The 72,089-nt window shown below is 41.6% G+C and overlaps 1 pseudogene; it reads right to left on the minus strand.

Moving 5' to 3' along the window:
• Positions 1-29,099: 29,099 nt before the first annotated feature.
• On the minus strand, positions 29,100-51,351 carry LOC141128488 (voltage-dependent L-type calcium channel subunit beta-4-like; annotated as a pseudogene).
• Between the last annotated feature and the right edge of the window lie 20,738 nt (positions 51,352-72,089).

Here is a 72,089-nt window from a genome sequence, read left to right on the forward strand (position 1 = left end):
TAACCCCAATATTTCTGGCAGATATTGTCTTTTCATGGCAGAACATTCCATAAGGATGAACTACAAGAGATGCTCTGTTTTCTTATTGCCAGCCAGCTATGACCACTTTCCAGTTTTAATTGCATAAAGCCAGGTAAGAAGTTAATTTTAATCAGAACTATCATGTAAAATATGGAAAAATGGTTGTCTCACCTGTTTTTTACCCGGTACAAGAAATCAGAGGCCATCAGAAGATATTTGTGACACTTCTCTAAAACCTTCTCCCCAAAACTGTGAAGTCCAAGAATGACCCACAATAACCATGAGTGATGTCATAACATCTAAACACTCAATTGTTACATCTCTTTTCAGGAACCTTAGCATAAAATCCAAGGCATTTTCTGCCTAATGTCATCTTTATGTTCTCAGTAAGAACTCATAGCATCAGACTTACGGACTTCATGAAATGAAGTGAAGGGATTGTTCAGTGAGGTCATTATGTAAAATGTTGTACTCCTGTTGGTGAGAGGGAGTCTTTCATAGCAAATTCATCACCGTTCAGTCACTTATTTAGATACAGATTGGAATATGCTTGTAATAGAAGATTTAAAAAAAATATATATACATTACTTGGCCACCCAAACAAATATGTTTCACTCTGTATTACTGAACCTCCAATAGTTGCCCCCCTTTTGTCAGTTTTTCTTTTTTTTAGGTTTTTATAAATTTAATACATATACCCCATAAATCTCTGCAGGATTATTTTCAAAATACTCATTAAATATAAAAGATCCATTGATTATATGAAATCGATCTTTACCTTTTTAATGTGGTGGGGAGTGTGGGCTGTGATGAAGTTGGATTAGATTCCAAGGACTCAGTTTCTCTGCAGATCAACACCGGACAACGTCACGAAATCTCCAGTTAGGCTGTAGTAGATGAGTATACCGGAATCTCTGGAAGTAGAGTCACTGATCAGAGGAGGGAGAAGCCCACTTTTTATACAAGGGAGATGGGCGGGGAAGGCAGAGAATGAAGGCATTTCATTGGCTGAATTTAATGTAAATGTTGTGTAAATTGCTCTGCATTGCTGATTTGCATATAAACAGGTTTTTCAGAGAACAGGTGATAAAATTAAACATGCTGAAACCCAAATACTTTTAAAAATTTACTGTTAGTAATTTTACTAATTAAAATTAGTTTTAAAATTAAAATAGGTGACCTTAGGAGACATTAGGCCAATTTTTTTAGTTGTGAACTAGGGAGGAATTGTGCAGCGGAAGCAACTTTTTTGGAACACTGAATGTCTTCTCAATGACAATTCAGGTTCTTGAATGCTCAATGTTGTATCGGGATTTGGGCACAAGTGGTATAGTATGAAATCGGTGTGAACAGCCAGGGTAGAGAAGACTTTGGCCCCGCGTGCGCCATGAGGTCATGGCGTCACGCGATTGCGATGGGGTGACGGCAGCGGCCGGAGCTCACGCTCACAGGCACACCGAAGGGAGCCACACAATGGCCGCCATATTTGACGGCTAGGCCAATCGGGAGGAGGGGGGAGAAGGAGTTGACACCTGGCGCTTATAGGCATAGATCCTATTTAAGCATAAACCTCACCCGGATCCTATAGTGATTTCGGCTGAGTCCCTCCTATACACATATATAGGATTGGAACCCATGTAAGTACTACATCCAACATACTTTATTTTTCCATCAGTGTACAAATGCCTGATGTATATCTCCACACTTATCAAGGCCATTAGTATTGTTGCTTTTCCTTACTATTGCTTATGGTTATTTAACATACATTATTACTATATGGGGTATATATATATACTGATTAACGTTCTCACACACATCTTATTTCATTACATACATCTTCACTCATCTTAGTCATTTTATTTGTCACTCTTTTGTTACAATTTTCATCATCTCCCTTTTTTATGCTTGTGTTGCACTTCACTGGTTTATTTTATTTTGATCCGGTCACCCTACACACATTCCACACACACATTCACATACACATTTTACACACATACTCACACACACATATAATATACACACAGTCACAGTTTCTCTCATATTCTTCCATACATTCTTTCACATTTTCAATTTTTATTCATATATATTTTTTTTTCACATTTTTTCACATTCTCATTTTTTCTACACCTCTGTTATCAATATATTATGGACCCCAGTAATTTCAATTATTACCTACCATCTCTCAATGGCGTCCAATAGTTATGGCACATCAAACTATATATATATAATCACCATATGAATATTTGACAGTCTATTAATATACTCCATTTTACATTGTCCCAACACATGTTGGAGTTGCGAAGTGGCATACTCTCCAGCATGTGGGTGTAGAAAAATTCATCTGATACTAGTCAAATGCTGTTAAAATACATTATTATTCTAGATGATTGAATTGCTCATTTAATCATCATAGGTGTCCTCCACTCTCTTTCCCACCCCTGGGGGCTCCCATGTGTGACTCCTTGCAAGCCCCTCTTTTTCGGCTGGTTCCCGCCCGGGTGAGAGGAGGGGGGGTTCTATACGAGGATTCTGGATCTGTGCACTTATGTTCACACTCTCTGGTTATGAGTCATTTCCCCTCTCTTGAGTGGTAAATATATTTTTATACATAATAGATGTTGGTTCCTTGTTAGAAGGTCAGAATTATATTATTTTTCTGCTATGTTTCACCAGAGTACAAATTCCCCTTAAGACCACAATTGGTAGAAACGCGTTGGGGTACTCATGGATGACAACCTACTTTTTGTAATACAATGTATCCTATCATTGACCATTTTTATGGTATCTGTCATTACTGTCTGTAACCAGAATGTACATAATTTTTACAATTCCTTCATTGAAGTATATTTCTTATGTGATTATTAACCAGAGACTACAAACTTGATGATTTTAGAATTCGATCCGATTGTATATTTATTGTATAATTAAAAACAATAATTAATTGTATAACATTGTCATTGCCTTGATTTACACACTTTGTCGCCTAAACTCCCCCCCCCCCCGGGAGAACTTTTTCTTTTTGTAAACATTGGGGTGTGCGACTCTTGAACTCTATTCACATGTGTTTTTTCTTTTTCTCGAGGGTAGAGAAGGATATCCTGAATCACCTAATGGAAAAAATATGGTTTGTTACATTTTGAAATACAAGTTTTTAAACCACATTTATGAAACATGGAAAAATAAAATGATGCATTATTGTTTTTTGGGGGATTCTGAATATGGGCCTTCATCTGTGGTGAACTCTTCTGTGTAACAGAACAGTCCACCGGTACGAGCATTGCAGAGGTGAGACATTGGGGGTGATTTACTAAAACGAATGCACTGCGCCGGTTCATACCTTAATTGGTGCGCTGGATAAATCATTAATTGAGCGTGTGAACCGGCGCACGCATATGCACAACAGCGATAATAAATATGCCATTGATAATAGCGCACGCCCATCATTGATAATAGCGAAGGCCCATATCATTGCTGTGTCTTGTTAGGCAATTAGTGATTGTTCTCACTTAATTAACCCTTTTGATGCTAATTTTATTCCTATGGTAAAAACGAGTTTCTCATTAATATCAGCGCACGCTCAATGCAATTACTTCATTTAATCGAATTGGGTGTGTCTTGCTACGCAATTAGTATCTGTTCTCATTTAATTAACCCCTCATTTAATTGCTTGATATAGTGATTATATATATATATATAATCACTATATCAAGCAATGTGTAGCCCACGCTGAGACCGTATAACATTGAGCAGATATTGGTGTTTGTAAGATGCGTTGTGTGTGACTCTGTGCAGGGAGAGAGAGGAGCTGTCAAAATTCATCGGTGATGTCGGGGGTGGGCTTGACCGAGCAGCTATCGAACACCAGCCAATAGGATGGGGTTAGGGCGGGCCGCTACGTGTGTGCGGCTCCGCCCCCTTTCTTAAGAAGCCCAATAATTGGCTGGTGTTCGATTGCTGCTCGGTCTCGCCCACTCCCGACATCACCAATAAATTCTGACAGCTACTCTCTCCCTGCATACGCAAGGTTTAGGCACTAGGCGATTCGCAAGGAGTCATAGGATACATGACGCCGCTATCCCAGGAACCCTTGCAAATCGACCATTGCGAAAAAATCAACCATTGTGAAAATTATGAGCTAAGGGCATGCAGCACAGCTAAAGTTAAAAAAAAAAATTGGTGCAACGCCGCTTTAAAGATGAGGTTGCATTGAGTAAATAGATACCAAACCTGCCATGTCTTAGAATAGAGTGAGGACGTAATATTGCAAAAAACTACAGCACACTAAAATCTCCATAAGTGATGCCTTAAACTTCTTTAGAGTGGGGGGTCAGCAACCTGTAGATCATGATCTATCAGTAGATCGTGGACAGGTGATTGGTAGATCGTGTTCTGTGCTTGCTGACCTGTCATCTCAGATCATCAAACAGAGTGCAATACAGAGGGACTACTTGTAAATTTGGAGGTGTAGTAGGGAGCAGGAGCCACATAAGCCAATGCCTCCTCTGTAGTATCGGTTCCTGTCCCATGCGGAGTGATACCAACTGCACTCCACCTCTTATCCTGGCTAGTGGTCTCCAGAGTGGTGCCAGCAGCAGGAAAGAAGAGATTTTCAGTTTGGTGTGAAGCAATACACCTGGCATAATAGTACAGTGGGGAGAAAAAGTATTTGATACAGTGCCAATTTTGCAGGTTTTCCTTCTTACAGAGCATGTAGAGGTCTGTAATTATTATAGATACTCTTCAACTGTGAAATATGGAATTAAAAATCCAGAAAATCACATTGTATGATTTTTAAGTAATTAATTTGCATTTTATTTCATGACATAAGTATTTGATACATCAGAAAGGCAGAACTTAATATTTGGTACAGAAACCTTTGTTTGCAATTACAGAGATCATACGTTTCCTGTAGTTCTTGACCAGGTTTGCGCACATTGCAGCAGGGATTTTGGCTCACTCCTCCATGCAGACCTTCTCCAGATCCTTCAGGTTTCGGGGCTGTCACTGGGCAATACGGACTTTCAGCTCCCTCCAAAGATTTTCTATTGGGTTCAGGTCTGGAGACTGGCTAGGCCACTCCAGGACCTTGAGATGCTTCTTACGGAGCCACTCCTTTGGTTTCCCTGGCTGTGTGTTTCGGATCGTTGTCATGCTGGAAGACCCAGCCACAACCCATCTTCAATGCCCTTACTGAGGGAAGGAGGTTGTTGGCCCCATCCATCCTCCCCTCAATACATTGCAGTAGTCCTGTCCCCTTTGCAGAAAAGCAGCCCCAAAGAATGATGTTTACACCTCCAATACTTCACGGTTGGGATGGTGTTACTAATGGTTTTCTTTGAGACTGTGGTCCCAGCTCTCTTCAGGTCATTGACCAGGTCCTGCCGTGTAGTTCTGGGATGATCCCTCACCTTCCTCATGATCATTGATGCCCCACAAGGTGAGATCTTGCATTGAGCCCCAGACCGAGGGAGATTGACAGTCATCTTGAACTTCTTCCATTTTCTAATAATTGCGCCAACAGTTGTTGCCTTGTCACCAAGCCTATTTATATAATAGTTTGCCTATTGTCCTGTAGCCCATCCCAGCCTTGTGCAGGTCTACAATTTTATCCCTGATGTCCTTACACAGCTCTCTGGTCTTGGCCATTGTAGAGAGGTTGGAGTCTGTTTGAGTGTGTGGACAGGTGTCTTTTATACAGGTAACGAGTTCAAACAGGTGCAGGTAATGAGTGGAGAACAGGAGGGCTTCTTAAAGAAAAAAAATAACAGGCCTGTGAGAGACGGAATTCTTACTGGTTGGTAGGTGATCAAATACTTATGTCATGCAATAAAATGCAAATTAAATATTTAAAAATCATACAATGTGATTTTCTTGATTTTTGTTTTAGATTCCGTCTCTCACAGTTGAAGAGTACCTATGATAAAAATTACAGACCTCTACATGCTTTGTACGTAGGAAAACCTGCAAAATCGTCAGTGTTTCAAATACTTGTTCTCCCCACTGTATATACAGTGGCTTGCGAAAGTATTCGGCCCCCTTGAACTTTTCAGGCTTCAAACATAAAGATATAAAATTTTTATTTTTTGTGAAGAATCACCAACAAGTGGGACACAATTGTGAAGTGGAACGAAATCTTTTGGATTTTTGATACTTTTTTAACTAATAAAAAAATGAAAAGTGGGGCGTGCAAAATTATTCGGCCCCCTTGCGTTAATACTTTTTAGAGCCACCTTTTGCTGCGATTACAGCTGCAAGTCGATTGGGGTATGTCTCTATCAGTTTTGCACATCGAGAGACTGAAATTCTTGCCCATTCTTCCTTGCAAAACAGCTCGAGCTCAGTGAGGTTGGATGGAGAGCGTTTGTGAATAGCAGTTTTCAGCTCTTTCCACAGATTCTCGATTGGATTCAGGTCTGGACTTTGACTTGGCCATTCTAACACCTGGATACGTTTATTTGTGAACCATTCCTTTGTAGATTTTGCTGTATGTTTGGGATCATTGTCTTGTTGGAAGATAAATCTCCGTCCCAGTATCAGGTCTTTTGCAGACTCCAACAGGTTTTCATCCAGAATGGTCCTGTATTTGGCTGCATCCATCTTCCCCTCAATTTTAACCATCTTCCCTGTCCCTGCTGAAGAAAAGCAGGCCCAAACCATGATGCTGCCACCACCATGTTTGACAGTGGGGATGGTGTGTTGAGTGTGATGAGCTGTGTTGCTTTTACGCCAAACATATCATTTTGCATTGTGGCCAAAAAGTTCGATTTTGGTTTCATCGGACCAGAGCACCTTCTTCCACATGTTTGGTGTGTCTCCCAGGTGGCTTGTGGCAAACTTTAGACGAGACTTTTTATGGATATCTTTGAGAAATGGCTTTCTTCTTGCCACTCTTCCATAAAGGCCAGATTTGTGCAGTGTACGACTGATTGTTGTCCTATGGACAGACTCTCCCACCTCAGCTGTAGTTCTCTGCAGTTTATCCAGAGTGATCATGGGCCTCTTGGCTGCATCTCTGATCAGTCTTCTCCTTGTCTGAGCTGAAAGTTTAGAGGGACAGCCAGGTCTTGGTAGATTTGCAGTGGTCTGATACTCCTTCCATTTCAAAATGATCGCTTGCACAGTGCTCCTTGGGATGTTTAAAGCTTGGGAAATCTTTTTGTATCCAAATTCGGCTTTAAACTTCTCCACAACAGTATTACGGACCTGCCTGGTGTGTTCCTTGGTCTTCATGATGCTCTCTGCGCTTTCAACAGAACCCTGAGACTATCACAGAGCAGGTGCATTTATACAGAGACTTGATTACACACAGGTGGATTCTATTTATCACCATCAGTCATTTAGGACAACATTGGATCATTCAGAGATCCTCGCTGAACTTCTGAGTGAATTTGCTGCACTGAAAGTAAAGGGGCCGAATAATTTTGCACGCACCACTTTTCAGTTTTTTAATTGCTAAAAAAGTTTAAAATATCCAATAGATTTCGTTCCACTTCACAATTGTGTCCCACTTGTTGGTGATTCTTCACAAAAAATTAAGATTTTATATCTTTATGTTTGAAGCCTGAAATGTGGCAAAAGGTTGAAAAGTTCAAGGGGGCCGAATACTTTTGTTTTAGATTCCGTCTCTCACAGTTGAAGAGCACCTATGATAAAAATTACAGACCTCTACATGCTTTGTACGTAGGAAAACCTGCAAAATCGTTATGCCCCGTACACACGGTCGGATTTTCCGATGGAAAATGTCCGATCGGAGCGTGTTGTCGGAAATTCCGACCGTGTGTGGGCTCCATCAGACATTTTCCATCGGATTTTCCGACACACAAAGTTGGAGAGCAGGAGATAAAATTTTCCGACAACAAAATCCGTTGTCGGAAATTCCGATTGTGTGTACACAAATCCGACGGACAAAGTGCCACGCATGTTCAGAATAAATAAAGAGATGAAAGCTATTGGCACTGCCCCGTTTATAGTCCCGACGTACGTGTTTTACGTCACCGCGTTCAGAACGATCGGATTTTCCGACAACTTTGTGTGACCGTGTGTATGCAAGACAAGTTTGAGCCAACATCCGTCGGAAAAAATCCTAGGATTTTGTTGTCGGAATGTCCGAACAAAGTCCGACCGTGTGTACGCCCTATTAGTGTATCAAATACTTGTTCTCCCCACTGTATATAGGCTGTTATGGTTGGTTGGTGGGTGTAGTGTTTTTTGATTACAATTTTTTTATTGGGTATAAAAAGCGGTACAGTGCAAAATGTTGATTATCAAGAGAAATACATAGAACAATAGTCATCAGTACAAAAAATTACATTTGTGTATACTGCGGTTGTACAATTTTGGAATATACAATTTAAAGTTTTTCTTAAAGAGAAGTAGATGCAGACAATTAATTATTCCGAGTTAATAAACTGATTTGCATGAATGAACCAGGGGTTCCATTTTTTTTATCAAATTATATGTTTTGAATTATTTAGGGTGTGAAATATTTTTTCCATAAGAAGGATTTTGTTGATTCTTGTTTTAAGTTGGGATAAGGGTAGTGTGGGAGATTTCCAGTAGTATGCAATGAGCCAGTGTATGACAATGCATATTGTATGGACCAGTCTCATATGAAAAGTGTTTAGACCTATGATAGGTGTGAATAGAAGACAATTGGAAAGAGTGAGATTAACATTATTTTCGGATATAATGGATGCAAAACCTTCAAGAAGTTTCTATATCTGAGAGACTTTATCTCAGTACCAAAAAATATGGGAGAATCAACCTGTGGCGATACATCCTCTAAAGCATGTTTGAGGTACTGATGGAAAAAATGGCATGAAATTTAGATATAAATAAATATTAGTATAATACCAACATGTGAAGAGCTTAATTGCTGTCTCTCGAAATGCAATCAGACCAATTTTCTGCGGAAAGGGGGATGTCACATTCTTGTTCCCATTTAAGCATATAGGGATGTTTGTCTGGACTGTTGGTGCCAATCAGATTTAAGTATATTTCTGAGGTTAAGCCGGCGGCTCTTGGAGAGTTAATATAAATTTTTTCATAAAATGTGTGTGATATATTGGATGAAATCTGAAAATAAGTGTAGTAAAAGTGTCTAATTTGGAGGAATCTTCTGAAATCGCTATTGGGGGTCTTGTATTTTTTCTTTTAACCACTTGAGCCCCGGACCATTATGCTGCCTAAGGACCAGAGGTCTTTTTCCAATTTGGCACTGTGTCACTTTAACTTTTAATTGCGCGGTCATGCAATGCTGTACCCAAACGAAATTTGCGTCCTTTTCTTCCCACAAATAGAGCTTTCTTTTGATGGCATTTGATCACCTCTGCCGGTTTTATTTTTTGCGCTATAAACGGAAAAAGACCGAAAATTTTGAAAAAAAATGATATTTTCTACTTTTTGTTATAAAAAAAATCCAATAAACTCAATTTTAGTCATACATTTAGGCCAAAATTTATTCGGCCACATGTCTTTGGTAAAAAAAAGTTAATAAGCGTATATTTATTGGTTTGCGCAAAAGTTATAGCGTCTACAAACTAGGGTACATTTTCTGGAATTTACACAGCTTTTAGTTTATGACTGCCTATGTCATTTCATGAGGTGCTAAAATGGCAGGGCAGTACAAAACCCCCCCAAATGACTCCATTTTGGAAAGTAGACACCCCAAGGAAATTGCTGAGAGGCATGTTGAACCCATTGAATATTTATTTTTTTTGTCCCAAGTGATTGAATAATGACAAAAAAAAAATAAATATTTACAAAAAGTTGTCACTAAATGATATATTGCTCACACAGGCCATGAGCCTATGTGGAATTGCACCCCAAAATACATTCAGCTGCTTCTCCTGAGTATGGGGATACCACATGTGTGGGACTTTTTGGGAGCCTAGCCGCATACGGGGCCCCGAAAACCAATCACCGCCTTCAGGATTTCTAAGGGCATAAATTTTTGATTTCATTCCTCACTACCTATCACAGTTTTGAAGGCCATAAAATGCCCAGATGGCACAAAACCCCCCCAAATGACCCCATTTTGGAAAGTAGACACCCCAAGCTATTTGCTGAGAGGCATGTTGAGTCCATGGACAACTTTCTTTTTTGACACAAGTTGCGGGAAAGTGACAATTTTTTTTTTTTTTTTGCACAAAGTTGTCACTAAATGATATATTGCTCAAACATGCCATGGGCATATGTGGAATTACACCCCAAAATACATTCTGCTGCTTCTCCTGAGTATGGGGATACCACATGTTTAGGACTTTTTGGGAGCCTAGCCGCGTACGGGGCCCCGAAAACCAAGCACCGCCTTCAGGATTTCTAAGGGCATAAATTTTTGATTTCACTCCTCACTTCCTATCACAGTTTTGAAGGCCATAAAATGCCAAGATGGCACAAAACCCCCCCAAATGACCCCATTTTGGAAAGTAGACACCCCAAGGTAATTGCTGAGAGGCATGTTGAGTCCATGGAATATTTTATTTTTTGATACAAGTTGCGGGAAAGTGACAATTTTTTTTTTTTTTTTGCACAAAGTTGTCACTAAATGATATATTTCTCACACAGGCCATGGGCATATGTGGAATTGCACCCCAAAATACATTTAGCTGCTTCTCCTGAGTATGGGGATACCACATGTGTGGGACTTTTTGGGAGCCTAGCCGCATACGGGGCCCGAAAACCAAGCACCGCCTTCAGGATTTCTAAGGGCGTAAAGTTGTGATTTCACTCCTCACTGCCTATCGCAGTTTTGAAGGCCATAAAAAGCCCAGATGGCACAAAACCCCCCCAAATGACCCCATTTTGGAAAGTAGACACCCCAAGCTATTTGCTGAGAGGCATGTTGAGTCCATGGAATATTTTATATTTTGACACAAGTTGCGGGAAAGTGACAATTTTTTTTTTTTGCACAAAGTTGTCACTAAATGATATATTGCTCAAACATGCCATGGGCATATGTGGAATTACACCCCAAAATATATTCTGCTGCTTCTCCTGAGTATGGGGATACCACATGTGTGGGACTTTTTGGGAGCCTAGCCGCATACGGGGCCCCGAAAACCAAGCACCGGCTTCAGGATTTCTAAGGGCGTTAAGTTGTGATTCCACTCCTCACTACCTATCACAGTTTTGAAGGCCATAAAATGCCAAGATGGCAAAACCCCCCCCAAATGACCCCATTTTGGAAAGTAGACAACCCAAGCTATTTACTGAGAGGCATGGTGAGTATTTTGCAGCTCTCATTTGTTTTTGAAAATGAAGAAAGACAAGAAAAATGTATTTTTTTTTTCTTTTTTCAATTTTCGAAAGTTTGTGACAAAAAGTGAGGTCTGCAAAATACTCACTATACCTCTCATCAAATAGCTTGGGGTGTCTATTTTCCAAAATGGGGTCATTTGGGGGGGGGGGGGTTGTGCCATCTGGGCATTCCATGGCCTCCGAAACTGTGCTAGGCAGTGAAGAGTGAAATCAAAAATATACGCCCTTAGAAAGCCTGAAGGCGGGGCTTGGTTTTCGGGGTCCCGTACGCGGCTAGGCTCCCAAAAAGTCTCACACATGTGGCATCCTCCTACTCAGGAGAAGCAACAGAATGTATTTTGGGGTGTAATTTCACATATTCCCATGGCATGTTTGAGCAATATATCATTTAGTGACATCTTTGTGCAAAAAAAAAAAAAAAAAAAAAAAAAAAAGATTTGTCTCTTTCCCGCAACTTGTGTCACAATATAAAATATTCCATGGACTCGACATGCCTCTCAGAAAATAGCTTGGGGTGTCTACTTTCCAAAATGGGGTCATTTGGGGGGGGGGTTTGAACTGTCCTGGCATTTTATGCACAACATTTAGAAGCTTATGTCACACATCACCCACTCTTCTAACCACTTGAAGACAAAGCCCTTTCTGACACTTTTTGATTACATGAAAAAATAATTTTTTTTTGCAAGAAAATTACTTTGAACCCCCAAACATTATATATTTTTTTTAAAGCAAATGCCCTACAGATTAAAATGGTGGGTGTTTCATATTTTTTTTTCACACAGTATTTGCGCAGCGATTTTTCAAACGCATTTTTTGGGGAAAAAACACACTTTTTTAAATTTTAATGCACTAAAACACACTATATTGCCCAAATGTTTGATGAAATAAAAAAGATGATCTTAGGCCGAGTACATGGATACCAAACATGACATGCTTTAAAATTGCGCACAAACGCGCAGCGGCGACAAAATAAATACATTTTTAAAAGCCTTTAAAAGCCTTTACAGGTTACCACTTTAGATTTACAGAGGAGGTCTACTGCTAAAATTACTGCCCTCGTTCTGTCCTTCGTGGTGATACCTCACATGCATGGTGCAATTGCTGTTTACATTTGACGCCAGACCGACGCTTGCATTTGCCTTTGCGCGAGAGCAGGGGGGGAAAGGGGTGCTTTTTTTTTTTTTTTTTTTTTTTTTTCTTTATTATTTTTTTGCTTTTTTATCTTATTTTTAAACTGTTCCTTTCATTTTTATTTTTTTTTAATTAATTTCATTGTTATCTCAGGGAATGTAAATATCCCCTATGATAGCAATAGGTAGTGACAGGTACTCTTTTTTTTAAAAATTGGGCTCTATTAGACCCTAGATCTCTCCTCTGCCCTCAAAGCATCTGACCACACCAAGATCGGTGTGATAAAATGCTTTCCCAATTTCCCAATGGCGCTGTTTACATTCGGCAAAATCTAAGTCATGAAATGCTCGTAGCTTCCGGTTTCTTAGGCCATAGAGATGTTTGGAGCCATTCTGGTCTCTGATCAGCTCTATGGTCAGCTGGCTGAATCACCGGCTGCATTTTCAGGTTCCCTGTTGGGACAGGAAAGCCAGAGAAAAACATGGAAGACGGTGGGGGAGGGGGGGGGCATTCCCTCCCACTGCTGGCAAAAGCAGTCTAGAGGCTAATTAGCCGCTAGGATTGCTTTTACATGAAAGCCGACCGCTGGCTGAAAAGAATGATACCAAGATGATACCTAAACCTGCAGGCATCATTCTGGTATAACCACTCAAAGTCCAGCAACATACCAGTACGTTGCTGGTCCTTGTTAGGCATATATTGTAAACTTTTTTTTCATGCAGCCTGTGGGCTGAACGAAAAAAAGATATTGATCGGTGGGTATGCCCACCATTAGAATACCTCCCTTCATCCACCCACTTCTAATGATGGGCATACATGCACCATTTATATATGCCGAAGCATGGGGGCATCCTCCCGCAAAAGGTAGGAACAAATCGCTCCTCCGCCCACTGCTGCCCCCACGCTTCGGCATATATGCTGAAGTATGTAACTGTGGTGGTGAAATCACCTCCGACAGCGCTGGAGTCACGGCTTTATATATCGTGGGAGCAAACGCTGTTGCTGTCAAGATAAATAAATCCGCGCTGCAACTGAATGGCGTACCTGCTAAGCAAATGATGGTTAACAATAAAACAAAGTAACATTACAGTATAACAGTAAGACTTACCATACCTGCAAAGCAAATACAAAAAAAAAAATAGTAAAAAATAAAACATTTAACGCAACCTGTGCCTAAAATATATATATGCCGAAGCATGGGGGCATCCTCCCGCAAAAGGCAGGAGCAAATCGCTCCTCCACCCACTACTGCCCCCACGCTTCGGCATATATGCTGAAGTATGTAACTGTGGTGGTGAAATCACCTCCGACAGCGCTGGAGTCACGGCTTTATATATCGTTGGAGCAAACGCTGTTGCTGTCAAGATAAATAAATCCGCGCTGCAACTGAATGGCGTACCTGAAAACAATAAAATGGTTAATGGTTACCAACAAAACACAGTAAACGGTAAAGTATGAAAAATCTGAAAAGGAAACATGGTAAAACATAATAACAATAAAACATTGCAGAATAGAATAGAGTAAAAAAGAGAAGAACAATAGAGAGAGAATAGAGAGAGAGAGAACAATAAAACAACAACTATTTTTGTTTTTTTTATTTTATATTTTTTTTGTGTTTTTATTTTTTTTAATTTTTTTTTTTACACTTTTTTTTAGTAACTTTTAACTTTTGTAACTCGTTCCAGGTTTGGGTCTCTCAAAATGCAATGGCATCTTGGGAGACCCTGTGAAAGTGTGCCTAGTCTGTGCAGTGCTGAACCCTACGCTAATACTCAACTAATGTATGGTAGCGTTCAAAGCATTCACCCATGCAAAGACCAGGATTGCCAGGACAGGAGGGACAATAAGACCGGGTGTCACGCCTAAATCCGCGCTTGCTGCAGACACGACATCTTTTTTGGGGGGCTCGTTGGGTAGGGGTACTCGGGATGGCATAAAGAAAATGCCGCTCATGCAACCGGCTTACTGCATTTGGTTGGGGAAGGTGAGGTAGAGCACCGTCTGGAAACAGAAGGGCTCTGACGATCTCTTCCTGGAATTTAAGGAAGGATCCAGTCTGTCCTGAAGCTCTGTATAGCACATGAGCGTTCAGCAAAGCCAATTGAAATAAGTATACAGACACTTTTTTGTACCAGCGTCTGGCCTTACGGGCAACTAAGTACGGCGCCAACAACTGGTCGTTGAGGTCCACCCCTCCCATATTAAGGTTATATTCGTACACACAGAGGGGTTTCTCCACAACACCAGTCGCCGTAGAAATTTGGGTCGTCGTGTCTGCATGAAGGGAGGTGAGAACGAAAACATTCTTCTTATCCCTCCACTTCATAGCGAGCAAATTATTATACTTCAAGCAGGCTCTCTCCCCCAGCCTAAGACGGGAATCTACAAGCCGCTGGGGAAAGCCCCGGCAATTAGGTCGCACGGTGCCACATGCTCCAATCTGCTGATCAAACAAGTGACTAAAAAGTGGCACGCTCGTATAATAATTGTCCACGTACAAGTGGTACCCCTTTCCGAATAAGGGTGACACCAAGTCCCACACTATCTTGCCAGCGCTTCCTATGTAGTCAGGGCAGTTTGTCGGCTCTACGTGACTATCTTTTCCCTCGTAAACCATAAATCTACATGTATAGCCTGTGGCCCTGTCACAGAGCTTATACATCTTGACCCCGTATCTGGCACGCTTGCTGGGAAGGTACTGTTTGAATGACAAGCGGCCAGAAAACTTAATCAGGGACTCATCAACGCAGACAACTTGATGGGGGGTAAACAAGTCTACAAAACGTTGGTTGAAGTGGTTTACGAGGGGCCGAATTTTGTAGAGCCGATCGTATGCAGGGTCTCCACGAGGACGACAGAGTTCATTGTCGTTGAAGTGCATGAACCGCAAAATCTGCTCGTATCGTGCCCTGGCCATGGAAGCAGAGAACAAGGGTGAATGGTAAATTGGGTCAGTGGACCAATATGACCGCAACTTACTCTTTTTATTCAACCCCATGAGGAGGGAAAGGCCCAGAAAGGTCTTAAATTCGGAGACCGTAATTGGTCTCCAATCTCTGGCAAGGGAGGACTGGGGATTAGCGGTGATGTGTTGACCAGCGTATAAATTGCTTTGGTCCACAATAGATCTATAGAGATCTTCGGTGAAAAACAGTGAATAAAAATCCAGTGGCGTAAAGTCAACTGTTTCCACCTGAATTCCGGGTTGGCCAGTGAAAGGGGGAAGTACGGGTGCTGCAGAAGTGGAAGGTTCCCAATTCGGATTGGCCAATGCAGCAGGAAGGGCACTATGGGCACGACGGGCCTGTCTTTGTCTTCTTGGTGGCAGCGGGACACTACTAGTGCTTGCCACCTCGCCAGCTTGAACTGCACTTATGGGACTCGCCACGTCACCACGTGTTACTGCAGTGCTGGATGTACGACCAGGGTGTACTAGGCCGCTGGTGCTTGCCAGTTCACCAGAAGGAGTAGCGGCGCTAGTACTTCTCTGCTCCATACGAGAGCCCTGCGGTTCTTGCACTTCAAGGACAGAAGAAGATTGGGGTCTGGTACGCCTGACCTTAGCAGGGACCACAACTCTGTCGTCAGAGCTATCTGTCATGGAGCCGCTGTCCTCTACAGGTTCGTATTCTGAGCCTGAACTTGACAGATGAGTGACTTCCTCTTCACTATCTGTCATACTCAGAAACGTGTAGGCCTCTTCACTAGTGTACCTTCTATTTGCCATTTTGGGCTCTAAATTTAGGGGTACACTAGTGAGACTCACAGGCAAAAAAGCTCCTGACTGTTGGCGACTGTATCAAAACGCTACCAAAAAACTGTTAGCGATCGCAGGGATCAGGCCTGACTCTGCGAACGCTGCAGTTATGTGTGCTTAGTGTTTTGTAAGTGACAGTTATCGATCGATACTGCACTTGGGTGGGCTGGGCAGGGCTGGGCCGAGGAGCAAAACGCAGGTGCTAGCAGGTATCTGGGCTGATCCCGCTAACACTGCGTTTCAGGGAACCCTAAACTGCTGGGGAGTATAGATCTGATCGGATCAGATATCGATCCGTTCAGATACTATAGCACTAAGGGAGGTGTATGCTGCGTGCGTGGGTTTTAGCGGTACTGGCGCTAACCTGACGCTGCCTGGGGCGACGCAGACCTTATCTGATCCTAAAAACTTAACTTCTATCACCGCCGGGCAATTAGGGGGTTAAACCTTTATAGGGTAATAAACGGCAGGTGCCCTAAAACTATAATAAACTATAATAAACTGTAATAAACTGTAATAAACTACAAAAAACAAACTAGCTAACCAGCGTCACCCGTAACACTTATACGGTGATCACTGGTGAAAGGGTTAACTAGGGGGCAAACAGGGGGTTAAAACCTTTAGCAGGTAGTATATGGGGGTCCCTGTCGCTATAAAACACTGACAGCGAACCTATATACTTACCTCCCTAACTAGCGTCACCTGTGTCACTAATACAGCGATCAGAAAAACGATCGCTTAGCGACACTGGTGACGGGGGGTAATCAAGGGGTTAACTTTTATTAGGGGGGGTTAGGGGGGTACCCTGGACCTAAGGGGGGGTACCCTAGACCTAAAGGGGGCTAACCTAACTGCCCTAAAACTTTTAACTGACACAAACTGACACCAATGCAAAAAAAAAAAAAAATGCTATTGGTGTCAGAGTGACAGGGGGTACAGGGGGGTGATCGGGGGGTGATGGGGGGTGACAAGTGTGCCTGGCGTGTTCTACTGAATGTGTAGTGTTGTGCAGACTTACTTGGATGTCTTCTCTCCTCGGCGCGGCGACGAAAAGACCGGCTCGAGGAGAGATGACATCACTTCCTTTCCCTCTGTTTACATTACAGAGGGAAAGGAAGCATTTTCATTCGCCGGGAGCGATCGGGAGGGGGTGGCCAACAATGGATGGCCGCCCCCTCACCTCTCATCGCCCGGGAAGAAATGGCGACCGCCTCGGGCACCGGGGGGGGGACCGATCGGACCCCCCACCCGCGGAAGGCAAATCACGTACATGTACGTGATTTTGCCTGTCCGTGCCACCTTGCCGACGTACATCGGCGTGAGGCGGTCGTCAAGTGGTTAATGTTGCAAAGGAAGTGAAAATAGAGTCTACCATAAGGGTCTTGAGGGTGGTTAGATTATTTTCAATCCACTATGTGAAATGATCTGAGACTTGGTGTAACGGTAAGAATTTGGGGTCCCCTATAAAGGACGCGAGTGGGGGCGTGTTTGACATCATATTAAATTTTTTATTATTTAATTTCCAGAGTTGTTAAGAATTGGCTACCACAAGATTAAGATTAGCTAATTTGTGGATTGGAACTTTGTGACCCCAAAGTAATCCAGCTATAGAATAGGGGAGAATTGAGTCATTTTCAAACTTGACCCAAGGGATTTTGGAATTTTGTATTTGCCACTGGGCTAATTGGGACCATCTGGCTGCAAGATAGTATAGCCAAAAATCCGGAAGACCCAGACCATCATCTTTCTGTGATTTGTATAATACTGTTTTGGAGATCCTAGGATGAGAATTTGACCATATAAATTTGTTAACATCCGATTGGAATTTGGTGATCAATGTTTTATTAAGTCTGGTTGGAAGTGCACAAAATAAATATAGTAACTTAGGTAAGAGAGTCATTTTTATAGCTGTTATTCTACCTAAAAATGAAATATTAAAGGATTTCCATATTTTCATTGTTGACCTTAATTTTTGTAACATGGTTAGAAAGTTTTTGCTAGCTAGATTATTGATGTTTGGGGTGAGGTGTACACCTAGGTATGGGAGAGACTCCGTTGTGCATGTGAAGTTAAATGAAGATCGAATGTTGTCTGGTGGGAATATTTATTGGCATACCTAATGATTTCGAAACATTAACTGATAAACCAGAAAGGAATGAGAAGATTTTTAATGTTTGTAGTAGGTTTAGTAATGTTATGTTGGGTTGTGATAGAAACAGAATCATATCATCTGCATACATACTGAGTTTATATGTGTGATTGTTGTGTAACCTTTTATATCTGAGTTATGTAAAATTGCTGTAGCTAACGGTTCTATTGCAAGGGCGAATTATAGGGGTGAAAGGGGGCAGCCCTGTCTGGTTCCTTTGACTATCTTAAAGAAGTCTGAGTTACAACCTGGTAATTTTATCCCGGTGGCAGGATTGTGATAGAGTGCATGAAAAGCCTGTATGAATGCTCCATTGAATCCATATTTTTGTAGTACTAAATCTAGGTATTTCCAAGTTACACTATTAAATGCTTTATTAACATCTAGGCTTAAAAGGAGTACGGGTCGTGATTTAATATTAGCGTCTTGAATTATATCTGTAACAAGTCTGATGTTGTCCGTAATTTGCCTGCCTGGGATAAAGCCTGATTGGTATGGGGAAATCAGGGAAGGGATTATCGTTGCTAATCTATTTGCTAATAGTCTGCTAAAAATCTTAAGGTCGTTATTAATAACTGAGATTGGTCTGTAATTTTGGGGCAAAGTGTGATCTTTATTTGGTTTTGGGATTAAAGACATATTAGCTAAAAGCATCTCTTCTGGGAAATTGTCTCCTTTTAGTATTTTATTAAATAATTTGGTTAGATTAGGGATTAAGAGGTGATGGAATTGTTTATAGTAAAAAGAAGAAAATCCATCCGGGCCAGGAGCAGAACCTCTTTTAAGGGATTTAATGATTTGGAGGATTTCTTCGTCTGTGCAAGGAGCATTCAAAAGGTCCGTATGAGAAGGGGCAATGAAGTGAAGGGAATATTGTCTAGACGTGATAATGTTGAGGGTGGGATTGATGAAGAAGGTTTGGATAGGAGCTCCGAGTAAAATTTTGAAAGAATTGATAAAATGTCTTGCGGATGAGTGACCGACTAACTGGTGTTATTTTTAAGTTTGTAGACATGTGTGGGTTTAATTGATTTAATTTGCGGGCAAACATTGTTGAATAAGAATTACTTGAGAGGAAAAATTTGACCAGCAGGGAGCCTTTTCTGCTTTAAAAGTATGGAGTCTAGTTCATTGCGTTTTAGCGATATCATGTTAAAGATATCTGGGTCATGTGAGTTTGTGTGTTCCCTATATAGTTTTTGGAGATCCAATGTAAGGGAGTGAATCTTTGCCAATTTTTTTATTAGATTGAGCTGCCATTTTGATAAGTCGACCTCTCAAGACTGCTTTGTGAGCTAGCCACAAAGTAGTAGGGGATATGTCTGGTGTATTGTTTAATGTGAAATAATCCTTGATAGCTGAGGTTATTTCTTGTTGGTGAGTGGGTTCTGTTAATAAAGACTCATTGAGTCTCCAGGAGTAAGGTGTTGAAGAAAGACCTATAAAATGTGTGTTGAGTGTAGTTATCTGATGATCTGACCAAGTGCATGGGTGGATTGACGCTTCACGCGCGTTGGCCAAGATTATGGGAGTACATAAAATATAGTCTAAGCGTGAATAAAGTATATTCACGTGCCCTCACGTTTAATGCTCTCCACAAATCTTTGAGTTGTAAATCATTTATGTGTTTAGAGGTTGTTTTAGAGAATGTTTTTGAGTTTATATTGAAGCTACTACAATCTAAATTTGGTTGTGCAACTGTCTCCACCTAATATAATATGTGGTGAATGATAACGTTGCAGGGTGTTAAAGAATTGTGTAAAGAATGTGGTTTGTGTATCATTTGGTGCATAAACATTAGCTATTGTTAGTTCTCTACCAGACAGGTTACCTTTAATTATAATAAATCTGCTGTCTTGATCTTTGTAAACCGGCTGAACCTCAATTGGGAGAGATTGGCGAATAAAAGATGGCTACCCCTTTAGTTTTAGAGGATGATGAGGTATAGAAGGATTGATTGTAGGCTTTATGAAAGAAATTTGGATGATTAACCCTCATAAAGTGAGTTTCTTGCAAAAGGATCATTTTTGCGTTTAATTTCTTATATTGTAAAAAGGCTTTTTTTCTTTTATTTGGGGAATTAAATCCTAGTTTATTGTGTGAAATAATTTTGATGGTCATGGTGGTATTTATTTTTTTTTTGGGAATCTAGCAGGAAGTGATATTATGTACTGAAAAAAGTTGTAATTTGTATTATATATATATATATATATATATATATATATATATATATATATATATATATATATATATATATATACACAACCTTGATTTATTATTTCTGAAGATGAACAGGTGCACAGGAAGTTGATGAAAAAAGCAGCTCTCTTAATACTATTGAGGAAAATAAAGAATTTAAGAGCTGTACCCTAACTCTTTTTACAAGTAGAGATGACTATATCTCTGCTAAACAATGTGGATTGTACCTTAAATCTATTATAGGAGTAGAATATGGGGTTGGAAAACATATGAGACCGCACTGTCTCAAACTCAGTCTGGTCACATTTTGAATCGAAAGATTAGTAATCAAAAAAATAAAAAAATAGAATGTAGAGAGCTGGTAGAAAAGATGTAAATCAATACATCTAAATAGCTTGTAGTATCTCCATAGTACTGGAGGATGGGTAACGACTGAGAGGGGGTGATTCATGTCGACATGTGGGCAAACGGCCACAATTAATAGGTGTTGTAATAATAATTGTGCAAATAAAAGAACAAAAAGAACTTGCCTGAAAGAATAGGTATAACTTATGCAACTTAACTTGCGTAATTTTAATAAAGATACAATAGTGTGTAACCTAAAAAATATCAACACTTGGACCAATATCTACTAATATAAAAGTATTAATAATCAGAATGTGTACACATTCAGCAAAGATAATGTGTAGTAAATTTTACGGATAGGTTTGTAGCAATATTTGATTATGTGTCTCATGTGTATACCAGACTAAACAGAATTTTGAGGTCAAGTACATTGCAAAAAACCTAGCGTCACATCTCAAATTTGAAATTATAATATTGAGTTAACATGACTAATAATTACAACTGTAACATTTTTTAAATTAAATCATATATATGGAAGGTATATTATATTATCTTGATGATTTGAGGAGTGACCATAATACCATATATAGTCATAAGATGTCGGCGTTGCAGTTTCTATAGGTGCTGTTGTGTCAATTAGATGAAGGTGAGTGATGTATACTCACAGTTCCAGTTAAAGGCTGAAGGTGTCATTGTTGGAGTCCTTTTGGGATAATGATATCATCATTAGCTACTAAAGGAAAAAGAGGAAATTTAGCATATAAGAACAATAAAGTTACCTGTGATAGATTCCGCCAGGAAAAAAAATTAAGTATGTATAACTTGTGGAACCAGAAAACAAGTATATCTGCTCTTGAGAAAAAGAGATGGTAGAAAGAGAACCAATAGGGACTCAAATATCAACTGTGATTGGCGGTTACTGAAGGCTCATCGTGGAAGCATAAGGTTAATTAGGACTCCATTGGCCCACTTTGTGTCTAGGCCATGCCATTTTCCAACATTTGTTGTTTACAAGTTAAAATCAGTATTTTTTGCTAGAAAATTACTTGGAACCCAACACTTGGAACACATTATATAAATATATAAAAAAAAAAAAAAAAAATATAAATATATATATATATATATATATATATATATATATATATATATATATATATATATATAAAATATGATTTGTTAGCAAAAATTATGGAGAATAAAATGGCGTTTTTTGCAATATTTTTCATATGGTATTTGCACAGTGGTCTATCAAACACAATTTTTTTGGGAAAAAAAACACTGAATTAAAAATAAACAGTAAAGTTAGCCCAATTTTTTTTGTATATTGTGAAAGATGATATTACGCAGCATAAAAAGATACCTAACATGTTAAGGTTTAAATAAAAAATTGCGCATACTCGTGGAATGGCGACAAACTACGGTACTTTAAAATCTCCATAGGCGACAATTTTTTACGGTTACTAGTTTAGAGTTACAGAGGAGGTCTTTTGCTAGAATTATTGCTCCCGTTCTGAGGATTATGGTGATACCTCACACATGTGATTTGAACACCGTTTACATTTGCAGGCGTGACTATGCGGGGAGGGGGCCGCTTTAAACATGTTTGTTTATATTTTTTATATTTTTTTTATTTTTCTTATTTTTATTTGTTTTATTTTATATTTTTTTACACTGTCTAAAAAAAAAAAATCACAATCCCCAAATCCATTTTTTGCACTTAAAATATTCAAAAAGCCAATATTTGCATTCTGGAATACTGTGGATTTTTAAAAATAGTTACGTCAGCGGAGACCCGATCAAAGCCGATTCTGGCTTTGTTTGTGAGTCGGAAATCCAGGTAGCCGGTGGATGTGCGGGCTGGTCGCTCGGGTCTCCCGGTGGGTCAGGAGACCTGGGCGGAAGGCGGCTGCTGAGCAGGTTTCACCCCGGTACCACTACTTCCTCAAAGTGATGTACAGGTACATAGTTTTGTGGTAAGTGCTATGCTACAGGACTTTTATAAAGCAAGGGCTCCCCAAAAAGTAGGCAGTAATTTATAAAAAAATATATATTTTATTAGAAAAGGATAAAAACAGGAAAAAGATGCGTAGTGGTGAAACTACAATTGATGCAATTACAGAATAAATGCACAATACATTTCATACACAAAACCACTTGCTCCGGCTAGTGAACACACATGGTGTTGATCCTCTTCATCAGGGGTAAGTGGTTATGGATAAAACAATAATATCTATAAATGACAAAAACAGATAATGTAAGAAATTCACAAAAGAGAAAAGATATTCAGCAACAGTATATCAATGTACACTAACCATGTGGTTATGTGGAATATCATTGGTATTGCATCATGTTAAAAACAAGGATTAATTGCTGCCATGTATCAGTCAGAACAGTCCAAGGGGTGAGAGATAGATTCGGCCAAAGTCACTAACAGAGGGCACTCAGCCCAACCCCCCGAGAAAAAGCACCACACCATGGTCAATGATCATGGACTAATATGGTCAATGGATCTAGGAGAGTTAAAAAATTGCAAATAGGATGATGGACTAAAATTCCAAAGTGCACTCTACTATACAGTCATTGGTCTATAAATATACACACCTCTTCTATTAAGTGGACAGAAGAAAAACAGGGCTTAGTTCTTCAAATGATCAAAACATACGATGTTAGGTGGTCGCAGAGCATATCAGTATAGTGCTGTTCGCCTAAAGAAAAAAAGCATGATATTGAAATTTTCAAATAGATGAAAACATCTACATCTTTGAACAGAACTAGACTGGTGCAGTCCCTAATGTATGGACAGCAAGGCAGTTCGGTGAACACCATCTATTACGAGGGTTGATTTTATCAAATAATGACCTTGAATGCAGGGATGTAACAGCTACGTCTGACGGCATGGACGGCATCCTGCAGACCTCCAATCCTGGGTTTTTATAGACCAAGCTGGACCACTAGTGACCAGTCACAGGTGTGGGGCAGGGAGGGGTCAGGAAGAGGGTGCCTCCCGAGTCCCTGGTGTGCGATACCGCCCCCACACGAGTGGCCAGATAGCAATGGTGGCCGAGTAAACAAGATGCCAATGTAGCGACATCCTAACGTCATTGATCCGATGGGAGGAACCGGATGTGTCGTGGTGATGGGATCCTGCGTCAGCGCATACAGGCGCCATGGCAACCGAATACACATTCAGACACCGGCGCCCAATCAAAAGCCCAACGCAAAAGGCTTCGCCAATGGCCCCTGTGCGCCGAGCAAGTAAAGACAGCAAAAAAATGCCGTACACTGCCCCCAGAGGACCAAACTGTCATGGGAGGCACCAAAAAACTCCACAGAAAAAGGCAGAACACTATAAACAAATTCACATATAATCAATAGCAGATATCTATTCAGCATATTCAATTTTGACATACATTGCAATGTCAATGGGGGTGAGGACAAATTTAATAGAAAAATAGGGATAACATATTTGTCATTGGAGTGACACAAGAGATGTGAAATCAGAGACACGAGCAAAGATTCCTAGACTGAAAGATTGTTTCTCAAATTTCATTATTGTTGTTTTTCTCATTTTGAGCAATCTGATTCAAATTTGGGTCCTCCCTGAAGTGAAACCTAGAAAGGGTCTAAAGGAGAAGGACTCATTCAGCCCGGGGGGGGGGGGGGGGGGGGAGGAATCAACCTTTGTTCATGCTGTAGAAGAATTTTATTCCAGATTATAAAAGATGTTTTTGGGAAAACACCACCATGTATTGCAGTCACATGTCCTCCTAGAGGAAAGCTTGGGTTGCAAGTCCTCATCGAAGCAATATGCTCGCTGCCAAAATTCCAACTGTTTTTTCTGCTGAAGTAGAATAGTAAAGTATCGAACCAGGCAGAACTTCAGCAATGCAGGTTTATTAACAGCTGATAACATACAGGTTTATGTACAAAGTATTACAAGATATAGGTCTAATTTATACAGTTTCTTACAATGCAAGCATATTAGATATAGGTATTCTTATCCTCTAACCAAATGAAAACAGCTGTGAATTGTTCTTACCTTGAACCAGAATGCGTCTTTTCTGTCAATTCTTGGGAACCCGTCACCTGATAGGGACCAGTCGATCAACCGGTGGTCTGGTCCCCTCACAGAGTTCTGGGTTCCAACTCGACCAAGTTTGTGAGGGAAATTCACCTGAGACCACATTCTGGAACAAGTTAAGAAGTCTTCTCTGACTCGTACGAGGAGACAAGTTATGGACAGATACTTGCCCATTGGTTCTGACCTCTATGACCCGTGCAATAGGGCAGCATACACAGAGTTCAGCCTTATGAGCTCCTATCTGACTTGTCTGTCTCACAATTGTAGAGCTTGCATTTATATACCCTTTTACAAGTCTTATCTCAACCATCTCTCTTACATATGATTGGTCGCTAAGATCTACGTCAATGTAACAAACCATAAATCTGACACCTGTTCTACAACCAGATAAACTTAATTATTCCCAAAATTCCTATATGTTCATTAAAGTGATTTATAACTGGTTTTGTCCAATTAAAAACACCTGTGTAGAGACAGTCTGGCACCCAGCTGTGTTATCAGACTCTTCTCATCTTGATAAGATTTAACTAAGTTCAAGAATTACAGATTTATGACATTTGGGAAAATGAACTTTCAATAACCCCACCAGATGGGTTATATGTTTCACTATATGTATGTATTTTACAGTTTTAATGAGGGCACAAGCAGACCTTTGTTTGACCCTGTCAAACTTAATTTAATATGCTGTACATAACTTTAATTATTTCTAAACCACCTATTTTCTTATCTTTATCTGTCTGATTTATATGCATTTCAGACTTGAGACAATTCCATATTACTTGAATCTATCCTAATGAACCTTTACCCAGTAGACTATCTTAATACATTTTCGAGAACACCTGTGTACAAGTACTTAAAGCAGAGGTCATTTCAAGTTCAACACTTAAAAATGAAGACTTTCTAAATCTGGAAAACACAGTATACATTATTAAAGATTAATAATTGTTGCTTTACTTATTGAATAATATTGATAAAACCACTATTATATAATAATATGAATAATAATAATAATAATAATGATAATAATAATTATCAATAAAATATATGCAAATCAATATGAATAATATGAAATACATTGGCTAATATGAGATTCTACAACATTACATAAAAGCATGCACACAATCACGCATGAAAAGGTAGACTACACCTATTCTACGGCAGTTGGCATAGTGTTTGGGCTTGTATTTTTCCCCATTGGGCAGCCTAATGTCAATTCATAAACTCTTCTAAGAACAGTTACAGCCTCCGCATTTAAAAGTCCCTGGTCCCTTACATGGGTCTTTTGGACAACCCCCTTTGAATCCACTTCAAACCATTTTGTCTTTTTGCACGTCTAAACGTAACTGCAGGGGCTTCAGTTACAAGAGGACCAATTGTAGGGTCCATAGTCAATACATGCCAGTATTTCTCAACAATTTTCCGGATGGCTTTGTGTTGATTGGAATATTGTGTAATAATAGGAATTGGATTGTTTTTAGTTTTTCTCGATGATGAGTTGTAAAGCAGGTGATGTCGTGTTTTCATACATTCTCTTTTAAAGGCTTTTTTGAGGCATGTAATAGCGTAGCCTCTTACCAGGAGTCTTTCTTTGAGTAAATCTGCTTCCCTTTAAAAAACTGAAAATCTGAACAATTTCTTCTAATACGCAGATATTGGCTGTATGGGATGGATAAAATCAGGGCTTTCGGATGGAAACTGCTAGCATGCAATATTGAATTGCCAGCAGTGGGTTTTTCGATAGAGGCTACTAGTTAGTAGACCTTCATGTCCCTTCTGACGTACAACATCAATGAAGGTAATTGAGTTGGGATCATGAGTCATAGTGAAGGTTAAATTAAAATTGTTGTTATTGAGCTGTTTGAGAAAGGATTGTAATTTTTTGAGTGTCCATCCCACACAAGAAGAACATCATTGATATATCGATACCAGACGATTACACTCCATGTGGGAAAGCATGCCCTTTGATGTTCCCACTCCCCCAGATATGTATTGGCGTAGGATGGGACACAAGAAGTCCCCATCGCTATGCCCTGCACCTGGAGGAAGTGGGAACCGTTGAAAACAAAGTTGTGATTCAGTATAAACTCCAATGCACCAATCAAAAATTCATTGGTCTCATGTTCAAAGCGACTATTTTGAGAGATGTGTTTGATACACGACAAGCCCTTGTTGTGCAGCGTTGCCTCTGCATCAATTGCAACAAAGTTGCTGTGGGGGGGATATATAACCCACCCATGTTTTGCAGGAAGGTTGCATGGTGTCTCTTATATAACTTGGCAAATTAAGAACATATGGACGTAAATGTCCATCGACAAATTGACTTAGGTTCTTAGTCAGTGAACCATTGCCCGAAATGATAGGTCTACCTGATGGACGGTGCATGCTTTTATGAAGTTTGGATAAGGAGTAAAAAGTGGGTGTGCGGGGTATTGTTGTCCGCACAAAATCCTATTTGGTTTTTGATTGGCATCTGCTTCGTCCGCCATATTGTAAAATTCCTGATGGAACCACTCAATTAAAGTGGAGGAAATTTTACAGTACCATTGTTTTGATATGTGCAACAAAATCCTAAATAATAATGTAGTTCTCATTATTCATGATGACAATACTGCTTCTTTATCTGAGGGTTTTATCGTGATCATTGAATTGTCGGCAAGAGATTTCAATGACTTTCGTTTAGCTTCCAATAGGTTATCGTGACAGTTAAGTGAAATCTTTAACTTTTTGATTTCATTACATGTAAGTTTTATAAATGCCAGAACGTTGGAATTTGTATTTAATGCTGGGAATTTATCTGATTTCTTTTTATAAGTTTTTGATGTTGAAGTGGCGGGCTCAGATTGATCTAAACGCCTGAGCAGATGCTCTAGGTCAATCATGTCAGGTGGATTATAAGAATAATTAAAGTATCAAGAGCTTTAAGCTCCTGAGACTTATATTGAGGTTTATTTGGTAAATATTTGGAATAAAGTTGTTTTAAAATTTTTGTGCGAAGAATTGGAGATCTTTAATGATCTCAAATTTGTCGAGATCCTTGTTTGGACAAAAAACTGAGACCCCCGCACCAACACCTGTGTCTCCAGATCAGTAATTTTATGAGAGGATAGGTTTACTACATTTAAATTAGTCTCGTACTGTGATTGTGCAAGTGTACCCCTTGATTTGACAGGTCTGTGATCACTTAAGTCTCCACATTGTCGATTAGCTTTACTAAAAAAATCATCTTGTAATGAATTTAGTGGTAGTGCAGTAATTCCTGATGAAGAAAGTCTTGGAAGAAGAGTGCTTGTGTCAAAATGAAAGAATGAGGAAGAGAAACCAACACCACCTTGTACATTACCTGACACCATGTGAGGGTCATTGTGAGGAGCTGGTGGATGGGAAGGTTCAGTAATTTGTTTTGTATTGGACCTTTCTTGTGATCCACTTCTGTGTGAGTTTCTTTTAGATTTCCGTGATTTCTTGAATCCAGGACCCCTTCGAAGAAATGGACAACATAGAGGAGGCATTGGAAAGACCTAGATCAGCATTATTTGGCTCTCCTCCCCTCTTGCCTGTGCAAGTTTGTCAACAGCTATTAACTGTACATTTAGGCGTTTTGTTTTTGGATTTTCAAAGCAGACACTTTGACGTGAACAATGAAGTTTTGATTAGTTGTGCCAGATGATTAATGGTTAAAAAAAAAATTGAATGAATTAAATTTCCATACCGTGCTCATAAACCACATTGACAGGTGTAAATATGCAATAAAAAAGTCCATTATCACCACCAAACCAGTGAAAGTGAAGTAATTCCTGTTTCTGTGAAGAATAAATTGCCGTCTTCCACCGATTTTAGTGGGCAAACATCCTACTCACCAAACCGATATGACACCCATTACGGGCAGTCAAATGAGCATGGGTGACAAAGGAGATGCAACCCCCAATGGAAATGGCCCCCAAATGAAAGATCCGCCAACGAAGGTTAAATCATATATTAAAGAGAGAACTCCTCATGGTGCAGCTTGTAACTATTTATTACTCATAAAAAAGTATACACTTACAGTCTAGTAAACTTCCACCTATGCTCCAGAAGGATAGTGGAAGTGACGTGTCAGGCACTAGATGACCCGGTATGTTTCGTCAGCAGCGTCTGACGTCATTAGGGGTCACGTGATTTCATCTGATATCCATTAAACTTTGTTTTTCGATTGGGAAATGTTCAGTCAAATGGTTTTGTGTGCCTCCATGATCTACATTGATGTAAGCTTAGTGTCAGGGCTGGGCTCAGCCCTTCCTTCTCTGAGCTGGCTGCTCAGCTGTCGGTTAATTGCCAGCTCCTATCTATCCACAGTTACTCAGCTGTATCCTGCTCCTCAGTCCTGCCTACTTAAGCCGTCCAGTCCAGAGGTTCTCTGCCTTCGCCTTGGTCGACATCACAGAAACTATCTCCTGCGATCCTGTTCAAGACTTGCTTTGCTGACATCCCTTCTGGCTCCAGATCATGCTTGCTGTTCCACTACATTGATCCCTGGCTTGGCTGACTATCCGTTCCGGTTACTGAATTTTGGCTATGTTTTGACTACGTTTGTTCTTCTTTTATTATTAAACAAGTGTGATTTAAATGTACTTCTGTCTCGGCTTGAGTTCATGGTTTCTGACACTTAGTAGATTTCATCCCAGAAGGGGTGTCATGGGAGTACTGCTTGTGATGTGGGTAGCTCACCAGTACGCTACTAGGTACTCTGCCAAGTGCTCAGAGTATTCTTGTAGCTGATTCTCATCCAAGGTCACATCAAACATTTCTGGTGGGCATTGTGCAAGTTTGTCAGCAGCTATAAACTGTACGTTTTAGGTGTGTGCTTTTGGATTTTTCTCTAGATTTAATAAGCCGCTGCCAAACTTTTGGCAGAGGCACTTTGACGTGAACACTGATCAGTGATAATGAAGTCTTGATTAGGTGTGCCAGATGATTAATGGTGTCTGCATCTAGAATAACGAGCTGTAATGAATTAGCCAACTCAAATATTCTATATACAGGGTATTTCACAAAGAAGTATATAGTTTCCAGATGTAAAACAGTAACAGTTGAAGACAGGGACCACAACTGTGAACCGTTAGGTAGATTTACTCATAAAGTTTGTGTCCTGCTACTGAAGAGAGTGACGTAGGTGCATGTCACGTGACTAGTCAATCAAAAATGGCAGCGTTTTGTGTTCTTGAATTGAGAAATGGATTACCGGCTCGATAAGTGTCATGTGACTAATGCCGCGTACACACGGTCGGACTTCACGGCAGACTTTGCCCGGCGGACGGGATTTCGTCGGACAATTCGATCGTGTGTGGGCTCCAGCAGACTTTGTTTTCTCAAAAGTTGGACGGACTTAGATTTGAAACATGTTTCAAATCTATCCGACGGACTCGAGTCCGGTCGAAAAGTCTGCTAGTCTGCATGCTAGTTCGACGGACAAAAAGCCACGCTAGGGCAGCTATTGGCTACTGGCTATGAACTTCCTTATTTTAGTCCAGTCGTACGTCATCACGTACGAATTTGACGGACTTTGGTTGTTTGTGTGTAGGCAAGTCCGTTCATTGAGAAAGTTCGTCGTAAAGTCCGTCAAAGTCCGCCGGGCAAAGTCTGCCATAAAGTCCGCTCGTGTGTACGCGGCATAAGGGTGCACACACAGAACATCTGTGACTGTTTCTAAAAAAAAAAACTTGAAACATTCCCCTACAACTCTGTTACAGGTAACCTAAAATATCTTACATTTTTCTTGTTTTTATAGTGCGTTGAAACTGTATACTTCTTTTTGAACCACCCTGCACTTCAGCTAAAACGGATCTGATGTTGGAGCTTACAATTATAGCCCTCCTGCTTGGATTATTTAACATGGACCTCTTGGCGAGTGAAATGTCAGGCGTCACCCTTGTAATGGATCACTCCTTTGAGCAATGAACTAACTAATACCAGTATTATAGAAGGTACAACATCATAAGGTGGTATATGCTCAGTCACTTTTTGCTTCTGTTTTTCCAATACCATTCCCCTGAGACTTGATGAAGATGTGGCACTTGATTTACCTCCACAAAAACATCCTCTCTTCTGTTCTTACTGTATTCATATATTCTCCAGCCTCAGAGAACTTGGAAGGAAGTCCATTTCACAGCCTTCTTTAACCTAGCCACCAGTCATCGTTGAATTTCTCTTTAATGTGTAAAAAGTTCTTGGTATTAAAGAATATGACAGTGCCTAGTACAGGGACATCTTCATCCAGACCCTCACAGTAGCTTACATTTGTCTTTACCACAAATGCCACCTGTTTGGTAAGTTGATCAGGACAACAGTATATGTGTGGCTGGGCTGTGGGGCAGAAAACGCCTCTGGTCCCTATGATTAGCTGTTGGATTTGACAGCTTCCTGGTGGGATGAGCTCATGAGGGTTCTTTGGACTAATTTCCAAACATGCCTGATCTCATCCCTAAAGACCTACACACGATAACAAGACCAGAAGTAAAATTTATAGTATAGTGCACTCGACAGCCGATTCCGACTTTTCGGACGACAAAACCTGAAGGTGCAGGATATAAAACTTTTATCGTAATTGAACACGTTTAAGTAATCGTCCGAAAAAAAATCGTAAGAGCAAAAGTACACATGCTCGGAAACGAAAGAATTCATTACAAAACTGTTCAACACGTTATACTAATGCGACCTAACTCAACCTGGTTATAGCAGTGGCAAGCATCCATCCCTGATATGTATTAAACAGCAGAAAAGAGAAAGGAATGGGACTGTGTGAGGCATGTCACTGAACGGAATACCCTATTCAAATCATTCATAAAATTATTTTTTATTAACAAATCACGTTGTTAAGAGTGTCAATCTGTGATACAGGACGCAATGTACTATGATACACTTATGCCCCGTACACACGATAGGATTTTCCGAAGGAAAATGTGTGATAGGACCTTGTTGTCAGAAATTCCGACCGTGTGTGGGCTCCATCACACATTTTCCTTAGGAATTTCTGACACACAAAGTTTGAGAGCTTGCTATAAAATTTTCCGACAACAAAATCCGTTGTCGGAAATTCCGATCGTGTGTACACAAATCAGACGCACAAAGTGCCACGCATGCTCAGAATAAATTAAGAGACGAAAGCTATTGGCTACTGTCCCGTTTATAGTCCCGACGTATGTATTTTACGTCACTGCGTTCAGAACAATAGGATTTTCCAACAACTTTGTGTGACCGTGTGTATGCAAGACAAGTTTGAGCCAACATCCGTCGGAAAAAATCAATGGATTTTGTTGTCGGAATGTCCGACCCTGTGTACAGGGCATAACAGTGGGGACGGAAAGTATTCAGACCCTCTTAAATTTTTCACTCTTTGTTATATTGCAGCCATTTGCTAAAATCATTTAAGTTCATTTTCTTTCCTCATTAATGTACACACAGCACCCCATATTGACAGAAAAACTGAAATATCACATGGTCCTAAGTATTTACACCCTTTGCTCAGTATTTAGTAGAAGCACCCTTTTGATCTAATACAGCCATGAGTCTTTTTGGGAAAGATGCAACAAGTTTTTCACACCTGGATTTGGGGATCCTCTGCCATTCTTCCTTGCAGATCCTCTCCAGTTCTGTCAGGTTGGATGGTAAACGTTGCTGGACGGCCATTTTTAGGTCTCTCCAGAGATGCTCAATTGGGTTTAAGTCAGGGCTTTGGATGAGCCATTCAAGAACAGTCACAGAGTTTTTGTGAAGCCACTCCTTCGTTATTTTAGCTGTGTGCTTAGGGTCATTGTCTTGTTGGAAGGTAAACCTTCGGCCCAGTCTGAGGTCCTGAGCACTCTGGAGAAGGTTTTCATCCAGGATATCCCTGTACTTGGCCTCATTCATCTTTCCCTCGATTGCAAAAAGTCGCCCTGTCTCTGCAGCTGAAAAACACCCCCACAGCATGATGCTGCCACCACCATGCTTCACTGTTAGGACTGTATTGGACAGGTGATGAGCAGTGCCTTGTTTTCTCCACACATACCGCTTAAAATTAAGGCCAAAAAGTTCTATCTTGGTCTCATCAGACCAGAGAATCTTATTTCTCACCATTTTGGAGTCCTTCAGGTGTTTTTAAGCAAACTCCATTCGGGCTTTCATGTGTCTTGCACTGACGAGAGGCTTCTGTCCGGCCACTCTGCCGTAAAGCCCCGACTGGTGAAGGGCTGCAGTGATAGTTGACTTTCTACAACTTTCTCCCATCTCCCGACTGCATCTCTGGAGCTCAGCCACAGTGATCTTTGGGTTCTTCTTTACCTCTCTCACCAAGGCTCTTCTCCCCCGATAGTTCAGTTTGGCTGGACGGCCAGGTCTAAGAAGGGTTCTGGTCATCCCAAATGTCTTCCATTTAAGGATTATGGAGCCCACTGTACTCTTAGGAACCTTAAGTGCAGCAGAAATTTTTTTGTAACCTTGGCCAGATCTGTGCCTTGCACGATTCTGTCTCTGAGCTCTTCAGGCAGTTCCTTTTGACCTCATGATTCTCATTTGCTCTGACATGCACTGTGAGCTGTAAGGTCTTATATAGACAGGTGTGTGGCTTTCCTAATCAAGTCCAATCAGTATAATCAAACACAGCTGTACTCAAATGAAGGTGTAGAACCATCTCAAGGATGATCAGAAGAAATGAACAGCACGTGAGTTGAATATATGAAGTGCCCCAGCAAAGGATCTGAATACTTAGGACCATGTGATATTTCAGTTTTTCTTTTTTAATAAATCTGCAAAAATGTCAACAATTCTGTGTTTTTCTGTCAATATGGGGTGCTGTGTGTACATTAATGAGAATTCCCAACTCACTGAAATAATATATATCAACACTAGTGAATTAATTAATGCAATCTTCTTATTCTGAGGACCACTAAGATTTATTAATAAAACAGTTCAAATCCAATTCTATATTCGAAAAAATTTGGTGTAGGACTTTTCCATTTAGTTTCCCTTTTGGGACAAATCCCTCACTCGGTTAGAGCCTCTCCAGGATGGATAAACATCAATGCCACAAAATTGTAATATAGTGGGATGCCTATTATGTTTCTCCCTAAAATGCAAGGACACACTGTGTTTTTTAAAACCATTCCTTATGTTAGTTAAATGTTCAGCTATGCGTAACCTCCACAATCTTTTAGTCCTTCCTATATAAAATAGGCCACATGGACTCCACAGTAAATAAACAACATGACATATTGCATGTAACAAACTCATCAATAGTGAAGGTTCTACCCTCCACATTGGTGAAACTAGTACGTCCCCTATTACTTATCCATATTATCCTGCGTGCAATACATTTCCTACAGGTGATTTGATTTGATATGGGATTTGTACTGCGCCGAATGCGCGCTCTGTTAGGAGCGGAGGTGAAAAATAATTTTTTATCAAAATGTAGTTTCTGTTGTCCTGGGGCATACAAAATCTTTTTTTACCACTCATTTTATCACTCATCACAACATCACTGTAGCAAGTAGTCCTGATATAGATGGAAATGTAGTAGCTATCAAATTTTGAAAAGCATTTATGATATTATCAAGCCACTCATTTTTCAAAATGGCTTCCTTTTTTCATTTTGAGTGAGTGTGATGTTATTGATGCACACCCATTTTCTCGAATCTGTTTCATTTTCACTCCCTTCTGCAATTGCTTCTAAAGCATTTTTGACGTGATCCCACAAATTCCATTTCTGTTGTTCAGCTTTACTCCTATATCGTTGAAAGCCCTACTGTTTTTTGTGCGGCTATTAACCACTTGACCACTGGGCACTTAAACCCCCTTAATAACCAGACCAATTTTCAGCTTTCAGTGCTCTCACAATTTGAATGACAATTACTCAGTCATGCAACACTGTACCCATATGAAATTTCCGTCCTTTTTTTCACACAAGTAGAGCTTTCTTTTGGTGGTAGTTGATCACCTCTGGGTTTTTTATTTTTTTGTGCTATAAATGAAAAAAGACCGGAAATTTTGTAAAAAAATGCATTTTTCATTTCTATTAAAATTTTTTGCAAATAAGTAATTTTTCTTCATGAATTTGGCCAAAAATGTATACTGCTACATATCTTTGGTAAAAATAAAGCAAATTGGTGGGTATTATTTAGTCTGTGTGAAAGTTATAGGGTCTACAAGCTATGGTGCCACTCACTGAAAATGTATCATTTTGATCACACATGAGACCCTAACAAGCCAGTAAAGTACAAATACCCCCAAATGACCCCTTTTTGGAAAGTAGACATTCCAAGGTAGTTAGTACAAGGCACATTTAGTTTTTTGTAGTTGTCATTTTTTACCACAATTCTTTGCAAAATGAAGATTTTTTTTATTTTTTTTCACTCCAAATTGTCATTATAACAGGTTATTTCTCTCACATGGCATGTACAGACCACAAATGACACCCCAAAATGTATTCTGCTACTCCTCCTGAGTATGGCGATACCACATGTGTGAGACTTTTACACAGCCTGGCCACATACAGAGTCCCAACATTGAAGTAGCAACTTCAGGCGTTCTAGGAGCATAAATTACACATCTAATCTCTCAACCACCTATTACACTTTTGAAGGCCCTGGAGCACCAGGACAATGGAAACGCCCACAAAATGACCCCATTTTGGAAAGCAAACACCCCAAAGTATAATCTATGAGGCATAATGAGTCTTTGGAACGGTTCATTTTTTTTCAGAAGTTTTTGGAAAATGTGGAAAAAAATGAAAACGCATTTTTTTTTACACAAAGTTGTCCATTTATAAGATATTTCCAACATATAGCATGTACATAGCAAAAATGACACCCCCCCCAATGTATTCTGCTACTCCTCCTGAGTATGGCGATACCACATGTGTGAGACTTTTACACAGCCTGGCCACATAGAGGCCCAACATCCAAGAAGCACCATCAGGTGTTCTAGGGACATAAATTACACATCCAATTTCCTTACAATCTATCACATTTTTGAAGGCCCTTGATATTTCTAACACAGCATGTACATACCAAGAATTACACCCTAAAATATATTCTGCTGGGTAAAGGGTAAACAAAAGATTACCTGTGATTTTAGTAGTGCAGTTGTCCACAGGAGGAGAGCCCTGATCCAGGCAGCAGGCAGGGACGTGGTCAGCGACAGTTAATGGAGTTGTCCAGGCAGCAGGCAGGAATATTGTCCATAGTCAGTACAGGCAGGGATTCTTTCCATATACAGTCCAGGGTCAGTGCAAGTAGAGACGTTGCCAGCAGTGCCAAAATATTGGTCCTGGTAGTAAGCAGGAACACGATCCAAGTAGCAGGCCAGGAAAGAATGGGGACAGGGGTAGAGTCTTCTCCCACCCAAATCTCTTTGAAGTCTCCAGACCCTAATCCGGTAATGAGAAAACTAAAAAATCATTTTTCTTCATCTGGAGCCCCTCACATATGTGAGACCCTGTGTTCCCACTAGCACAGCAGGGTAAAAGATCAATCCAAGAGGCAGGCAAAAAACGTGGTCAAACAGTCCAGGGTCAGTTCCAGAGCAGGCAGAGGTAGGTACAGTTTAGCGTTCAGCAGAAGCGTGGTCATATTACAGTCCAGGGTCAGTTCCAGAGCAGGCAGAGGTAGGTACAGTTTAGCATTCAGCAGAAGCGTGGTCATATAACAGTCCAGGGTCAGTTCCAGAGCAGGCAGAGGTAGGTACAGTTTTTAACGTTGGGCAGAAGCGTGGTCGTATAACAGGCCAGGGTCAGTTCCGGAGAAGGCAGAAGCATGGTTAGCGTTAAGCAGAAGCTTGGTCATATAACAGGCCAGGGTCGGTTCCGGAGAAGGCAGAGGTATGTACATTTCAGTGCAGTGGCATAAGGGGTGTGGAGGAAAATGACAGGAAATTAGAATTACGTTTACCATACTTCCCTAATAGTGTAGAGAAGTATGGTAATGGCGGAAACATCCAACTATACAGAGGCCTGGTTGGGAAGGACAATCGGGACAATAATACGTGGTGTCTCTTCTAATTCCTCCACTGGAGCACACCCGGCATTTCTTTTGACGTCTGCGGCCTGTTTCACGGGGGGGGGGGGGGTATTTTGTCAGGAAAGTGGCGCTCGTGGAGTCTCTGGTGGGCTTTCAGGGTACAAAAGGGCAGAAATAACTTCTTCTTGGTAGTGGAGATAGGATACGGGGTTCTCTGTGGATTTTTGGTAAATAACAAGTGTTATACATGGCCAAACTGAAAAAATAAATGGACACTTTTTTATACCAGTGGCGGGATTTTCTTGTGGGAAGGTAGGGTTCAATCATCTGATCGTTGAAGTCCACTCCCCCCCCATAAACAGATTATAATCGTAAATGCAAGCTGGTTTCTGGACTGGGCTGTTTCTTCTTGGGACTTCCACGTAGGTGTCGTTATGGATTGTCGTCAGCATGTGGACGTTTCGTCTGTCCCTCCACTTGACAGCCAATAACTCCTGGTTCCGCAAAGATGCTGTCTCCCCTCCTTGTAGCCTTTCATTGACAAGTTTTTGCGGGAAGCCCTTTCTATTGGCTCTTACTGTACCACATGCTGGGGTGTCTTTCCGGTGAAGATTGCGGAAGAGGGGCAAGCTGGTATAAAAATTATCCACATAAAGATGGTATCCCTTTCCAAGCAGTGGATAGACAAGATCCCAGACCACTCTTCCGCTGGTTCCAATGTACTCTGGGCATTCAGGGGGATGAAGTTGGGAGTCCTTCCCTTCGTACACCCGGAAGGCGTAGATGTACCCAGTGGCTCGGTCGCAAAGTTTGTACATTTTTACCCCATATCGGGCCCTTTTGCTAGGGATGAATTGTTTGATGCCGAGCCTGCCGGAGAATTTTACAAGGGACTCATCCACGGAAATATTCTGTTCGGGGGTGTATAACTGGGGAAATTTTTCAGAGAAATAATTTAGGAGTGGCCGAATTTTAAATAGTTTGTCAAAAACTGGGTCATTTCGGGGAGGGCACTGGGTGTTGTCATTATAGTGAAGGAACCGCATGATCATTAGGTATCTGGATCTTGGCATAAGGGATGAGAAGAGTGGCATGTGGTGGATGGGTTTGGTAAACCAATAGGAGTACAATTGTTTTTTTTTTTTGAGTCCCATAGTAAAAGTTAGGCCTAAGAAAATTTTGAATTTCTCTACGGTTAGTTCTCCCCACTCAAAGGGACGGGCGTAACTAGAGCCAGGGTTGCTTACTATGTGCTGCTGTGCGTAGAGGTTGCACTGGGCCACAATGGACGATAGTAAGTCTTCAGTGAAAACCAAATGGAAAAAATCAATCATGGCAAAATCGTCGGTGTTCACCTGGACACCTGGCTGGGCGGAGAAAGGGGGGATATTTGCTGCTCCGGAATTAGGGGGAAGCCACAGGAGGTTTTGAAGGGCATAGGGAAGGCTGGCATGGCCCCTATCCCTTTGGGGCTGAGATGACACCCTACTGGTGCCTGGCCTTTGCTGTGGTGGACGGCCCTGCTCTCGAGGTGGATGGCCCTGCTCTCGAGGTGGATGGCCCTGCGCTGCTGGTAGTAGGCTGCTGCTCCACGCCAGAACGCCTTCTTTTCATGGGCACACATTCCTCTTCAGATTCTGTATCAGAACCGCTGCTTATCACAGGTTCATAGGTCGAATCGGAATTGGACTGAGACCCAGAGAGCTCCCCGCTGCTCTCATCGGTCATGCTTAGACGCTGGTAGGCCTCCTCGGTAGTAAAATATTTTTTTGCCATACTGGTGGCTGATGAGGCTGCACTGCAGAGCACTATGGTGGAACTTCTGGGCACAGGTGGCACTGGTGGGCACAGGCAGCACTGGTGGGCACAGGCAGCACTGGTGGGCACAGGCAGCACTGGTGCTGGTGGACACAGACGGCACTGATGGGCACAGGTGGCACTGGTGTGCACTGTAGTGGCACTGGTATGGCTCTGGTGGCACTGATTAACACGCAGGCGGCACTGGTGGGCACAGGCGACACTGGTGGGCACTGGCGGGCACTGGCGGCACTGATGTGGCACTGCAAAGGCGCAGATGAGTACTGATGGGCACAGGTGGCACTGATGGGCACAGGTGGCACTGGTGTGCACTGTACTGGTGTGGCTCTGGTAGCACTGGTGTGGCACAGAGGTGGTACAGGTGACAGCACTGTTGAGGCACTGTTAAGGCACTATTGGGGCACTGCTGGGCACTGCTGAGCACTGCTGGGCACTGCTAGAATGTCACAACTCACAGTTAGGCACACGATCTGCTCTCCTCTCCTCTCACGCTGCATCGGTGTGAAGAGAGGAGAGCAATGAACTTGTCATGACCCTGTTTGAATTCTTTTGTTGATATTTGTGATTGCTCCGTCATTGGACGGAGCGATCATGAAGTAAAGGGCCGCTGTCATTGGCCCTTTACCGCGATCCATGTAGCGCCAGGTCCCGTGAACCCGACGAGCACGGATGTTCCCGTGTGCGCGCCCCAGCGGGCACGCGGGAACGATTCTCCGGGAGGACGTCCCTGGACGCCCTCCCAGAGTTAACAAACCGCCCTGTAGCCGTCATTTGGCTATAGGCCGGTTATTAAGTGGTTAAAAGACTTTTCTAAAAGATCATCAATTGTGGCTTCTAGCTCTGATAGATACTCTTTGTTCCTTTAATAACTACACAGTATCCATAAGTTTTTTTCAATTTTTTTGTGAACAGCTGTGTATCATTCTTGTTCTTTTGGTTCTGCTTTGTGGTGTGAGTTCTGTGACATCATATTCTGTGGATGGAATACACCACTCCGTTAATTCAGTGCCTGCAGTTGGTACAGTTTCTGTAAAAAAAAAAATAAAATACAAAAAGGGGATTGTCTCTGTAAGTGGGATGAAGCTTTTCCCACCCCCATTTATCTACGAAAGCAAAAATGGAGCATGAACTTTTTTTTTTTTTTAGTCCATACAAATGCATTTTTTAGAAAAGTCAATACGTTTTTCTCCATTTTGGATTTAATTTTTAGTTCAAATATACCAGATTGAAGGGTAAGTGCAGCGCAATAGATAAAATTCGAATAAATGATCAAAAGATGAATGGATAGATATCACAAATGTCCATCAGGACAAATCCATATTATATAAACTTCCAGTGACGTAAATCGGTCTTGTATAACATCTTCACCCAAATACTCAATTGCGCTTACCAGATTTAGTGGACCTCTGCAGAGCAGGGGTCAAACTTACATGTTTCCCCACGGGGATGATAGTAATTCCTGGTGATGTCTCTGGAGAATATCACTGAAGCCTAGAGATCCTGTTATCCAAGGGGAGTAGACCAGCCGTCCAGCAGTGAGATATCAGAGATATAAGCCGCCAGGTAAATGAAGATGTGGGGAAGACAGCTCCAAAGTGTCAATGAAAAAAAAATAGAGTATACCATCTAAGAGTAATCCGTGTGTTTATTAAAGAAAAGTTCACTGACAAGCAATAAAAAGCAAGCGCTCGTAGGCGCAATGTTAAAATTGGTCGGACTACGACACCGTGTAGTCCCGACAAACAGTGTGGCAGCGGGTGATGTCCGTAACAAAGCTACTCCCCCCGTACACGGCATTACGTCCTGATTGGACTTCGTCAGCGAGGGGTGGAGCCTGACAGTCACCCAGCGGCTTTTGAAGGGAACAGACGGTGTCCGAGTGGGCTGCGGCACAAACTGAAGTCAGAGGAACTTCCCTAGCAACCGGACCCTACGAACAACCTCTCCAGTAAACAATTAAAATACAGCCATATACAGTGTATAAGTAAGAGGTGGCGGAAACGGAAGTCAATTAAGATCTCCATGTTACATTGCACGGGGACACCTCTAAAAAAGCGTTATACGGCAATGGGTAAAAATAAAATATATAAAATATAAATTAGGGCAATAAATATCCCAATTAGGGTAGATGCCTAAGTTCAAACAGAAAAAAAGAAAAGGAAAAATAATAATAATAAAAACAATAACGGAAAAGTTCTCCCGCTGCCTTGTCTGTGAAATTTAAAAATCATACAAAAAACCAAAGATACCCAAGTATACAACTCTAAATGCAACCAATATACAACTACTTATTGGATATAAAACAGTTAAGGTCAAATTCCACATTTAACCCCTTAGGAACCATGACCTGAGTCTCATAAATCCACATGGATTCACGCTGGCTCAGCTGCCTGATAAAATTGCCCCCCCTCCAGTGTGGATTCACTCTTTCTACACCCCAAAATTTTAAACATCTGGGGTTTCGGTTGTGGAAAATCCTAAAATGTTCGGAAACGTGTGTAATTAATCCTCTTTTAATATTGTTTACATGTTCGGCTATGTGGACTCCCATAGGCCTGGAAGTCCTACCTATATATTGGAGTCCGCAGTCACATTCCAACATGTAAACAACCCCTAACGTATTACACGTTATAAAGTGTTTAATCTGATAATATTTATTGGTAACTGACGCTGTGAAATCTTTCCTTCTTTTAAGATTGTGTCTAGATTGTTTGCAAGCCGGACATCTCCCACAGGCATAGAAGCCTGACAGAAAATTGAAAATCCGATTATCCTTTTTGATCACAGGAGGATCTACCATGCTGGGTGCTAAAATGTCCCTTAACGTAGGGGGTTTTCTATAAACAAGTTTTGGACGGGGGGGGGGGGGGGGCAACACAATACCCAAAACACTATCTTTTTTAAGAATATCCCAGTGTTTCAAGACTATTCTCAAATTTTATATGTTGGATGTTGTAATCGAGGATGATTTTATATTCAAAATCACCCTTAGGCTTCTGGTTGTTTTCTGAAATAGCGACTAGAGAGGCACGCTCAAAGCTGCCAACAGTGGCTTTATCACTCATTATGTGCTCCTTATCATAACCCTTTTGTAAAAAGCAGTTAGCCAGTACTTCAGCTTGGGAAAAATAGTCCGAATCAAGGGCACAGTTCCTCCTTAACTGGATAAACTGTCCCTTGGGGACATTGTGTAGCCAAGAGTGATGATGGCCGCTATCTAACGGTATGAAACCGTTCCTATCAGTCAGCTTAAAATAATTTTTAGACATGTACCTGTCACCTTGTTTAAAAATTTCCAAATCAAGGAAGGCTACACGTGTGGTGTCAGCATTCCAAGATAAATGGATTCCTTTACTGTTGCCATTAAGTTTGGACATGAAAAGCTGAAGGCTAATCATGTCACCCTCCCATATCATAATCTGATCATCTATATATCTTTGGTGATGATCTGATTATGATATGGGAAGATTCTTTGGAGGCATTTCAGCTTTTCAAGGCAGGTGGACATATTTTAAAATGTCCAAAGCAGAACACCTCTGAGAGGCATCGAGGGCCAACAGGTCCCAGAACATCTGCCTGGCTTTAATGGAGAATTGTCACCACTTTCCAGCTGCCAAGGTCAAATACTTCTTCATTTGCCACCAAGCAAATTCCCGATACATGTGGCCGTGATCCCCTGCTCCTTTCCAGGGGAAGGACCCGGTCATAGCTGTGTATACCATGACACCAACGGCCCAGACGTCATTGCTCGGGTGCAGCAGCAATTGTTCTTTGTTGTAGGCTGCACAGTTCCGCAGCTGTGTACACTATATAAAGCAGGACATAAAGTGTGCGATAGATAAAAAGTAAGAATATCTGCGCTGTGTGTCGACAATAGTGGAAAGAAAAAATAATCCCGGCAGCTGACACATAAGTAGTATAGCCAACTTATAACACAGATCACGGAAAAAGTGTAGTGCTCAGAGATAAAATGTCAAATTGTTAAAAATACAGATGGATAACAGTCATAGTATAAATATTGTTTGATAAAAGAAAATAGTCCATAGAGGATGTTATATTCAGCAGACCAAAAAACAATCTGTAGTGGAGGCCACCATCCCAGTGATCAAGATGTAAAACAATCGTATCTAGACAGATGATCCATCACCAACAGTAAAATTGCACACTCACCACACTTATGGGCTGCCTTTACAGCAGTTTAGAGAGCTTCAAACACATGGAAACATCTCTTCAAACACATGGAAACATCTCTGTAAGTATCGCAGTGAATCAACGCCAGCAATACAAGACCGGATCCAACTGGGAATAAAAAATCCTGATACATGTGGTCATGGCCCCCTGCTTCTTTCCAGGGGAAGGACCCGTTCATAGCTGTGAGTACCATGACACCAAAGATGCAGTATTGATAAGAGCTATCTTATTTATTAAGGAAGTTCCCAAAACATGGACCATTGGGGGTACGTGAGGACTGAGGTTGAGAACCATTGATCTGGAAGACATAAGACAGCACTTGATGAGGCTCCAGAATGGACACCATACACTCAGTTATGCCACACGTATTACCATATTCCTGGAAAGATTCTCTTGAGGCATTTCTGCTTTCCATGATAGGTGGACATATTTTAAAATACCCAAAGCAGAACACCTCTCAGGCATTGAGGGCCAACATGTCATAGAACATCTGCCTGGTTTCAATGGAGAATTGTCACCACTTTCCTGGTACTAGGGTCAGATTCTTCTTCATTTGCTACCAAGAAAAATCCTGATACATGTGGTCATGACCCTCTGCTTCTTTCCAGGGGAAGGACCCGGTCATAGCTGTGAGTACCATGACACCAAAGGTACAGACATCAATGCTCGGGTGCAGCAGCAACTGTTCCTCTTGTAGACTGCAGAGTTCCGGAGCTGTGTATGGCATAAACCAGGACATAAAGGGTGCTTGCGTTTCCCGGAGCATCATCAGTCCAAAATCTGCCACTTTCACTTTATTACATTCAAGGTCCATCGAAAGAATATTGTCCAACTTGATGTCCCGATGGACCATTCCTCTGCTGTGCATAAAGTCCAAAGCACTAGCTATCTGTGGCACACAACACTTCACTATATCTTCATTTAAAGCACTCTGTAGGAAGAAAAAAGACAACATTTGTTACTAGACAAAAATATGGCAAAATGTTACCCAACATATGAAACTCATCTTATCTCTTGTACTCGGAGTCAATCTGTGGATAGTATAGGAAAGAACAAAGAGAAACAGATAACATTGACCTGAGGTGTGCTGGGGTCACATGGTCAGTATGCCTAAAAGGGGGCATACCAAAGTATGAAAAGAAATGAAAAAGGGGATGGGTGGGTGGGACACGAGAGCCTATGACCACAAGGGGAGGAGGCCAAGGAGGGTAGGCTTTATGCGGCCTGACTCCACCTACAAAAACAGGCTGACCTGCGGTCAGCCTTACACTTGTACTCGGAGTCAATCTGTGGATAGTATAGAAAAGAACAAAGAGAAACAGAGAACATTGACCTGAGGTGTGCCGGGGTCACGTGGTCAGTATGCCTAAAAGGGGGCAAAAGATAACACAGTAGGATGAAAGCTTAACTAACAAAAGATTTATTACACACTAAGGACCCTTTCACACGGGACGGATCCGTGTTGATCCGCCCCGTGTTTATCCGCTGCTCAGCGGGGATCGCTCCGCTTTCCCCAGCTGAGCAGGCAGATGACAGGGCGGGACCCGCACACTGTGCAGGGACCACCCTGTCAGATCTCCGCTCTCCCCTATGGGGGATCGGAGGAACACGGACCGTCTGTCCGTGTTCCTCCGATCCGCTCTGCAGACGGATAGAAAAATAGGATTTTCTTCCGTCCGCAGAATCGGACGAGAGCGGAGGCGGACGACATCGGGTGTTAGCGGATGTACATCCGCTGACACCCGCTATCCCATAGGGATGCATGTATGTCCGTATTTCATCCGAAAATGGATGGATGAAATACGGACATATGGTCCGCATGTGTGAAAGGGGCCTAAATTACATTCAATCAGCCAAATTGACAAACGCTTGAGACATCTACAAAAGTCGATCTGGAATATACCTTGAGAAACATGCTGACCACCACCTGCCTAATTTTTTTTATAATATGAGCAGGGACCCCTTGGCGTGAAGCCGCTCCTATCCTGAATGAATGGCCAGGGTAGGCTTTAGGGTCCAGACCCAAATGGGCCAAAAGGGTGCCTAGTACGAATTGAGCTGCGGAGAGGGGAGCACAAGGGAAAGGCAACAGAGGACCATCCCTGGGCTTATCGGACGCAGCACTGATGAGCTGGTCTAAAAACCGAAACCGGGCACCATGCCTTCCCAGTCTCGAAGAACCTAATGTCCGTGCCGCCTCCTGTTTGCTGCGCCTTGCACGCATGTAGATGCAAACAGAAATAGCCGGGTTGCGTAACCAGCTGATTGGCCAAAGTACGAGAGACCCTGTGCCAGAATGCGTGAATTCCCCTGGCCTCAAGAAACCGTAAAAGACCAGATATATCGCTGCCTTGAGCACCAAGCTGGGTAACAACCCAAAAAGAGATCTCGTGAGTATGTCAAATATGTCCCGAAAAATATGACCCGTGATAGGAAGTCTGCTGAGCATGGCAGTAGGGCTACTCTTCTGGATCCCTTTGAGGATGGCCCTAATAGGGTGAGCAGAAAAAATAGAGGGCCTATTGGGGTCTTCCAAAAAACATGAAATGCTGAATCCCTGCCAGATATGTCCTGATGGTGCTATGGGTCAGTTTGAGTTGAGAGTGGCAAAAAGCGGTAAAAGCTAGTAGGTACTGGATGTTATAACTGTCAAGACTAGGAAATCTTGCCCGGAAGGCCTGGAAAACCTTCCAAGCTGTGACATAAGCCTTCCTGGTATTCAACGATAAAGACTTATCGATCAAAGCTGCTACGTCAGCCCAATGGGAATCTAATCCATCATTAATTGCTGGAACCATGGAGAAGGCACAGGCGTCTGCGTCTGGGACCTGCTGGAAAAACAGTGGGAAGTTAAACCAGGACAGAGCATCGGCCACTGCCACTACATTATCTACACCATTGATGAACCTACAATGTATGTGAAAGTTGAAATGGAAGACAACCAAACGAGCCTATGCACAAAACCCATGAGGTCGCTTGATTATCTGTAGAAAAAAACACCGTCTGCCCTGCCCATAGATGCCCCCACACCTGAGCAGCTGCCACTATGGGATAAACTTCGAACAACGCCGATGTCTCAGTGAACCGAGAAATTGCCAAAACCTCATTTGACCAAGACCCTACCAGCAAGTGTGAGCCAAAAATGGCCGCATAGCCTTTGGTGGCCGCTGAGTCTGTGGAAATTTGAGGGGAAGATCTAGACTCTGCCAGGATAAACATACTGACCCATTCCAATGCTGGAGGAACTCATCCCGCATCTGAAGGTCAGAAAGAGCGGAAGGATCCAGGAAAACCTGACAATCAGAGTTGGGGGCTGAAGGCAACAATAATAACAACCTCAAAATGAAAGCCCTCCCCTGGGGCATGATCCTCATTGCAAAATTTAACATGCCCAGTAGTGACTGTAATTCAACCCTGGTACAGACTCGGGAGACCGTAAAAGCATGAATGCGATCTCTGATCCTCACGAGCTTGTCTGTAGGAAGACTGGCCTGCATAGACTGAGTATCAAGCATGATACCCAGGAACGTGAGTCTGGTAACTATCCCCTCCATTTTTTTTGACTGCTAGCGGGATGTTGAGCGCCGAAAAAACTGAAGTGAGCTTCTGCAGGTCGGAGGGGACCTGATCACAACCTTCAATGAGGAGAAAATCATCTAAATAATGAATCACCTTATGACAAGCTAAGAGTCTGAGCAAAAGAGTTGAACAGCCAAGGGCTACTTTTGGACCCAAACGTAAGCTTGGTGGCAAAATAGTAAAAACCCTTCCATCTGATACCATGCCACTGCCAGAGAGACGGTAGAATTGGCAGAAGCTTAAAAGCGTCCCCAATGTCTGCTTTGGACAACCTAGCGCCTATCCAAACCCAGAAAGGTGGCATAGTAAATGGCCCGATGACAAACCCCTTTTCAAGTTCCGACTGCAGTAACAAATCCATCGCTTCCATATCTACGGAAGATGACCCGAGGTTCTGACACTCAAAACTATCTGACGGCAAGGAGACAAACCCCGTGTGGAACCCCTCTGTAAAACCCTTTACCAAAAAAACGCTCAAAGAAGGTGGCGGATGGGCGGCTAAACCCTCCTGCAATAAAGGCATGTTGATGCGGCTTAGTCATGGGGTTTTGTTTTGCCTAAGCGAACAGGCCGACTTGGGGTGAGCCTTGAAACGCCTGGTATAGATGTGCAACAAACGTCATTGACTGTAATTGCATACCTCAAGGTTGTAATTGTTGCAAACCTGGGATTTCCCAAGAAAGTGAATAGGACGGCCTAACTTGTCCAAGGGTGCCAGATGGCCTGAGGATGGGAAAGAAACACCTGACCCTTTGGACGTACTAGGTAATGCAGGAACCTCTGAATTGGGGCGCCAGTACACCGTGTGCGTAGACGACTGACAAGTCACGCACACCGAATGAATAAAAATGAATATATACTGGCTTTATGTGCTGGTATTCAGTATATGCACCATCTGCAAGGTGCAGTACCTTATAATTTGTATACTAGTGTTCAATGTGTTGCACCCTTTGCTGGATGCAACAAATTGGGAAAGAAGCCTTTGAGAGGATAATTGATAATCTCGCTCAATGGAATAAGCCAGGGTGATGGAAACCAAGAGATAAGAGAATATAGCACCTATGTTAGAAATATGCTACTGTGTTACACCCGCTGCACAGTACGTCTCTGAACCAGTGTTGTGTTGGTGTTGTACCCTCAGCCAGTCTGGGGTACGCTGTGATAATAAAACATTGTTTCAATAATGCTGTTAACAAAAAATTTCTGTAAGTGTGTTGCACCCTCAAATAAAAATATGGTGCTGAAGTGAGTTAAATAAGTACTAGTGCAATAATAGAATACCGTATATACTCGAGTATAAGCCGACCCGAATATAAGCCGAGGCACCTAATTTTACCACAAAAAAACGGGGAAAACTTATTGACTCGAGTATAAGCCTAGGGTGAGAAATGTGCAGCTACTGTAAGTGGAAAAGAGGGTCAACAATGCCCATTTGCAGCCTCACTGTGCCCATTTGCAGCCATCGGTCCCCTGAACTTCAAACTCGGTAGTTAAGGGTTCCTAGATGCCCCCTAGCTGCAGCCAACATTTGGCGTCTCTGGACCCAAAGGGTCCCGAAATGACATTGCTGCAGATGGACACAGTTGACCGAATTTGAGGCCCCGTATCTCTGGGCCACTTGGTGCTAGGAACCCCAAATTTGGTGTGCAAACCCAGTGGAACTAGCACTACAACATATCCAAGCTGGGGTTCCTAGCACCAAGTTGCCCCAGATACAGGGCCCCAAAGTCGGTTCGGAAAATGTGTGCAGCAGAGAATGACATTTTCTGAACCAACTTTGGGGCCCCGTATCTCGGGGCCACTTGGTGCTAGGAACCCCAGCTTGGATATGTTGTAGTGCTAGTTCCACTGGGTTTGCACACAATTTGGAGTTCCTAGCATCAAGTGGCCCGGAGATACAGGGCCCCAAAGTCGGTTCAGAAAATGTCATTCTCTGCTGCAGAAAAGTGCTTGACTCGAGTATAAGCCGAGGGGGGCATTTTCAGAACAAAAAAAGTGTTGAAAAACTCGGCTTATACTTGAGTATATACGGTATATAAATTTAAAGATTGTTGCATGATGTGTTATGCCCTCTGGCAGGTGCATTCACAAAATTGATATTTACAACTGGGTTTGTCCAACAATCTGAGAAAAATGTTTGACTCAGAGGGGTTAGATGCCTGTGATGTGATGGCTATATTTGACTTAATGATATAAATACCATTGATATGGTGAATATACAAATAAAATGTGACAGAATAAAAAAATATAAAAAACAAAAAACAAACAAAGTGACTTGTGCTCAAAAAGTGTCCAGTGCTTGCTGAAAACTAAAGAAACAAAAAAACGCACTTAAACTATTGCATGTGGTTGTGATGTTAAAAAAAAAAAATTTAAGTCCTTAGAGTGCATAAAAGTCCAAAAGAAAGTGAATTCAAATCTTCAATGATCAGTTAATGTTCATAGATGCTCAGATGAATCAATTAGAACAGCAAATAGTAAGTAGAATGCTTACCAGATGGCAAGCCAAATGAAACAAGTGGCTTAAACCCAGCCTGGGCCTTTAAGAAACCAGTCCCGGTGAATTTGAGCAAAACTTCCACTCGTGAAGGATAAACGTGGATTCATGCGAATTCATCCCAAAAAAATTGGATATAAAACATAGCGTAATATTGTCAACAAATAAAGAAAAAAAAGGAGAACCCTCACACAGTGATAAATCATATAAGATCATAAAAAACACCCAGTGCCCATAGACACACACAGGGTCTCTGTGCAAGTGACATAAAATCATGCAAATAATGAGAAAAAACCCAATGATGAGTATACACCAAAACCTTGCAGAGTTTCTGCTTACCAGATATTAATAAAAATGCGTGAATAAACATCAACCACCGAATGATTAAATGGTGAAGGGATATCAAACGTGCCGCAAAACACACCAATTTCCTGCTTACCAGATGGAAACCTTTGAATAGAAACACTAACACAGTTTGGGAAAACGGCCTCCTTGCACCGGACAATGTAAACCAATCACGCCCGTCATATCCAAAGCTCCACGGTACCCATATTGTAAAGATATGGCAAGATAGTGTGATACCTTTTTACTGCTTTATTCAAAGAAGAAATACACTTACAATAAAAAAGAAGATAACAGCGATGCCGGCCGGCAAACAAACGAACTCCCGTCCTCAATGGGGCGACGTGGTGACGTCAGCACGTACCTCCCAGACGCGTTTCGTCATAGGGTGACGTTTTCAATGGGGAACGGGCAGCGTGCTGAACCACCATCTAATATACATGTACCAAGCCTCGCATTGAGTTCTATTAAGAGAATGCCGAGGCGCCATCTTAAATAAGGGCACAGCCAGTAATTCTATTAACCTTAAAGAAGAACGGTCTGTGAACCCATAAAGATGGCCTATATTAAACAGGGCCCAAAAAAACATACCTCCCAATTGGATGACCTACTAATTATTAAAATATATATCATTTAAGCCAAAATTTTAATGCAATGGCCCATAAATTAATTTTATTTTAATTTTAACACCAATCAAAAAAATATTATTCTAAATTAAAAAATAAGATTTTAAATAGAAAAATAAAATATAAAATTGAAACGAAATAAAATTCAAATTCAAACCTAGGTGCCAACAGAGGAAATTTAGAACGCCATCTTGGCCATGGGTATAACCAAATATTCTAGCACAAACGGCCAAAAATATTTATAGATAAAATAAAATTAAAAATTCATTAACCCCTTGTGAGATATAAAGTTAAAAAACTTTATAAATAAAAAAAAATGTTTTATAAAAGGAACATTAATTAACTATGACAGTTGAATAGACAATTAGTTAATTAAGGCAATTGGATTCGATAGCGCAAAATAAATAATGCACCGAACCCAAGAATGGCCCAAAAAAATATGTACTAAAATAATATATCAAACCCCTTCCATAAAGAATCTCTATATACTATTCATGTAAATGATTTTCAAAAAATCATTCAATAAATATAAAATTTTAAATCTATATTAAATATTTTTTACGTATACCCATGGCAACCTCTGTTGGGACCCAAGGCTGCACAGAATTTCAAGAATTATCAATAAAAGCGTTGACATCCACCTCAATATTTAGCCCATGAGGCGTATAAGTCCTAACCCTATGTATCCAGGACATCTCTAATTTGGAGATCTCTCGCACCATGGAGCTCCCGCGCCAATGTGGTTTGTATCTGTCAATCCCCAAAAACAGGGTATTGGAGGGGTCTCTGTTGTGCACTAACCTATAATGCTTGGAGACTGAATGATTCCTGAACCCTGTTAGAATGTTAGTAATGTGCTCGTTTAGTCTAACTGAGAGGGGGCGTTTGGTCCGCCCAATGTATTGCAAGCCGCATGGGCATTGCAACAAATAAACCACTCCAAAGGTGGAACAAGTAACAAATGGGGCAATAGTATGGGTCTGACCTGTGCTAGTAGAGATAAAGGACTGGGTTCTCCTGTCATGGCAACTATTAAAGGAACAAACCCGACATTTACGCCATTTGTAAAAAACAGTTAACTGATCAAAAAAAGTGGTCTTACTCGCTGGGGGTCTAATACATTAGGGGCCAATCTATTTCTGAAAGACTGGGCCCCTCTAAAGACTATTTTGGGTTTGGATGGTAAAACTCTATTTAAAACTCTATCATTGGTAACAATATGCCAATATTTGGAAATTAACTGTTTCACCTTCCTATGCTGGAGAGAATAAGTGGTGACAAAAGGTACCCCAAACTCTTGACCTAAATTGTCAGTCTGAGAATTATCACGCAGCAGTAGTCCCCTGTCCATCTCTTGTACTTCTTTAAACACAGATGACAAAGTCTCCATGGCATATCCTTTTTCCAGGAACCTACCAGCGAGAACTTTGCCCTGCGTTATAAACTTTTGAGAATTCCTACGCAATCTCATATACTGACTTTTAGGTATTGAATTAAGCCAGGGCCTATAATGGCAGCTGTCTAATGAGATGTAGGAATTGCGATCGGTATGCTTAAAGAAGGTGGATGTGGACATAACACCGCCTTCAATGGTCAAAGTGAGGTCTAGAAAATGAATCTGGGTTTGACTCATCTCAAAATTAAGATGGATACCCCGATCATTTTCATTAAGGGAGGACATAAACTGTTGAAGCTCATGGCCATCACCTTCCCATAGGAGGATGTCATCTATATATCTGGCCCACAGGATAAGATGGGAACTCCTGTGGGCATAGATGACATCCTCCTCCCACTTGGCCATAAAAAGATTGGCCAAGCTGGGGGCATATTTAGCCCCCATAGCCACGCCTCGACTTTTGCGATAGAATTTATTAGAAAACCAAAAGTAGTTATGGGAGGCAGCGTATTCAAGAAGCTCCATGATAAAAAATCTGGCGCACAGGGAGTCCTGAATCCCTCATCAAGGCGCCCTCAACAGCTTCCAAACCAAGGTGATGTGGAATTATAGTATATAAGGAGGTGACATCAGCGGTCACCATCCATAGGCCTGGTCTGATATCAATACCTGAAAGAAGGTTCAATACATGCCGTGTATCTTTTATATAAGAGGGCATCTTTTGAACTAAGGGTTGCAAATAAAAATCAATATATCTGCCCACCCGGGAGGTGATGGAATCAATCCCACTCACAATGGGGCGTCCCGGGGGGCAGATAGGGTCTTTATGAACCTTGGGCAAATAATAGATGGTTGGTGTCCTGGGAGCCCTAGGGACTAAAAATAAACTTTCTTTATCTACTCCACTTATAACCGCAGCATACCCACTTATTTTCAGCGCAGTTTTTTTCTTTTTACTTGCTGAAAAATAATTTCTCAAAAACGTCTTATTTGGGTGACGGCTGGTGTTGGTGATTCTTATCTGTGCTCCTATTGTAAATGCACTCACCAAATGGCCTCACCCCCCCAGGGGTACTGCGCAAGTCACAGTATATGCCACTGTGTAGCAATCTTTAAAACCCTTGGTCTGTGCTTTAATGGTGCTGTGTTGGCGGTGTTTCACTCATTCGCCATATGGAGAAGAGAAGGGATGCCCATAGTGTAAATCCGTATTTAAAATAATTTTATTACATTAAAAATAGGAGATATACTTACATTTGATACACATTTTTAAAGCATGAAAACAAAGCAGGTGGATGCTGTCAGAAGCCTAATCTCAGCTGACCGGAAGTGACGCAAGGACGTTAAGAACTCCACCCTATGCGTTTTCCTGTCCCCCCCCTGTCAGAATCCTAATCTCAGCTGACCGGAAGTGACGCAAGGACGTTAAGAACTCCGCCCTATGCGTTTCGTCATTCAGACGTCAACAAGAGCGTCCATCTTTCTACACCTCCCGTCTTAATATAGTATGCAGTGTTTCTAATGCACCTACGCATAGAAATAGCGGCGGCCGTTTTTGTTGGGATATTGAAGACCAAAGTCTGTATTAATATGACAAGCATATTGTCCAATAAAAATAAGAATATTGCCCAATAAAAGAATCTGTATAAAAAAACACTATTCCAGCAAATCCCAATGAATGTCTTGCCTCCGGTGTACGTAAAACAATGTTTTTTTATTGTGGCTAATCGGAAATAAACCTGTATATGCTAGTTCTGATCCGTGTCACTACGGTATATTCAGATTGGGGGCACCGCATACTATCATCCAAAAAATATAGAAGCATAAATTTTGCAATTAAGAGACCAATTAATATAATTTATAGAATCAAGAGAATATAGGGAAAAGAAAACAATCTGCAAGAAAATGTCAAAAAGTACAACAGAAAAAACTAAAGAGATTCAGAAGAGATGTGCTGGACTATAAAAACCAGCAAGTCTATAAATGGCAAACAAATGACAATTATATTGAAGAAAATCAAAATATCTCAATGATAGAGGAATCAAGGGAGAATTCAATAGAAAGAGAAACAGTAACATGGCAAGAAGTAAGACCAGCACAAAATAGAACTTATAGAAGAAACACACAGGAAGAAACTTCAACACCCATCAATAGAAGGGAAGAAAGAAGTCCTAACCGTAGAAATTACAGACAGCATGAGCAAAATGAGAACAGAACACAAATGCTGGACCAAGTACACCAAGAATACCGAGACACCAAAATAGATATTCTCCACTCAGATATGAATATCAAGAAACCCCCTATAGGGAGCCACACTAGGAGGGATTTTTTCCCAGGGACCACAGAGGGAGACCAACAGCATTGAGGGGAGGAAACGGACCATACAGACCACAAAGAGGGTGCAAACCTTTCCGATACCCAGCCAGGAATCAAAGGCAGGGGGATCCTCGACAATACGGAGAACAACACGGATGGAATCCAAGAGAGACCAGACATACAGTAACAAGAATAAACAATGGGGAACAAGAAGAAACTCAATGGGAGGAGAGGAGAGATCAAACCTACAAACCCCAGAAGACAAGAGTATTAGGAGGGGGCATTTTTAATTTAAGTGAAGCTGTTTAATGAAGAGGAACTTAAAGTGTTTGATCTGGGTTTCAAGTATGCGCCAAAGACCTGGACAAATTCGAGGCCTATATAGATTTTCAGAAATTCGTAAGAAAAATGAATTTAAATTTTTTGCATCAAAGGAAACAAGTCAAAATGTAAAGGTAATCTCCCATTTCAAGCACTCTAATTTGAGGAATAATTACATTTTCAACCCAAAAATGCAACATAATAAAAGTTTTAGCCCTTCTCCAGCAATGTAAGGTCTATGTCCCCCCTTGTTGCACAGTGTCACCACAGAAACATTACCTGCTACTTATTCATTTAGATTTGCTCCACTAATTTAGAAACACAACACATTCTGTAAAATAATTCCTTTACACAAATTAAGCTGCAAAATTTACCTGAACCCCAAAGTTCGGCCAGGATAATCTTTCCAATACAATTCTGTCCCAAGCTCTTTAATGGGGTCAAAGTGGTCAGTCACCTCCATCGTCCTCAGGTTTTCAGAGGTTTCAGAGATGAACTTAAGATGGGTTCTTTGCAGTGTTCTTGGTCACCTCCTGCATGGTAGAAGCCATTATGGAATCACAACATCAGAAAATACAAATTTTGTTTCATTTGACACTAATCGTTAATAAAGACCCCATCTTTCCGAGCTTGCGCACAGAAGCATGCCGCGCCCACATATGTAAATGGTGTTCAAACCACACATGTGAGTTATTGCCGTGATCTTTGGAGCGAGAGCAACAATTCTAGCCCTAGACCTCCTCTGTAAGTCATGAAATTTTTAAACATTGCCTATGGATATTTTTAAGTACCAAAGTTTGTCACCATTCCATGAGCTGGCACAATTTTGAAGCATGACATGTTGGGTATCAATTCACTCAGAGTAACATTATATTTTACATTATAGAGAAAAAATTTGGTTAACTTTATTGTGTTCTTATTTTTTTTTTATTCCAAAAAATGTATTTCCCCAAAAAATTGTGTTTTAAGACCTGCGCAAATACGGTGTGACAAAGTATTGCAATTATCACCTTTCTATTCTCCAGGGTCTCTATATTATATTAATATATATATATATATATATATATATATATATATATATATATATATATATAAAACTATTACTTTACTTATGTCCTGGCCAAAATAAACAAACCACGAAACTGCTCAAATTACAAATATTTGCATTGTGTAATGATAGGTTAATGTGTTAACATATTTTTCAAATATATAGTTTTATATACACCAATATCCCTTTGGATGGAAGGTGACACATAGGACATTGTAAAATATTAGTATTGCTGTTAAAACCGTGAAGAAGCACAAGAGCACCACCCAATGCACAGGAGGAGTAATGACAGAATAGTAATAGTTACTACACTAGGCAGCTGGGGACTTGCTGATCTCAGGCTCCATAACATAACATTATTATTCCATCAATGTATCCAAGGATTCCTCACTCCATACTGCAACAACGTAATTAAGATCTTTTATTTCAATCATTATGTCAACAATATACTTACTATACATGCCTGCTACAGAACTGCAAAACACATTTTTTTACATGTAACAATAAATAGTAAAAGAAAACCTAAAAAAAAAAAAAAAAAAAAAAAAAAAAACATACGTGTGTGTAGATATATCTAGCAGTTATGGAGTTACAGAAAAAAAGTCAGCAGTCTTCTAAAATGTCTTACCTTCACGTAGGTCATAAAGCTTGTAAGAGTCCCCGAGTACATCCAACATATCCGTCTTCTACTCAATAGGTGACCAAAAAGGGTGTTAAATGATTTCCAGCTCCCCCAAAATTGAGGGAGATTATCTTTTGATCTAGAAGACATAAGGCAGCAGTTGATGAGGCTCTACAATGGACACCATGCACTCAGTTATTGGAGAACTTAAAAGAATGTTGATCAATATTTTGGAAATTTCCTGCAGCTAAGAGATTGTGTTGATTCTTAGATCTTGACTGTCACACTCTTATTTCAGTTTAGAAGTATAGAAACTTTAGCCATCTGCTCTCACTTTCTTGATGTTTAACTCTTAATTAGAATTAAATCTGCAGAGGGTCCCTGGAGCATTGAGAATAATGTGTAAATATCATGCCTGTACATTGTAGTAAACTGGCTTTCTATAGTTGCCCTCCTCCAGCAATGTAAGATCTATGTCCCCCCCTTGTTGCACAGTGTCACCAAAGAAACATTACCTGCTACTTATTCATTTAGATTTTCTCCACTAATTTAGAAACACAACACATTCTGTAAAATAAGTCCCAGTATGCAAGTGTAGGCGCAATGAACTGAAAAAAGCAGTAGAAAAAACCCCAACCCACAAACTAATATATGAATGAACAGAGAAACCAAATGTATCTCTAGCAAAAAAAAACATTTAAAACTTTGGGAATATAAAAACATATAAAAATAGGTACATAAAAAATGCCACAATGGTGGATATATATATTAATATCAAAGTCATATGTGTGCAGGAAAGGAGTCCAAAGGTCCAGAAACCAGGACAATAAGTCCACATGTAGGGCTGCCTTCACCGGGAACTGAAACCAAATTCCAAAATCCTGAGGAAAAGCAAAAAAGAGAGGCACCTCTAGGTGTAGACTTAAACCAATTTATTCATAAAAACTAGTATCAATCACACTCACATTTGAGAAGTCATCAGAGGGCATGTGAATGTGAAATATCCGTCATAGGAAGTGTCATCCATCATAGGAAGTATCATCAGGTCAGTCATAAAGCTCCTGTCAGCTGGCTAGACGCTCTGCCTGCGTGTGGAGAGACACCGCTGTGATGTTATGCCGGCCGCGGTGGTAACAGGAACCAGAACGAGGCTCGGAGCGCAGGTGGATAGCCGGCGAGGAGAGATGACGTCACTGGCAAGCGACGCGTTTACTGGGCGTAGGGGCTGCGATGACGTGACAGCCACGCCCCTTCATCAGGCTGTGGATGGATGGGACTGGAGGCCATAAGAATAAAATGTAAGGGGATGAGCTAAGACGAAAAGTACTGTGGTTGGTCCGGACGAAATAGGGTGACGAACAAACTGGGGGAGTGGCCACAGCAATAGTGTCAGGGGAAGTGTTACCAGAAGTGTCAGCAAAGAAGTATAGAATAATAAACGATGGTCAATAGCACAAGTGAAACGAAGGATGATATAAATGTAAATATACGAATCAAGAGAAAAATGGAAAATGATAATTAGTTATACTTTATAATGGAATAAATTCCTAAACATGTAATTTATAGACAATAAATAATTACTGATGAGTGTAGGGGAGGGACAAAGAATGTATTACATGTGTCTCTACCACACGCAAACAGGCCCCATGCAAGCATGATCGTACAAAAGGATCTGTGTGAATATGTGTGCATGTATATATACATATACACATATAAACGAAAATACAGGCAATGCAAATGTAATATTTAAAGTATTAATGAAATAGCCTAAATTATAAATGGTGATAAAAGATGGTAATAAAATTACTACTGGTAATTAGAAAAACTTATAGATTAAAAGTACTAATGGTTAAAAACAATAAAGGAATGGGGAGGGGAAAAAATGGGCAGAGGTGGTCTTAACTATACAAGCAACCATTAGAAGAAAGAAATAGAAAAAAATATCATATGAATCATGTAAATCAATCAATATGGGGCTGAAGAAGATTATTACAAAATGGTGGAGATCTCAATACTCTCATTAATTCCTCCGGGCGACAGGGCGTCCAGGGTATATATCCAAAAAGTTTCGTGAGCGCAAAGCTTCTTGAACCTTTCAGCAGGAGGAAGGGACTTTGGGATCTGTTCGATCACCCACACCTTAAGGCCTACCGTGGAGCTCTGGTGGGCCACAGCAAAGTGTCTCGGGAAACGGTGAGGATCAGTGCCGCCCTCAATAAACCTTCTATGCTCGCCAAACCTCTGTCTGAGAGCCCTGATAGTCCGGCCTACATAAATCGACCCGCAAGGGCAACCAAGGCCATAGACAACCAAGTCTGACGAGCAATTGAAAAAGTCCTTTAACATATAGGTTTTGCCTTTGGTGGTAAAAGACTTTTGTCCACCTTTGCCTACCAAAGGTATTAATATGGGTGCAGCAGGAGAGGCTACAATGGATTTGAGCTTACTCGGGGCAATTTTACTCTTCAAATTGGGGGCCCTACGGTACGTAACTTTCGGATGAGAAGGGAGTACAGCTGAGAGATGGGGATCCTGCTGTAAAATATCCAAAATGTTTGAGCAGAATTTTCTCCATATACTTATGTTTATTGTGGAAGGTGGTTACAAACCTACTGGGGCTGTCCTTTAAAAGTTGGCTATTTTTGGGAGGTTTACCATGGAGATAATATTCATAAGCTTCTTCGACCAGAGATTCAGGATATTGTTTATCGAGAAATTTTCTTTTTAAATTAGTACTAAGTTCGGTGTAGTCAGAATCTTTCGTACAGTTCTGTCAAAGGCGGCAAAACTGCCCTTTGGGGATATTGGTAATCCATTTAGGAAAATGACAACTCTTATAATGCAAATACGAATTGCCCGCTGTAGGTTTTGTGTAGTTCTTGGAGGTAATGACTGGACCATCATGTCCCAACTCCAAATCTAAAAAAGCTATGGTGGCAGAATCTGTAACTGATGTGAATGAGAGCCCATAGGGATTATCATTACAATGTTTGACAAAGGAAGCGATAAGCTCAAAATCGCCATCCCAGATGATGATCAAATCATCAATATACCTGCCAAAAAAGACTATATTGGCTGCAAAGGGATTGTGATCATGGATATATTCATTTTCCCAAAAACCCATAGCCAAATTGGCGTAAGAGGGAGCAAAATTAGCTCCCATCGCCGTACCTTGTATTTGCTGGTAGAAATCTCCATCAAAAATGAAATAATTATGCGTCAGGCAGAATTCCGTGGCTTCTTTAATGAATCTAGCCTGACGCATATTCATCAAAGGGTCTATGGATAGAAATTGCTCCAATGCCATCAGTCCAAAATTGTGTGGGATAGAGGTATAGAGGGAACAGACATCAAGTGAAAGCCAAACGTAAGATGGCTCCCATCTGTAGGGGGACAGAAGTTCTAGCAAATGTGTTCCATCACATATATATGACTGTAGGGGTGAAACTATGGGTTGTAGAAACTGGTCTATGTACAAGCTAAAACCGGTGGTAACGCTGTCCATAGCCGCCACAATCGGTCTACCGGGGGGATCTTGTAGACTTTTGTGGATCTTCGGTAGATAGTAAAAATAGGGAATTTGGTAAAAAGTCTTACGCAAAAATAAGCTTTCTGTTTTAGTTATGATACCTTCTTTGAGGTAGGTGATAAGTGTATCAGCTTCTAGTGCAAATTCTGCTGTGGGATCCTTGTTAAGTTTCGTATAAGTAGCTTTGTCAGAAAGGAGTCTATAAGATTTCTTCAGATAATCAGACCTGTTTAACAGCACTATACCACCTCCCTTGTCCGCTGACCTGATCACCAAGTCTTTGGCATGTGTAAGGTGGCCTAGTGCTTTCAAGGGGTGAGAGGTTATTGGATTTGGAAATAGAGTTGCCCATTTTTAGTAGGTCTGCATAGACCACCCTGTAGAAGCTCTCTATGTATGGACCTTTGGATTGGGTCGGAAAGAAGATGGACTTGGGTTTTAATGTGGAATGGGTAATCGGAGGAGATGAGACTAAGTGTTCTGTGAGCATTAGTGATGTAAAATCATCACTATTGGGCATGTCCAGATCATCGATATCGAAGTCGAATGACTCCGAGGTAGATTCTAATGAGGCTGTGGGGGGGTGTAGTCAAGATCTCGGTAGTATTGGCACCATCTTTGTTTTGATCTTTGTGTTGTTTAATCTGGAAATGCCTTTTTAGGGTTAAGTTACGTATATAACTGTTAAGGTCCTTAAAGAGAACAAAAGGATTGGGTTTGTTGGCACGGGCAAAATTCAGTCCATGGTTAAGGAGAGAAATGTCTGCGGGGACAAGGTATGGGAAGATAAATTGAATATCTTTATCGTTTTAGGTGTTTCAACACATTGACGTGTTTTTCTAGTTTGTCCTCCTCTGCATCCTCTTCTGTGAGCTTTCTTTTTCTTGAAATTGGGGTCAGAGGAGGACTGGACACTAAAAAAGAAGTGGAACAATTGGCTGTAGGAACAATGTTGATTGTGGGAATATTAGGTGGCAGAGCGCCAAGGGATGGTGGGCTCTCCACCAGAGGTTCCGCTGATGCTGTAGTCCTGAGTTCCATGATAGCTAGGTGGTCAGTATGTTTGGAACCGGTGGAGATGATGGTGGAAATATCAGCAACAGTATCCGGGGTGGGGGGACTGTCTATTGGAGCATTAGGTGTTTGAATAGGTAATGAAACTTGTGAGGTACTCAATGATCTATTATAGAATTGGTTAAGGGCATTAATTAATCATGTAAAATAAGTCCTTTACATTAATTAAGCTGCAAAATTTACCTGAACCATGAAGTTCGACCAGGATAATCTTTCCAATACAATTCTGTCCCAAGCTCTTTAATAGGGTCAAAGTGGTCAGTCACCTCCATCGTCCTCAGGTTTTCAGAGGTTTCAGAGATGAACTTAAGATGGGTTATTTGCAGTGTTCTTTGTCACCTCCTGCATGCTAGAAGCCATTATGGAATCACAACATCAGAAAATACAAAGACAGTAGTGTGGACAGGAACAATCAAAACTCAGCACCACATCCCATAAATTTATATGAACAGAAGAAGGGAAAATGGGGTTAAACAACCCTGGGACTTTTGAGGTGCTTTTAAAAAAGCACCTTAAAAGTCCCAGGGTTGTTTAATCCCATTTTCCCTTCTTCTGTTCATCAGAAAATACAAATTTTGTTTCATTTGACACTAATCGTTAATAAGGCACCCCGTCCCTCCGAGCTTGCGCACAGAAGCAAGTCGCGCCCACATATGTAAATGGTGTTCAAACCACACATGAGTTATCGCTGTAATCGTTCGAGCGAGAGCAATAATTCTAGCCCTAGACCTGCTCTGTAAGTCATGAAATTTTTAAACTGAAAGACTTATTATTACCCTAAGGTAAACTATCTTTATTTATGCACATTAGTAGCATATTTTCCACATTAATAAAGTCCAAACTGCGCTCATTTGTCCGGTCTTCTCCAACGGGTCAAATGAGTGCAGCTGCCTTGACTGATGGCAGTTCCAGCCTCTCAGCAAGCCGCTCTCCGCCCCTTCACAGCTCAGCGCTCTAATGGGCGTGGAGGAGCAGAGCAGGAGAGCTGCTGACAGTCAGCAGCTCTCAGCTCATGGAGGGTAGAGATGCGAGCCATAGACGATGTTTGTTGACTCAGTTCTGTGTGAAGAAGCAGCAGTGGACAGATGTAGTTTTGCTGCGATGCTGCATCCACCTAGGTTAATTTTTTTTTTTAAATATCATGTAATACACATTCGAAAATTTAGCACACAAACATACCAAAAATTTTGAACAATCAAAAATTTTTAATATTTAGAAAACTATATATCACCAAATATTTTCATATTTATAAAACAGGTAACTTGTTAATTTTTTTAAACCTGAACAAGTAGACAACATTGAAAAAAAAAAATAAAACAATTAGAATTGGTGGTAGGTCGGCTGAGTAGAGCTGGTGGAAGGCCTTGGGGATGGTGTGGGTGGCATCGGAATAGATTCTTCAACCAAATCTTTGACTAAGGGTACTTGGAATAGGGGACGGTGATGGATAGGGGATCGGGGGATTTCCGAGATTTTGGGTATTGCCATAGTCGTCCGTGTATGGACGGAAGCGAGGGGGGGGGGGTAGTAGTGGTGGGTTCTGGGTGGGGTAGGGTTAGGAAAGTCGTAATAAGGGCCTGATGGGGGTGGTGGGTGGGCAAAAATTGAGGATTGGTCAGTGGCTGGATCACTTTGGATGTTTGCCTCCAGGATGTCCATAACAGCTTTTTTAACAAAGTTCTTTCTTTCCTGTGGCACTTTTTTCAGCATTCCTGCAACCATACTTCCAAAGCCACTCTCTTCAGTCTCCAGGGCATCCAGTTTGTGATCCAATTTTGCCATCAGGGTTGCAAAACGATCCATCGTTTGGTTCATTCTTCCCCCTATCGGTCTGCTGGATCTTTCAGGGAGAGGCCTTCGCTTAGGTGGTTCCTAAACTTGGGGCTGCTCGACATCTGGCAGCGCAATCTGTGTTAGCTGGACCTCTGGCAGCTCAAGCTGGGTAGAAGGCTCTGTAATGTTGGTCTCCTGTGTGTCTACAGTAGCCTCAAGTGACTGATGCACAGACTGACACTGAGACCCTCCTTCTACAGCGCATGCTGCCTCTCCACCTGCCCGTTGTCCGTTGTCTCTTTCCTCCCAACTTGATTGTGTTCTGCAAGAAACATATAGTACAATTTTAGCACACCCTTCTGTATAGAACGTTCTAGTATATCCCTTTAGAAAGATGTTATCTTACACTCCTAGTTCAATGAAAGGCCTCAGGAACTGCAGCTCTTCAGCATGTACATAGGGTACAAATCTTTTGGATCTAGAGCCACTTCTGCATTCGTGCAATCTTCTTAGGTGGCGCTTGAAGCAGTCCCTCAACCCTTTCCATCTAGTTTGTAAACTTGCCACTGCAAAATATAAACAGAAACATGATCACTTATGTATTTTTTATTTCAGATACCTGGCAACCGGTCATTCTATAGTAAGCCTTCATTTTGAGTTCATGGCGGGCAAGTCAACAATCAGCTATATCATCCGTGAAACCTGCCAAATTTTATGGGATGTTCTGAACACCATTGTTATGAAGAGGCCTACACAAGAAAATTGGTGTGATATTGCTGATCTATATTGGAATCGGTGCAATTTCCCCAATTGTATTGGAGCTATCAATGGGAAGCATGTGCATGTTATGAAGCCTATCGGTAGCGGTAGTATGTTCTTTAACTACAAAAAATACTGTTCCTTTGTACTGCTTGCCGTGGCCGATTCGAACTACTGTTTTACCTACATCGATATCGGATCCTACGGAAGTACCTGCGATGCTCGTATTTTTGCTAATTCCTCCTTCGGTGAAAGGCTAAGAGACAATCGACTTGATCTTCCAAAAAAACGCCCTCTTCCTGGCACAACTGAACCCCCGCTACCCTATGTGTTTGTCGCAGCTGAGGCTTTTGCCTTGGGGAAACACATTATGAGGTCATACTCTAATAGGAACCTGACCACTCCGAAGAAGGTTTTCAACTATCCTTTAACAAGGGTGGTTGAGTGCAGTTTCGGAATTCTTGCCAATAAATGGCGTTTTTTACATACACCTATAGCCTTGAATATAGAAAATGCAATTATTGCTGTCAAAGCAGCATGCGTGCTGCACAATTATGTCAGGGTACGTGACGGATACTGTTTTGAGGATTCCCTTATGCACGATATGGAAAGTGCACACCTCAGTGCTACGAGGGGATCCAGTGACGGTGCCACAGTGCGCAATCAATTTACGTCATACTTTGTTTCACCGGCTGGTGAAATACAATGGCAAATTTATTGATATTAAGTGCTTTCAAAACATATTTGATTTTTTCAGTTGTTTTTTTTGTAGAGTTGAATAGAGCCTGCAGGTATTGATTTTCAAATTTTTTCATAATATGTTATGTTATACTGTTGTTAAAGTCTTCAATAAATTTTTGGCCTTAAAATTTTGTGATAATTAATTTGGTTATGGTTATATTGTTCAATCATTAACTACATAAAATTAATTATAGTTGTTCTAGAAACCCTGCTTTTTTGCAGCAAATGACTTGGCAAGTGGGCAATCCACAACTAGTGGCAGGTGACGTGGCAAGTGGACAATCCACAGCTTGTGGCAAATGATGTGGCAGATGACGTGGCAAGTGGGCAATCCACAACTAGTGGCAGGTGACGTGGCAAGTGGACAATCAACAACTAGTGGCAGGTGACGTGGCAAGTGTACAATCCACAACACGTGGCAAGTGGACAATCCAGCTTGTGGCAAATGATGTGGCAGGGGACGTGGCAAGTGGGCAATCCACAACTAGTGGCAGGTGATGTGGCAAGTGGGCAATCCACAACTAGTGGCAGGTGACGTGGCAAGTGGACATGTGGCAGGTGACCTGGCAAGTGGACAATCCAATCAACCTCAGAAATGCTTTAAAGTAACTCAAAATGAAAATCAACTTTTTAAAGATCATTCCATTCCATTTTTGATACAAACTTACATTGGCTTTACTATTGACAGAAGATATCCAGCTGGTGCCACCTCCTGGACAAAGACATAGTCGCTGCTGGTATGGAAAGCAATCTCATGGGTTGCAATGATGTTTGGATGGCTGCTGAGACTGAGAGACATTCCATATTCCATTAGGAAGTCATCCTTTAGAGTTGCCTTCATCAGTTTCAAGGCCACCAAATCATATGTTTGGAAAAAGGGGGAAAAATGAAAATGAGTATCATAAACCCAACAATGATGAAGCATGCTAAAAACCTGCTCACGTTAGTTACAAGCGTGTGTAAATCTAAAGCACTGAGTTTTTTTTGGATCCATAATCATCACTTTAAAACTGGAAGTGATGAGTGCTTGGAGAACTTCAAAGAATGTTGATATGTAATATTTTGGAAATTTTCTGCAGCTAAGCGATTTGCGTTGATTCTTAGATCTTGACTGTCATGCTCTTATCTCAGTTTAGAAGTAGAGATCCTTTAGTCATCTGCTCTCACTTTCTTGATGTTTAACTCTAATTAGAACTAAATCTGCAGAGGGTCCCAGGAGCATTGAATATAATCTGTAAATATGCCTGTAAATTGTAGTAAACTGGCTATTTATAGTTTGCCCTCCTCCAACAATGTAAGGTCTATGTCCTACCCTTGTTGCACAGTGTCACCACAGAAACTTAACCTGCTACTTATTGTTTGTTTAGATTTGCTCCACTAATTTAGAAACAACACATTCTGTAAAATAATTCCTTTACACGAATTAAGCTGCAAAATTTACCTGAACCCTGAAGTTCAGTCAGGATAATCTTTCCAATACAATTCTGTCCCAAGCTCTTTAATGGGGTCAAAGTGGTCAGTCTCCTCCATCGTCGTCAGGTTTTCAGAGGTTTTGGAGATGAACTTAAGATGGGTTCTTTGCAGTGTTCTTGGTCACCTACTGCATGCTAGAAGCCATTCTGGAATCACAACATCAGAAAATACAAATTTGTTTCATTTGACACTAAAAATTAATAAACAGCATTAACCAGTTGCCGCCCACCCACCGTCAAATGACGGTGGGGCAGTGCGGCTCTCGTTTTGGGACGCAGTCATATGACTGGGAAATATACTGTATGCTGCCTTGAGGACATTTCTCATGTTACATAAAAGCCATGAAGTAGCTCAGGAAGTCTCTTAACGGCACACATTTTGAATTCATATCTAATGCAAGATTATTATGGGGCCCAGAGGTCCCTGGGTAATGCACATGCAATTAAGACAGCCCTGTTACTATGGGGATGAATTCCCAGGTCTTTGCCTAACTGTATTGATTACTATGGGGATGTTAGTGATAGTGTGAGGTGTCTTTGGTGCACGTTATTAAAGAAAAAAAAAATCCCTTTTCGTGTGCTGTAATGTCTTATCTTTAAGACCCCTTTCACACTGAGGCGTTGCAAACCAGTGGTAAAAACGATGATCGTTATTACCGCGTTTTTTCCGCGTTAGCGTTAAAAATAGCAATAACACCCGTGCGTTTTATTCGGGTTTTTGTAGCGTTTTTGTAGCGTTCGCGTCAGCAAACAACCCGTCCCCCTTAAATCACATCCTGTGCACTTCCTTTGTTTTTGTCAGAGAAGAAATAGTGAGAAGATGGAGTTCCATGAGCTGCTGTTGTTATTTGTGCTATATGTTTGGGAACATATTCTCCAACAACAGAGACCACAACATCGCTTTTGGGTTCATCCCATCACCCAAATGCACTCTGATAAATTCCGAAACTACACTCGGATGAGCATTGCAACGTAAGTATATCCTAGTTCACCCCTCCAAGTCCCAAACCCTCCAAGTCCCAAACCCCCAATCCTAACCTTAATCCCACCCCACCTAGTCCCAAACCCCCAATCCTAACCTTAATCCCACCCCTCCTAGTCCCAACCCCCCAACCATAACCTTAATCCCACCCCTCCCAGTCCCTAACCCCCAATCCTAACCTTAATCCCACCCCTCCTAGTCCCAAACCCCCAATCCCAACCTTAATCCCACCCCTCCTAGTCCCAAACCCCCAATCCTAACCTTAATCCCACCCCACCTAGTCCCAAACCCCCGACCATAACCTTAATCCCACCCCTCCCAGTCCCAAACCCCCAACCATAACCTTAATCCCACCCCACCTAGTCCCAAACCCCCAATCCTAACCTTAATCCCACCCCACCTAGTCCCTAACCACCAATCCTAACCTTAATCCCACCCCTCCTAGTCCCAAACCCCCAACCATAACCTTAATCCCACCCCTCCCAGTCCCTAACCCCCAATCCTAACCCTAATCCCACCCCTCCTAGTCCCTAACCCCCAATCCCAACCTAATCCCACCCCTCCTAGTCCCTAACCACCAATCCTAACCCTAATCCCTCCCCTCCTAGTCCCAAACCCCCAACCATTACCTTAATCCCACCCCATCTAGTTCCAAACCCCCAATCCTAACCTTAATTCCTCCCCTCCTAGTCCCCAATCCTAACCTTAATCCCACCCCACCTAGTCCCAAACCCCCAATCCTAACCTTAATCCCACCCCTCCTAGTCCCAAACCCCCAACCATAACCTTAATCCCACCCCACCTAGTCCCAAACCCCCAATCCTAACCTTAATCCCACCCCACCTAGTCCCTAACCACCAATCCTAACCTTAATCCCACCTCTCCTAGTCCCAAACCCCCAACCATAACCTTAATCCCACCCCTCCCAGTCCCTAACCCCCAATCCCAACCCAAATCCCACCCCTCCTAGTCCCTAACCCCCAATCCCAACCCTAATCCCACCCCTCCTAGTCCCTAACCACCAATCCTAACCCTAATCCCTCCCCTCCTAGTCCCAAACCCCCAACCATAACCTTAATCCCACCCCACCTAGTTGAATATCACTGCTCCAAAGATGTGGCTTGCAAGAGTTTTTTTCATCTCCTGCCAGCGTACCGCTTCAGTGTGAAAGCCCTCGGGCTTTCACACTGAACAAACAGAAGCTGCTTTTTTGGGTCGTTTGCAGGTGCTATTTTTAACGCAATAACGCCTGCAAACTGCCCCATTGTGAAAGGGCAATCCCACCCCTCCAAGTCCCTAACCCCCAATCCTAACCCTAATCCCACCCCTCCTAGTCCCAAACCCCCAACCATAACCTTAATCCCACCCCACCTAGTCCCAAACCCCTAATCCTAACCTTAATCCCACCCCTCCCAGTCCCTAACCCCCAATCCTTATAACGCTGAGGTAAGCTATGTTATGTTTCCATGCATTTATTCATAAACCATAAAAAAACTACAATTTTTTGTTTGAAAAAACTAACATTTTTTTTTTAAGTTGCACAACAGATGCATAAAAAATAATACTGTAATAATATTTTCAAGAATATATAAATCAATATAATAAAAAAATATCATCTTTACTATACGATTGTTGATCCGACCCGTGAACATCCGCTGCTCAGCATGGATCTCCCAGTTTTCTCTGCTGAGCTGACGGATGAAAGGGTTTGTGCAAGGACCGCCCTGTCAGAACTCCGCTCTCCCCGATGGGGGATCGGATGAGCACGGACCGTTTGTCCGTGTTCATCAGATCCGCTCTGCAGACGGATAAAAGAATAGGATTGTCCGACATCTGCTGAATCGGACGAGAGCGGGGACGGATGATATCGGCTGTCAGCGGATGTTCATCCGCTGACACTCGCTATCCCATAGGGATGCATGTATGTTCGTATTTCATCCGAAAATGGATGGATGAAATACGGACATACGGTCCGCATGTGTGAAATGGGTCTAATTCAAACGTTATCTGCAAACTCAAAGTATGTAATTATTGCATTGATAAAATGAGGGCTGAGGGTGCGAATCCTCTCTAGCGGTGTTAGGAGGAGTAGGAGGAGGGGGAGGAGGAGGAGGAGGAGCTTGAATTGGGGGATAATAATTAGGGGCATGTTGTATTGGCCTGCATGGAACCTTTTATTAAATTGGGGGGTCATGGACATAATGTTTGGCCCACATGGAGAATTATAAGACGGGGCACAATATGATTCTTCCCACGGATTCCCATAATGAAGATATTGTTGTGGGTTTGGGTTTTCTGAGGTTTGGGTATTTGATTTTTGTTGGAAAGAATTTATAACTTTCATGAGCTCAATGCGAAGATCACATTGGTATTCCTGTTTCACCGGTGAAATCTGAGGAATTAAACTTTTCGTGAAAGCTGAGATCTCGTGGTTTTCAGTTTTTTTGGCTGTCAATAAGGTTTCTGACAACATCAATGAATTCCTGCGTTTTCTGGGGTTTTTTAGGTTTGGATCTTGACGTTGATTTTCGTGGTGGCTCCGATGTTGTTTCTCTGATATCCTCCTCATCATTTTCCTCTTCTGTAACTTGTGGTTCATTAGTTCTGTTTTCCGGAGTAAGCTCCTCGGCCTTACTCTCACTGTTGAAATTGCTTTCTGTTCTGATTAAAATATAAATGATTAGACAGTGCTACGTGATTATTGCTATTATTTCTATACAATGCTTTTATGAAAAATGTTACTACTTACTGTCTGTCCTGCATCACTGGTTTTAAGAATTCTAATTTGTAGTAGTGACAGTACATTCTCCCATGTTTCCTGCTGGATCCACTTCTGATTTGTTGTTGTCTGGTTAATTCTCTTTTAAAGTTGTCTCTTAATGTTTTCCATCGCTGTTTGATCATTTTTACTGAAAGATAAATTAAATTTTTTATTTTACAGATATCTTGCAACCGGAAACACGTACTCATCGCTGCAATATGAATTTCGCATTGGGATATCAACCATAAGCGAAATTGTGAAGCAAACATGTGATGGAATCTGGGATCTGCAGGTACAGTCATGCCAATTCCAAACAAGGCTAAATGGGAAGATGTTGCACAGCGATTTTTGAACAAGACCAATTTTCCAAACTGTTTAGGAGCTATTGATGGAAAGCATATTAGGCTAATAAAAGCATGTCATAGTGGAAGCCAGTACTACAATTATAAAAAGTATTTTTCTGTTGTTTTAATGGCAGTTGTCGATGCTGACTATAAATTTATTTATGTTGATATTGGATCATTTGGCAGCAGTGCAGACTCCGCTGTTTTCCAGCATAGTAAATTCGGAAAACGTCTTGCCTGTAATGAATTTGATTTACCAGATAACCGACCACTGCCCGGAACAGAGGGACCCGAAATGCCATTTGTGTTTGTAGCCGACGATGCTTTCGCTATTCACGAACATCTCATGAAACCTTATTCGCTGAGAAATCTAGACACACGAATGAGGATCTTCAATTACAGGCTGTGTCGGGCACGTAGACTTGTAGAATGCGCTTTCGGTATACTGGCGAACAAGTGGCAAATATTTCTGAAACCAATAAACCTTAATGTTGAAAACGCATGTAAGGTTATTAAGGCTGCGTGTATACTACATAATGTGGTGAGAGAGAGAGAGATGGAGTAAATTTTGAGGATACTCTGTCACACAATATTGAACCTGCCGATTTTCTGCATGTACGTGGACCAATAGTGGGATTCACAATTAGAGATGCTTTTTTTGACTATTTTATGAGTCCGGCTGGTGCACTGAGTTGGCAAGAAAACATGATCTAAACCTTCAATGTATTCCGACTAAATACTTAGATGTATGTTTATTAAGCCATGTATCTATTTGCTTCTGTTACATGTTATAACAAATTAAATTGTTCATATGTTTCGTGATTCAATAATAAAATTACTACATTACATAATAAAGTTATGTGCCATATTTCATAATGAGATTAAAGTCACTTGTACAATGATGGGATTAGGTAGGTGATTGGGACTAGGAGGGGTGGGATTAAGGTTATGGTTGGGGGTTTGGGAGTAGGAGGGGTAGGATTATGGTTAGGATTGGGGGTTAGGGACTAGGAGGGGTGGGATTAGGGTTAGGATTGGGGGTTAGGGACTAGGAGGGGTGGGATTAGGGTTAGGATTGGGGGTTAGGGACTAGGAGGGGTGGGATTAGGGTTGGGATTGGGGGTTAGGGACTAGGAGGGGTGGGATTATGGTTAGGATTGGGGGTTTGGGACTAGGAGGGGTGGAATTAAGGTTAGGATTGGGGGTTTGGGACTAGGAGGGGTGGAATTAAGGTTAGGATTGGGGGTTTGGAACTAGGAGCGGTGGGATTAGGGTTATGGTTGGGGGTTTGGGACTAGGAGGGGTGGGATTAAGGTTAGGATTGCAGGTTAGGGACTAGGAGGGGTGGGATTAGGGTTAGGATTGGGGGTTAGGGACTAGGAGGGGTGGGATTAAGGTTAGGATTGGGGGTTTGGGACTAGGAGGGGTGGGATTAAGGTTAGGATTGCGGGTTAGGGACTAGGAGTGGTGGGATTAGGGTTAGGATTGGTGATTAGGGACTAGGAGGGGTGGGATTAGAGTTAGGATTGGGGGTTAGGGACTAGGAAGGGTGGGATTAGGGTTAGGATTGGGGGTTAGGGACTTGGAGGGGTGGGATTGCCCTTTCACAATGGGGCGGTTTGCAGGCGTTATTGCGCTAAAAATACCGCCTGCAAACGACCCAAAAAAGCAGCTTCTGTTTGTTCAGTGTGAAAGCCCGAGGGCTTTCACACTGAAGCGGTGCGCGGGCAGGAGATGAAAAAAACTCCTGCAAGCCACATCTTTGGAGCGGTGATATTCACCACTCCTAAACCGCTCCTGCCCATTGAAATCAATGGGGCATCGCGGCTATACCACGGCAATACCGCGGCTATAGCCACGCTATGCGAGCAGTTTTAACCCTTTTTTGGCCGCCAGCGGGGGTTAAAACCGCACTGCTAGCGGCATGATACCGCTGCAAAAACCATGGTAAAACAGCGCTAAAAATAGCGCTGTTTTACCGCCGACGCCCCCACCGCCCCAGTGTGAAAGGGGCCGGGGGTTTGGGACCACATAAACATGGAATAGGGTAAAGAATACCGGCATTGGGAAAAGGATCAAGATTGGAATTTCAGCTTACATTTCTCAGCTTTTAGGTTTCTGGATAGTGAATTCCAGTCTTTTATATGTAGGTCTGCAACAGCATTCCATCCAGCACTTTTCTTCAATCTGTTTGAGTACCAGCTATGTTTTTTGTCCCACAGCTCTGGGTGCCTCCACATTGTGTCTATAAATTCTTCTGGATCTCCACTGCCAGAGGGTCTTTCTGCTCTCAATGCTGCAGCTGGCTGCATCTCAGATTCCTCTTCCATTTTATTGCTCTGTCTCTGTCTGGCCTCCTCTCCCCTTTTCAACAGGATTTCCTGGTTTCCCAACATACTCCACTTTACTGCGGTCATGTGACCTTCCCCACAGCTTCTGGATAGTTTTAAAGCGTTTTTACAGCGGTATTACCGCGGTTTTACAGCATTTGCCATTAATTTCAATTGGAATAGGCGTTTTTACAGCGTTTTTACAGCGCTATTTTATGCGCCCCGAAGATGCTCCAAAAAAGCTGTAAACAGGATTTTTTCCAACGCACAGCCAGCACAACGCCTCAGTGTGAAAGGTTACACTGAGATACATGGGGGGCGTTTTTCATGCGGTTTTTAGGCGGTAATTTTAGCGCTAAAACGCTGCAAAAATGCCTCAGTGTGAAAGGGGCCTTACACATGTTGAAAATTGTACATTGACTCCCTATATCCTTAAATAAGGAGGACATGGGAGACAACTAACACAATATAAATATCCTTTACTCTGTACACATTAGTATTTGTGTACGTTTCTGGCACTCCGATGAATCAGCTGTCAGTCCTAGGCCATGGACCGGTGACATTCCTGATCCAGAAGCTTCTATTGTTGTCACCTCCTCTGTACAATTGGGATAATCAGTGACCTTCTGTCATCTATTGAAGTTTTCAGCACAATGGTTC

This window comes from Aquarana catesbeiana, linkage group LG01 (genome assembly GCF_042186555.1).
Source record: "Aquarana catesbeiana isolate 2022-GZ linkage group LG01, ASM4218655v1, whole genome shotgun sequence".
In the NCBI taxonomy this organism is placed as follows: Eukaryota; Metazoa; Chordata; class Amphibia; order Anura; family Ranidae; genus Aquarana; species Aquarana catesbeiana.